We start from the raw sequence: 72,089 nt of genomic DNA, 5'->3' as shown, positions 1-72,089 counted from the left end.
CATGCAGTACCCCATCTTCCACAGGATCTTTCTTGTATTGTTTGTGTTAATTGTTGTCAGTTGTTTCTGTTTTTCAATTCATAAATGAACAAATTATATTTCTAATTGTTAAAAGTGGACTATGGATGAAAGATAAATTCTAAATTTCTATTTCTGTGGATCACCATTGCTTATGTAGATAATAATACTTTCTTGTTGTTGTTGTTTTTATTATTATTATTATTATTATTTCCATGGTATGAAATGTGGTTGGATTTGTTGTTGTTGTTTGTTTGTTTGTTTTTTTTTTTTAAATAGAGACACTTGCCAGACTAGGCATTGATGTCATCCACTGGCTTTGCCATCCACTGGTTTGGTAGGGCTCTGACAGTGCAGGGTAAGTAGTGAAGGGACTCTCTGATGGATGATGTATCCCAAAGGATAAAGAGAGTGACTGGATAGCAGTGGTACTTGGTGTGCAAAAAAGACTGGAAGCAGTTTTTGGTAGTGAGACAGCTTTTTAGGTATTCCATCACAAAATATTCTAAATCTATTTCCAGAATGCTACCTTTGCATATGTGGATTTTTCTTTATTGAAAATATTTTATGGCCATCCGAGCACTTTATAGTAGAAGAGAACTTTAAGAAAATAGGATATCTTCAGCCCCATCTTTTATAATCAAATCTGCTTTAGTCTAGCTGAAAATTGTATCTGCAAATTGTTCTATATAACAGCTTATGTTGATTTTTTTCCAGCTGTCTGTATGAGTAAATGCAGCAGTAGTCATGAGGTATATTCTTAAAAGTTTGTGAAATCTTTACAGAGATTATAAAGTACAGCATTGGATTTTAAGGACTCAATGTAAGAAGTACCTTTGCTAGTCCATTATTTTGTTAATTGTTAGCCAAATTGTCTTGTAGGAAAACAATGTTTTAAAACTGAATCTGTGGAATAGGCAACTATAACTTCATAACTAGCAAAGTATGTATTCAGTATTTGTGCAGTAAGATAGTCAGTAAACAATGATATTCAGTTAATGAAACTGAATATTAGGGGTACCAAATTTTAAAATAAGCCCAAGAAAAAGACCTAAAAGATGCTGTTAATGAAAAGAACACTGTAGGAGAAATAGCTTTTATGAAAAGAATGAACAACAGACAATTTCAAGGTAGTGCAAAAACTTCCATCTCAACCTCTGTCCCTTTCATTCTTTCTCTCTTTCACTCTTCAACCTCTCACAAGTTGATAATAAAATCTCCATGTGTAAGCTCCTTTCTTATCCTTCATATACATTTCAGAAACATAGGCAAAGAAACACTCATTCCTCTACAAACTGGAAGTTTCTGCCTGCCTCAACCACCTTCCAAAGCTGTTGTGACTACCAGTTTTTGCCTACTTATAGGATTAGAATCTTAGTGATACATCCATTGCATCCCTTATGAAAAATATTTCAAAATTAACTTTTTTAATTGAGATACAATTCTGGAGTAAATTATATGTTTAGAGACATAGGTCAGAGATGAAATTGTACTTTGGGTCTTAACTGTTCCCTTTCAGGAAGAGCTCATGTGAGATTCACACAGACTTGGACAATAAATGGCTTAAGATCTGTAGGTTGTTGACCCATTCTCTAAGAAATAACTTTGTTTTCAGCATAGACATGTCTGTTTTTCAAGCAGTTTTAGGTGTTTGGACTTAAATAAATAAAAATTTAAAGCTTCAGATGTCTAGCTATAGCTTATCAAGATATTTTCAGGTTTTCCATATCAAAAATTCAAATTAGTTTCTTTTGATTATATTTGAAATGCTGTAGTAGTAGGATGAAGGACATTGAAGCAGGCCTTCTCCAAAGCTTTATCCTTGTTGTGGCAGAAAATTTATGCCCTTTAATCTCTTATTTAGGATCCTTTTTTGTCCATTTCTATGCTGGAATCTTTAATAAATGTTGTAATCTGCAATATGTAGCTGAGTAGTGACACAAGAATGAGAAAGCACTATTTGGAAACAATGGCTGGGTACCCGTGAATTCTGTGATGCGAAAGGACAATATATCTGTATTTTAATCAGCTGGCTGTAAATGAAGAAGCATGCCATTGTATGATTAATGAAAAGTGCTGGGTTTAGTTATGGTAATATATGTGTGTTAGAGATTTAAACTGTTGTGTGTAGCTGTTCAAGTTTGCTGTTAACATCAGCAGCATTGCATTGACCGACTGTACAACCCTCAGCAAAAGGAAATGTACTTCTATTCAGTGGGGCTACAATGGGACTCTGCAGTGAAGTGAGCATGATTTAACTTTAAACATCATGCTATGTTTCCAGTTAACTATTAACTTGTCATTTCCATAATCCCAAATGTTTTGATAGGAGAAACAATTGCTGTAGACAGAAAAGGAGTAAGACTGTACACAGATCAGTTCAATAAGCAGGAGTTCTTGATGTGTTATAAGGCAGTGGCTTCCCAACTCCTGGGACAAATTGCAGTTTGATCGACTGCCAATAAGTGAGATCATACTCGTATCTTTTTTATTTGTTTATTTTTAATTTGTGAGCAAAGACTGTGCTCATTAAAGTGAGGCACTCCACACTTCTTTTAGCCAAGTGTTACCATATTCTATATAATGAATTGTGTACGCTTCTATCCTTTTCAGTCGTTCATCTAATTTTCCTTGGAATTGCATGAAATACTTCATTATTCAAGTATTTTTCCAATCTGTACTACTTATATTTCTGGTAAAAACCTGCATTTGATTACACTCATATAGTAGATGCTTTGTCCTTTTTATGTGGACATGAACTTGTTGCCCTTTTGTTTTGTTTTGCTTTGTTTTGACACATAAGTGAAAAGATTGACCAAGTAAATAAATTAAAGTTATTCTTTGTATTTTGAGATTTATAATTACTGTATTACTGAATTACTGTAGAACTTTACAGCTTTATGTTGTTTTCTGATCTTACCATAGAATAGAAAATATTTTCATTATGTATTTTAGCAAAATAAGTTTATTTTTTCTTTGTTTCTTATTTGTTAATAGTGACATGGCCCTCGTTTTTCTTTCTCAAATTTTTGTGGAATAATTACTGACTTTATTAGGGAAGTACTGAGAAGATCTGTTCTTCTCTGTGGCAGATAGATACCAGTGGCTTAATGCCTTGGCCACAAGGCTAAGCAATATCAGATTGCTGAGGCCTGTGACAGTTAAAATATCCAGATTGTGTCTGTGAATGTTTTCACTTTTGAAAATGTAAACTTTTAGCATTAATGCTGCCATTACCAGAATGTTGCTGGCATTGCTCCTGTGTTGGAAGATAATTACTGGACTCATTCCTGACATGTAACATTTCTTTTTTCCAGGGCGGTGGGTGGATGAACACACAGAGTCATTGCTGAACTACTGAAGTTGGGTAAGTTCTGTTGCTTTCATTGATTCTGTGTGGCTTTCAAAATATGGATAGAGTTGATGGAGAAAGCATCTGTGTAGTTCACATTACTAGAGGAATTTGTTTATTATACTTTGCACCGAGGTTGTTCCTATTCTTGTGTGCCTGGTAAACAGTTTGATTTTTGATTGCTTTTTAGGCTTTTCAGATGACCTACACGGAACTTCTTATTTTGATTTCTACTGACTAAGGTGTTTTTAAGTTATTTCCTGCTTTGCCACTCTGTAAAAACACAGAAAATTCACCTTAGCTTGGAGGACTATCACAGGTGCTATGAACCACCTAACACTTCATATTAAATGTATTTCCCAGATATAGATTAAAGAATCTGTTGGGAGTCCTGGTGTATCTTACTTCTACCTAGATGGAGAGCTAATGCTGTAGACCTGGCCTATAACAAATGGATAGAAAAAAGCATGACAGTGGGATCCAAGGACCATTCCTTCACCTACTCAAACACACATTTCCCACCTTTCTGTCCTTCATCCTTCATGGTTCTTCCTCTGTGTGTAAGCTGATCCTATGCAGTGCCCCAAAAGCACTATTTTGCCCTAATCAAGTACCACACTTTCTTCTGCCAGACAGTGCAGGAGTGTTATGTTTAGAGTTTTGGTGGACTGCCAGCTCCATTTGTTGTGTGGAGGGGGAGGAAAAGGATGGAAAGTACCATCCTTTTTCAAGGGTTTCATTCCCTACAGAATGTATTAACAAGTCTGAAAGCAGCTGTGCTTGCTCCTGCTGTAAGAATGGTAGATCCAGAAAAGGGTAACCGTCCCTTCCCATGCCATGAGTTTCAGTCTAACCACATAATTACAGTTCCTTCTTTAAACTCAAGAAGGAGAGTTAAAGAGCAAATCAGAAAATTTTAGAAAGTTATGAAATTAGAGAAAACCAAGTGACTGTCAACTGGACTTTCATTACTCCCTATTTATAACAATGAAATTGCAAAGTATTAGGTAGAATACTTTAACTCCCATGAAAGATGTTATGCTCTGCATGTACTGTTGAGTTAATGTGAAATACCTGTTTAAATCAGTGTTTTTTTGTAGTTTCCTTGTCATACATCTTAATGTCAGCAACATCTGCAATGGAATTACAATGTGGATCAGTGCAGATTATCACCAGTGAATAAAGAGTCAAAAGAATATTTTAGGTAGCATGATTTCTTCAGTTTATTTCTATGGTTAATCTACTCATATGTTTTCAATAAAACCTTTCATTAAATACAAAAGGCATATACAGCATGATATATGAATGCTTTTGGTTTTGGCATAGCATTTGGTTGTCCAAGATCAAATGCTACAGTTTGGTCTCCTCATCTGGACTCCAAATATTCCTTGCTTATTTAGTGGTGCTCTAAAAGGATTTGAGCTCTCATTTTGACATAGATATTGCAAGAGAAATACTCTTAACTTTATGTGCATCCCTATTATCAACAAGGAAAGTAGGAAATTATTCAATTCGGAGGATCATTCCTTAAACATTATTCTCAGACTAAGTAGACATCATGGGGGAATCTTTCCTCTTAAAGGTGTCATTTTATGTCATTAAAAAAAAAATTCAATAATTTCAACTGGAAGTTTTTGGATGTGCTACTGCCTCACTAAGCATGAAATGTAGTTTTCAGAACAATCTCAGAGATGTCCAGAAATCAAAAAATAAGAAAAGGAAACCATATTCCCTAGCCCCAGAGGCAATTTTGAAAATACAATTCTAGTTATTATTGCATCTTATTATCTATACAAGGCTTCTGCCTTACCTTTGTTACCACAAGAAATACTTTTCTGAGAGTACTGGAATGTTTCTGAAGATAATGTTTGTCCCTGATTGATTGCCTTTGAGATGGTGACACTTCTCATTTTATGGAAATATTGTAGCACTTTGAACACTGAGCTTCAGACAAGCTCTAGGGGTGAACAAAGAGCTGTGTAGGACCCCAAGACCAATGCTACAGGTTAGGTAGTGTTTGAACAGGGTAAGGATGGCCTGTCTCAGTCTCTGTAAGTGTTCCCCACCAGGCTGTCAGCTTTGTTTAGCTCTGAGTAACAGATCAGCATTTGCATAGTCCTGCAGCCATGCTAGAAACGGGCCTAGCAGGTCTTCTTAGCACCAACTTTGTTTTCTCTGTGAGCCCATGCAAACACTTTGGTTGAACATTGTAGAGACAAATAATCTGCTAGTTTCAGGGAAGTCCTTTTAGGATCAGAGTTCTTTGTAGTAATTCGTTGGCCCAAACTACCTGATATTTAAGGTATAAATCAGTGTAACTTTCCCCTGGTACCCAATTATAATTAGTTTTTTAGTAATATAAGAATTACTAGTAAATTCAGTATTCATTGTATCTTCAGTGATATATATTTGTAGTTTCTGGTATCTTCTGTTATTTGTGTGTGAACAAATGGTGTATTTGGCCTTAGAGTAGCACAATGCCCCTGTGAGTGTAGCTACCTAAATATGCACTGTGAGCACACGTGTGTAGGGCATCCAGCTCTCCCAGGAGTCACAGGTGGCACACAGGTGTTCCTCAGGGATATATAGGCATCATAACACAACATCCTCCTGACTTAATGGGCATTTTGCTACCTTCCACATGCTTAAAATAGGAAAGGAAAAGAACAACCAGACTCTGTGTTGTTTTGTTTGCAAGTCTTTATCTCTGCCAGGGCACAGAAGTAGTCAGAGCTCAGTGGATTCTTTGTGAGCACTGGGTAGTCTGAATGTTCAGTAACTCAGTGTGAAATCAGAAGTAGCACTGCATAAGCATTGACAATATGGAGCAAAATGCACTTAGATGAAAAAATAAACAGGATAGGGGTGCTCCTTGCATAGAGTAGGCCTAGCCATTTCATAGATGAACATAAGCAGATTTCTGAGGTTCTGAATGCAAATCTAGGTGGAACCATTTGAATTTAATAAATAAATAAAATACCCCCAAATAAAGCCTAGCTTGAAGGACTGAACATGCCAGTAGCAGGTTCTGCTTCAGTCTTCAAGAGATAAAGTATGTTAGTGTGTATCAGTTTAATTTATTCAGTGTCATTGCTATATCACAACCTTCTGTTTGATTTTCTTATAAACTAATAATTTCCTGAATGAACTAATACTGCCATAGCCACTAGTACCTCTGCCTTGTAGAAGTTTTTTATTGTTGTGTATGCAACTAAATTGAAATATCTTTCACTTGAAATATTGACTTTAATATCTCATTTGAAAAATTCATGAAGCCTTTGATGTTAAATCCATACTCAATTTAGCCAAATGCCATTAGAATATGCAATATGCCTGAATACAGAGAGCATTATTGTCTGTGTTTCTGCAGAAGAATTACATTTTATGACTGTAACGTCAGGATCTTTTTTGGATTTGTTCATGAAGAAAAGAAAGAGAAAGGCAGCACATTAGAAGCAAAATGAAAAGTGGTATTGATTAGGCTCTCATTTACCCTCTCTTTGCTTGAATCCCTAAATGCATGGAAATAAGGGTTGTGCCACAGCAAGTAACAATGCTCTGTAATGAATGGAACAATCTTTAGAAAATTAGTGTAAACATGTACGATAGTGCACAGATGTTGCTCCTAGTAACTGTCATACATTTATTTTACATCTCCATTTACATACATCTCTTTATTTCCTAATAGTATCATAATAGAAACATGACAATAGTTAATGATTTCATAAAACATGGAATGTAAAGCTGACAGAGAGGTAGAACATTAATTGAAACCTATAGCTATAGTACATTAGAATTACATCTCCTAAATGACTCCTGATAAAAATATCCCTCTTCTACAGAGAAAGACAAAGACAGGTAAAAAACTAGGCTTTCAACAAATTAATTTTTTTTTCCAGTAAAACAGACTGGCAAATGTTGCAAAATCTCCTGAGTGCTAATAGAATTGTATTTGCCTTTAGTAATTTATGGGCACTTTTCCTCCAGCTATCGATCACAGTTGAAAAAAGTAAACTGCATTAACATTTTAGGCAATAATGGCTCCAGAAAATGTTTGATTTTTATCACTACCAAAACTGATGTCATGAAACTTGGTTCTTCAGCGGAAGAGGAAGAACTGAGTGCATCCAGCCTGCAGTGTATTTATACAAGTGCCCAGATCTGACTGAACAAACTGGATGTTAACTAATATTTTGAGCTTGTTACGTTATCCTAAAACATAAAAAGTCAGTTGATGGCAGAAGTCAGGAGATTGCTGTGCAGCAGTTATGAGGTGTCCAAAGTACCTTGGGGTCTCTGAGGATTCCAAGGAGCGCTAAAGGGGCTGAAGGAGAGCTGCTCTCTGCCACCATCTCCTGGCCACTGCCTGGGACACAAACTGCCTCTCCTTCCTCTGCTGCCGGCTTTGCCAAGCCTATTACCTCAACCGAGGGGACAACCACAGCCATTTGAAACGAGCTCAAACTGGAAAAATAGCACATTTTAAAATTTCCAAAGGGAAACTGGACCTCAGCAAGATTATGTAGATATATATTAAAGGGGACGGTTCAAAATGCCAGACTAAGGGGGCTGAAAGCTCTGTCAATAAATCCAGAGCACTAGTGCCTGGGATTTTATGTTTGGAATTAGGGGAGACTGTTTGGTCAGTGATGATGACTCATATCAGATAGTCCTGAATTCTCTAGAAATACGTGTTATACATTGGATGATGACTGGACTTGAATTTCTGCAGAATATTTATGTATTATGAGAGGAAACAGCTTCATTTCAATAGTTAATACTTTCAAAATGCCAATTTTTAGTGTTAATAGCTGAACTTACCTCTTTATTATTGGGAAGCAATGCTGTAAGATAGATTGACTTTGAAAGTGAAATTAGATTTGAAGTTTTAGATTTTATGTTAGATTTCTGGTTTTACCATAGGCCTTTACCATTTGCAGAAATCTGTGATCTACAAAAGTGAGTTTAATGAAACTTCTTCTTACATTAGTGTTATTATAGATGACAACATAGCACAATAGATTGATACTTAGATTCTGTATAATTAATTTTGACAACAAAGAACACATGGAATTAGTGCACAAACTGAAACTGCAATCTTTCTGATTCCTTTCATTGCTCAGGTTTTTCCATACTTTTATGTCTTTGGAGCAATGAAATTATATTGCTGTTTGGTCATATGTTAAATTAATTGTGACAAGTTAAAATAGATGTTAAAGCAAGCATCCTACAAATTAATTAACAATTTATTAGTACAGTTTATAATTTTTCATAAGAAGAAGAAGAAGAATCTTGTATATTCTGAGTACAAATGAAAGTTAAATATTTCCACATCCTGGAAGAAATTTGTGAGTTGAAGATTATGTAAATTATATGATCTGTATTATGTAGAACCAAATTAATATCCTTGCTTTTGTTTTTAACAAATGGGCAAACATTTCTTGGAGATGTGACGCCCTAGTGCTTTTTCTTCAACTGAAAAAAAGGACATCAGAACCTCTGTGCCTCAGAAGATTTTTTTTACATTATACAAAAAAAATGAAGTAGTCTGAAGTATATATTAGGATGTAGCATATAGTTTGTGTACCACTGAATCTGATACAAGTGAATAAAAACTTATTAGAGAAATTCATTTGCCATGCCTGAAGCCTTTACAGTGAACAGTTTTACAGATCTCGTTTTTCAGATCTGAATTTTATTTCAGAAGCTTTGCAGTATGCTGACTAATGAAGAACTGTGAGAAAGAACACAAAGGTTGTATCAAAAAGAAGGTAACTTTCAACTGCAATTTAGGAATATCACACAAATCAGCATATGGCTATACACCTGTGTGTATCAAACATGAAAACAAATTGCATCCTTTTTTTGGACCACCCAGTCAATGGCGTTGAATTTCTGACTTTTTAGTTTCAACCAGGTAAGATAAGGTGGCCTGTTCAGCCCATGTTATTAAAGAAATTGGTTCACCTATTTGATTTCATGTCATTGTAGTTCCAACCATTCATTTATTCAATAAACAGTTTGGTATGTTCTGAAAAATAATGAATATTGATTAAAAAATCAATCACTTATTAAGAAACAGGGAAATTGTTTATCCAATCAATTTTAATTTTTGATTTGTTATTTATATTTTCCAATTTAATCCACCCCTCCCTTAGGCTCCCAAACTACCCAGGAAATCAGGAGGAAGGGCAGAGTGATGCTGGCAGCAACTGTGCAAAGAACACAAAACCTAATGCATTCATTTCAGATTAGACTGGTGGACATAGGCCATAATAAAGGAGACTGTGATTGAGAACTGTGGATACATTACCTCATGCACCTTTGGCTATTGTACTGAAACTTTAACTTTTAATATGATTTATGAGGCTCTCTGCTTCCTACCTATTACATCACTTAACTCTGACACTGTCAAAACACAAACGTTACAAAAATATTATGGGTTTCATCTAAGCTGGCAGAGATCCTGAGCATGGAGGCTGAATGCACAAGACAGTGAGAGAGACCTGTACAAGTGCTCTGGTGCATTTATCCATTCTCTTGATGAGACCTAGGCTGGGAAAAGGGGTGCTGAATATCCTTTTTGCAAGGGAACAGACACACCAGCTGATCTGTTTCATTTGAATGTGTGCACTGATTCTAGTTTCATTGTTCATTACACTAATGAAGAAAACTGCCTTGATACATACAGGCAACAAACAAATATCCCTCCATCCCTGATGAGTAGTTCAGTCTCTTTGGGATTTTCATGTAGAAGTTGGAAAAAATTTGTCTTAGTTCTGCCTTTGAATTTGCCTGAATGAGGAATCTTCCCTCCTCACCATCATGTGTGACCAAATGTAGTTCTCCATTTTAATAAAGCAGAGGTGTGCTAGTCTCTTCATATTTGAAGTTGGTATTAACTGTGCTTTGCTTACCTGATGTTCTCTCATATCAAACTTCATGTCAGAGTACTATTTTTTCAGAAATATGGAATACACTTGTAAAGAATGGGGTAGATATTTTAGAGATTAAAAGTCTTTTAAAGGACTTTCTTTCATGGAGAAGGCTGTGGAAACACTACTTGCAATTTGTCACACTGCTTTTGTGAGCCTTGAGTTGGTAAGTAAAGGCTCACCTTCTTGTGAATAGGTGAAAAATGAGAATGCATGAGAAAAAACCAAGTAGGTGAAGCCAAAGTCCAGGGCTGTGTGGGCTGGGACCTACAAGGGAAGGAGGGTGTCTTCTATAGAGTATCCTACAAAGGGAGGAGATTCTGTCCTTGCATTTCAGCCTCTGTGGAAACCCAAGGCTCTGAGGTATGATTAGCAGTGTTAAGTAATCAAACCTTATTCATACTAATTGTGTTGTTAGTCTTTCAAGTACAGAAGAGTAAGGGAAGAACTAATTTTTTTTTTCTCCAGTGAACATATTATATGGGAGTCGAGAGTTCAGATTGTACATTAAAGCAAAACTACTGTTACCTGGCTTGTGTAGTCCTCCTGCCTTTGAAAATTTTGTGGGAAATTAACCTGGCTCTGTTTATGATCGGTCTTACGAAAAGCTTTTAAACTTGGCTTTATCCATTGTATTTCCTGGCATTCTGCTTGTTGATTACATCACTTTCCTCTTAATTTGTATCTTCTTTCATCAGTTTTTAAGGCAGATGAGGTATCCCTTGCCTTTAATTTCACTTACATTCATTCACAAAAGAACTGTAATCTGCTCTCTGATGGAAATAAAAAAACCCATGTTTTAATATGTCATTTTAATGCTTGAAACATAGAGATTGTAGTGTAAGAAACCATGACCCAGATGAAGCTAAGTACAACGTTTACATAAATGTTTTAAAATACTCAAAGATAGCAGTACTTTGTTTTACAACTCAGGGATGTATGCAACGATCTTCCCCAAGGTGTCTCATGGGTTCAGTTCTACTCTCTGATAATATAGCAGCAGATAGCAATAAAAAGTTTTTTGGCTGACCCCAGTTGAGAAGAGTTTGCAAGCGTTCAGAAGATTAACTTTAGAATTCTAAAGATCTTGTTAAGTATTGGGGAGAAAAACCCCCAAGGTTTAATTACATGATGCATGTTCAAGATTTAGGGATTTAAAATCTGGGAGAAAATTACTCCTTGAAGTGTTAGACCTGAGATTCAGTACTCTGCCTCAGTTTTGGTTAAGATAAAGACTTGTGAAACAGAACAAACAAGCCCCCTTGGAACTCTTGGATTTACCTAGCTAAGAAAAGACTGAGAGGTGAATAATGTAAGTTCTAAATGATTGCTACGAATAGGATAGTGACCAGTTGTTCCCTATGTTCACTAAGTGCAGGGCAAGATGTTCTTCCTGTGTGTATGAAAAGAAATTTGTTGCAGATCAGGAAAGAAGCAATCTTTCATTCTGTGATATTAATTGGGAGATGGGAGCAGCTATTTTAGGAGGCTGTGCAATTGTCATAATTTTTAAGAAACAGAAATCTACAGGTTATCCCTTATTTATATTAGACTCTTCTTCAAGGTGCAAAGCTGCACTGGTTGGCCTACTGAGCTTCTTTTCCTCCCTTCCTTGATAGCATTCCTTCATTAATTTAACTGTTGACTACTTCTCCCAGATTAAGTCTCTGAATAAGAAATGGTTAATTAATTTGGAGACTATAAATTACAACTATTACCTGTTATTTTTTGTTTCATTATTTTCATCACATTCCTATATTTGGGGGCAGATGTACACATGGCATTAATGAACAGATCTGAGTCTCTGATGAGGGAAGATAAGGTGTGATGACAGTTTGGTACAGAGCAAGTTAGACTCAGGTGTTTCTGTGTGTTTATCATCACAGTAATGGTGTTAAAAGTTGGATGCAAACACCCAGCCATTATTCCATGGATCCTTTATCTCCTGTAGATGCAATCATGGCAAAAAAAGGTAATCAATATTGGTTCTACCAAAAGTTTCATCTGATACCATCTCTGAGCAATCATTAAATATTCAGGAAGAGTAAGACAGTACTGATTGCTTCACACATCTGAAAAATGAACTGCATTCAGTGTAATACATTGAAAGAGACCACAGGAGTGTTGCACAGCACCTTGACTTTCCCAAGAATAGGTATTTCTATAGGTAACCATGAAAATAGATCTAGAGATGAAATTTCTTTAGGCTTTCTTCCAAGTTTGCAGAGGATTTTGATTAGCTTGGATCATCAGTAAGCTTTCTTTACAGGTAAAGCCCAAACACTGTATATATTTGCCAGTTCATGGCTAGTTAAATTTAATTGCATTACATTGCCACAAAACAAATGTACAGTCTGGAGTACTGTGTCCACTGTGCTTATATTAAAGGAAGCCATGAGTTTGAACTGAAAGTCTTGTAGAAAAGGAATGATGATTAATGTTTTTAGGGTAATTGTTCTTTTGAAAAACTTACATATACGTTCATGCCTCTCTGTCATGACTCTGCCAATAGTTCTGGAAGGGTTTTTCCTGTGAGAACTCCCATGTGCAGAATAGTCCTGTTGTAGCCACTCCTGCGTGTAAGCAGAGGCCTGTTCTGTTTACAGCATCAGGTTATGGTGTAGGGTAGTTAACTGATGTTGCAATGATTTTGAGTAATTTTAAGAAGCTATTTGTGTTAAATTCTTCATGAAAATGTGAAGAGCTGGTAAGAAAGTACCTTTGTTGTTAGTGAACAACCTTGATTCATTAGGGCCCTGTGTGTCAGTCTCTATGTACTAAAGGAGTCTAGACCCCTCAATGTGTGATCTGACTGGTTGTCAATTGTTCTGGTTTGTCATATTTTCTGCATTATTCTAATTTTCTCACTATGAATGGAATTGCATCCCCTTTTACTTGACAGCAAAGACAAACATCAAGCTGTCCAGAAGATAGAGTGCCATTTTATTCCTCTTTTGAAATTCTTGATGGGATGGGCACAACATCAACAAATACTCAAGAAAACACCTTCTGACCCTCCAATTATTCTTGCTGACATTTTTATAATAATTTCCTTTTCAAGAAATATGGAGTCCTTTGTGTCTGAACAAAAACAAAACAAAAAACTCAAAAAACAACCTCAAACTTTATTTAATTGTTATTTGGTCAGAACTTGAATCCTACAGTGGGCCTAATTTAAATTAAATTAGTGCACAGAATGTTATCTTTTCCCCACTACAATTCTTAAAATTTAAGCAAAGCATATTATACTAGAATCATTATGTTAAAATAGCTGTTTATGATTGTTTTAAACCAAATGGTTTGAACCAGCTTTATTCCCAGTCTAGCATTAAATGGCATGCACAGTGTTGCTGTGTAATTGTGGCTACACATTTTAGAATGTTCCTTATGTGTACAGAATGGAGAAAAATCATATTACCATGTTATTCAACATGAAAAGCTATTAAAGCCTGCAATTCAAATATGCCTTTTTGAGACTATTGAATTAACAGTTAGATTAAAATATAAATGAACTTGTTAAGTAATATTTTATTTTCAAAACCCATTTCCTCTTTATATTATTTATACAGTTGGCGTGTTTGACCAGGAAAATTGATATATTGTCCTCAATAGGGTAAATATCCTCCGTGATTACTCCTTTAATTGCCCAAGCCATCTTTCTCCTTTTAAATAAAGCAGTATTTAAGAAAATAAGTCCTTTTTTTTTTCTCCAAGTACTGTGCTGTATCCATAAGATGAGCCTGTCCTTCCTGTTTCTATGTGAAATCATAAAGCTTGTACTCTGTGCCTCCAGTAACTTTTTGCAAGCACAGTGCACCCTCTCCCTCCGTGCCTGCACCATGGTAGGCAGGAGGTTGCCAGGCTTTACTGACACCTGCTAACACCAAGGTATGCACAATGGATTCTTTGGAGTTCATGGCTGAGTATTCTGATAACAAGATAAAAATAATGCATGGTGTTAAAAACATCAGAGACTCAATTTAAACAGATGGAAAGGATAGTGTTTATTCACATTCCAAGGCACAAAACTGTGTATGTTCACTACACACTTTGGGTGCTTAATAAGCTCAAGTCCCAATGAATTGGTTCTTGACAGTTATGAATGGTAGACTGGCTGCATTAAAGCAATGAGGGAGCTAACAGCAGGTTTGCAACTGGGTTTGAATAAATCATCAACCAAACATATAACAGCATTGTAACAGTAGGCCAAAACCTCTCCAGCCATGTGATTGCTAGTTGCCAGGAGACCATGAATCTTGGGCATTCTGAAAATATTGAAACAATTTTAGCTGTCTCAAATTTATAGAATCTCTGGAAAAATATAATACATTTAAATATATTAAAATATAACTACTTTTTCAGGGTACATGTAAAGCTTTTAGAGAAAATATGGCTTTTTAACTAAAACAGGTTTTTTGCATATTGATTTGCTTTCTTTTGTATGACTTATAATGTATTTAGAATATTTGCAAAATGTGATGTAGTATTTAAAATCCTGACTGTAGTAACTCCATACCTCTAATGAACACGTGCAAAATTACTGTTGGCCTCTTACATGTCCGTCCAGCCATCCCTTTTTCTTACATGGGTAACTTTACACTTTAAAGGGGTCCAGTGGAGGTCAAATGCACTGCTTTTGTATTCAAATTTAACTGCATTAACAAGCCTTTAAAAGATGAGATTTTATACTCTGTTTGCAGTTATGTTTCCTGCAAAAAATTATGTCAGTGGTAGAAGCATCGCATCAAATTCAGTCTTTGTTGTCCCCTTCTTCAGAAGGAGTTTTGCCAGATGTGTATTTGTGCTGTCCACAGATGCAATGTGTACAGGATAGGCCTCATTTACAGTGAGATTTTTAAGCTGTCTTCTAGTTTTGTGGATTGAATGTTGAATTTGATTGAATTGGATTACATAGATAGATATTTAGTCTGATGTGGCAGAGGTGAGAGTCAGAATGACTCTTCATAGGCTGCTCATCTGGTTCACAAGGTATCTCCTGCAAAAGCAGCAATTCGTGCTCACCACCAGAACTTACTGCACAACTTGGGAGAAGTGTGGGAGACCTCAGAGACTGTTCAGAGCAGCTGAAAGATGGAGTTTTCTAGTTCTGCCACAAATTTTCTTGATATGACTTTAGGCAGTTGCTTAGTTTTCCTGGTAATAGGGAAGACTTCCCTTTTCACAAGAGTCAGGAGAAAGAGTGATATGCTGATTGTAAGGCTGTTGTATTTTGTGATTATAAGGCCACAATTAGTTGTTAGCCTACACTAAAAGAAATACCAGGAAAAATATCTGATGATGTATGAAGTATAAATTCATGGTGTATTTAAATTCTGCCTTAAATACATGTAATGAATATACCAGTGGTATTCCTTTTGTAGACCAAAATGCAGAGACATAAGAATTTCTTTCAACACAATATGTTTTTGCAAGAGTTCAATCAACTGAGTTTTTTGGTTTTTTTATAAGATTTCCCTTTCTGTAAGATGGCAACATTGTGAAATAGGCACTAGGCAAAGTTTGGGAAAGAGAAATGTAGTGAGTGAAAACTAAGGGCATGTGAAGAACAGTCACTATCCAGCAACAGCAGCAAAACAGTTTCAATTTTCTGGATTATTAATTCAAATTCACACGCACATGCCAGTTAAAATTAAAGGCCTTTTTTTACGGCTCTAGTTTAAATTAAAGATTATATTCTGCTCCACAAGTCTGAATTAAATAGCTTATTTTGCACACCAAGCTCTCATTTTAAAGCTAATAAAGAAAAGACATAGCATGTACGTGCAAGCTTAAGACAGGAAGGGTCTAAATTACTACACCTGTTTCACTTGGGAGCTACTTTATTAGTGTTACAAAACTTGGCTTTCAATTTGGCAGTCAGAAGTACATTTAGAACAAGCATTTCTTTGTTTTGACAGAAAGGCTATGGTAAATGAATGACGTTTGAGCGAGGTGTGAAATGTGAAGGTACAAAATTAACTGGTAAGATAATTACTGTTCTAATTCTGCATAAACAAGCATTTTGAAAATCATTAATAGTTCAGGGAAATAATGTTAGTGATTAAATAAGGTGGTTTGCATCACTGAGCACAACTAAGCTGCTTTAATTACATTTGAAAGCAAGGGAAAGTAGCTAATTAAAATTAGCACAGGGTTCCTGAATGACCAGCATTGCATTGTTGCCCTAACCTGTTTAATTGCTTGTTTATTAATAATATGTCTTTATTTTCCCCTCTTCTGCATTTAGCAAAATTATTAAAGAAGCTAAAATGTGTAAAGAGGATCTATATATACTTATCAGAATATGCAATGCAGATGTAACCCAGGGAATTACTTCCAAGGCAAGCCAACATAATTCAAAAGTTGTAACTTTTCTTCATGTTAATAATGTTTTCTTCCTGAGTCACATTCCTATGTCAATCACGTCCATGGACAAGAAAAATGGTCTTTGGCACAATTGCTGAATTGCAGCATTTTGTAGCTTTATTTGCTTTATTTTTAAAATCGCTTGAATCACTAGCTAAAATATAGGTAATAAATCTAGGAGTAATCAATAATAATTTATGGAAAACATGAGCAAAAAAGTAATCTAAATTAAAAGAAAGCTTTGTATTGTCTCAGCTTTTTTTAAACACAACTTGTGCTACATTTACCAGCTGCAGTAGGTAGGTCTGTTCTCAGAAAAGACCAAACTCAGTTCTCAAGGATTCCAGCACATTTGTCCTTCAGTCAAAGAACATATGTATTAGACATCTGAGTTTCTCCTCCTAGTCTCTCATGTGTTGTTTTAAGTTACACTTCATTAGCATAAACCTATAAGAAATATTTGGGAGAGGTGTTAGTCTACGCACTTGAAGCAAATAGACAGTATAATACAATGAAGACAACTAAAAATAGAGTAAAATGCTAATTTATTTTTTCATATTTAGCCATAATCAAGTCAAGTTAAAGCAGACATGATGTTTTCCACGTTGATTTAGTATTTATAGTGTACCTCTGATGTGAAAGGCTCAGATGCATAATAATTTACATACATATACATTTTAAACAGTAAAAATTCATAAAAATGTGAAGTTCTATATGGAAAGGTAGCAGATCCCCATGAAAGCAGGTTAAATCATGGGAATTATGCTTATGGAGCTGATAAGCAATTAAAATAAGGAGTTAATTTTAACTTCATGAATAGTAGAGAATATTCAGCAGACAGTACATACATTATTTTATAGGTGCATATTTTTATGAACAAAGAGGAGGGTTCTGCTCTGTATTATAGGACGATAAAGAAAGATCCAAGTCACAGATTTCAATGAGATTTTTCTGCTTCAAGTCTACACAAAATATGCGATCAGCATTTTGAACCATAGCATATGGCACCAATAACTCTACAGAGAGATAGTATTGGTGGACAGTGGTATAGTGTCACCATTCAAGTGATTGTTGTGTCACAGGGATGCATGACAACTTTTTTAGTAATCAGTGTGGTGTATAATTAATGGTGGCATTTCTTTGTGTTCTGGCAATGGATAAATAGAATTTTGGTATTCTTTTTTAATTGCAAGATTCCCTGGCTTTCTGTTAGGTCATGGTCATTGCAATTATGATTAAAACCTTTCATTAACCTTTCCATAACCTATTTCCTCAAATTAATAGCTGTAAAATTGTAAAAGCCACAAGTGCCCCACTATATAAAGAAGAGACTGACAACATTTATCAGACATTATTCTCATAAGTGAAGCAAATTATTTCTCTTTCTATTTATCATAATACTATAACCACTTTTGTTCATGTAGGGTTCTGGTAAAAGCGTTCTGATAGATTTAAGTTGCAACTGTTTAAGATTTTGCAGTCCCCAGAAGATCTGCTCTACCCTTGTTTCATAAGCCCTTACTCCAGAGTTGGGATAGATCCCCTCCCACCATAGTCCACAGCAGCATTTTCAGACTCTTAAGGAGCGTGGGCCTGCCTTCATGTACAGGAGCCTATTGCACCACATCTCTGCTGCAGGGAGGTGAGCTCACAGGGATGGCAGAGAAAACATGGCAAGCTTTGCTCCTGCACCTACCAGAGCCTTACTGTAGTTCAGCAGTCCTCACCCAATACATGACTTACCCACCTGCTGCTAATGGGGACACATTTTCTCCTCCTTCACACAAGATGCTTTTTTCTTAGTTTTCAGAATATTGATATGACATGTAAATAATATGTAAATATATAGAAATTTTTAAGATGAGTGGGAAATGAAATTGTGGAAGATGTTTTCTATTTCCTATGTCTTTTTGCTAGTTTTAATATAACCTGAAGAAGTTCTCTGCTTTGGGGAGTTTGTGTTATTAAAGTATCTAAATAGGCCACAGTCTTTTGATTGTTTAACTCTGAAATATCCTGGAGTTGTATTTGTAAGTGCTCTTAATCCTATTTATAGAAATAATCCCCCTCACTTGCTCTAGGCACAGAGGAAACTGACTTCAACTAGGGTCTAGTACATCCACATCTAATGCTGTTACTGCTGGCCAATACAGTCTTTCTTCCTCTGCAAGCCTGGGCTTCTTGATTTCCTTTTGTCCTCAGCGAGGACATGACAGCATACTACAGCAAAAAGTGAGCCCTTTATGGAATAATTTATTACTCTGACATGTGCTAGCACTAGAAATGCATTGCAATTGAATTTTATTGATATGGAGAAAGGGCCAATCCTAAAATGTGATGAGACCCTGCAGGAGGTCCCAACCAGTCAGATGTTTATTTACAACCTAATAGAGGCAGAGAAATAAATATTTGAAGCAACAAGATGTTACTGACTGATCTAGTGACAGACTTGCTTCTGGTATTTAGTGAGGTAAGCAAAATACTTTCAGCATATACTGGAAGCCTTGTATTGTGCAACATGACTGCCAGGTGCTTGTAGCCTTCTATTTTGTGGAAACTGAGATTTACAGGGGAACAGAGATTTGACTGTAGTTTAGGCATTCATAATGCTAATTTAAAATTAGAATGAAAAACAACTCCTATAGTTATAACTATAAACAATTAAGGATACTAATTTGTACGGCATCTACCTTTACTTAGCATTAATGAAGAACATGATCATCTTGTACAACATCCCAACAGGGGACTTACAAGAACTTAGTTGAGAGCATTGGTAGTAACTGTGATCTGATTAACTGTGGCATTTCACTGTGTTATGGCAGTAATGTTAAAGCAATGTTTGAGGGGGTTTAATTGTTAAAACTGCCTTTCTCTTGCCCCTTTCCTTCATCATGATCATGACTGAAACCTGTCATTAACTTTCCTCAATTTAATTCAATGCTTTGAGCTAATAGCATTAAAACATGAGATGTACAAAATGTGTGCCATTTTACAAAGTGAAGTGCCTCACCTCCCTGCTCTCTGTAGTTGAGGGAAAAGGTACAATTGGCTTGATGAAAGCATGTTTTAAAGGCATGATTTCGAGCACTCTGAAGAGACAAACTTGTAATTGTAAGTCATGGAGTTTTGCCCCTTTGACAACACAGAGAGGCACTGACAAACTGAGTTTTGTGCTGATGAAGGGTGTAAAAACATTGTGCCACATATACTAATGCTAGGTGAGAAATGAAATAAAAATTAGTTGGAGCACACAACATCATAAAGAGGTGGAAAACCCAGTTCTGATGGGATAAGCAAGTAAGTGTATCATTCTAAGAAATGACATAAAACACTTTACAAAGGTAGGCTCTCTGCAGCCAGTGACCTGCAAAAAAGCAGAAATTTGGAGAGAGATTAGCAAAATCCTGAATAGCAGGTTTTATAGTAAATAGAGGTCAAATAAACAAACATGCTTCTTCTATCAACCAGTTCAGACTGGTCAAATGTCAGTAGAGTTAGTGGCATCTCATGTGGTCTTCATTGCTCCTTGTGGTATAAAAACTTTCTACGTCATATAGCTGATAATCTGACTGCACCTGTCAGCAAAGTGTGAGCATAAATAATCTACCACTGGCCAACTTTTGTCAGTATTCTTAACACCTTTAATCCAGACTTCAGGTCTTGCAAAGAAGCAATGATGATTATGTAGCAGATGATTCTTCACCAGCTGGGCAAGGGAGGTGATTCTACTTCTCTGCTCTGCACTGCTGCATCCTCATTGTGAGTTCTGGGGGGAGTTTGGGGCATTATTATATAAGAAGATAATAAAGCTATTAGAGAGTGTCCAAAGGAGGACAACAAAGATGGTGAAGGGCCTTGAGGGGAAGCTGTGTGGGGAGCAGCTGAGGGCACTGGGTGTGCTCAGCCTGGAGGAGACTGAGGGCAGAGCTCACTGCAGTCACAACTCCCTCCTGAGGGGAAGAGGAGGGGCAGGCACTGACCAGTGGCAGGAATCAAGGAAGCAGCATGAAGATGTGTTAGGAGAGGTTTAGGTTGGATATCAGGAAAAGGTTCTTCACCCAGAGGGTGGTTGGGCACTCAAGCTTCCCAGGGAAGTGGTCACAGCACCAGCCTGGCAGAGTTCAAGAAGCCTTGGGACAATGCTGTCAGGTGCATGGTTGGACTTTGATCCTTGTGGGGTCCTTCCAGTTCAGGATAATCTATGATTCTGTGATTCTATTTATTTCCAGAAAATGGGAAGCAAAAATCCAGAGTTTTATAATTTTTTTTGTCTTTAGTAGTTTTGCAATGTATTGCAGGCTCAAAATGCAGTAATATATTATATATACTGAAACAATGCTGCAACTTTATTTCAAATACATATAATCTACTTCTGATCTAGAGAGGAAAAAGCACGTAAATAAAATAGCTCAATACAATCTTGTTCAAGTATTGCGAAGGTGACAGTGAAAGACAAGAATCTGTAAGTCTTTTGGACATGGTGGCTAATTAATATAAAGCATATGGTTATATACGAAGTCAGGAGTGGATTGTGTACAAATACCCAGGTTAAAACAATCCATTTTAACAGCCACCTGCTAAACAGCCAGCAATGTATAGCTGCCTCTTTTTCTCACAGTTACAATCAGGGCCATATCAACCTATGATTTCAGAACTGCAGAAATAAGAGGTAATATTGTGCATCCAGTACTAAAAAGAACGGCATGTATTCTAGGTAAGGCAAGTGAGTATGAATCACTTGAGGAATTCTCTTCCTTAGTTTGGCAACCAAGTCAATAATCAGGTCTTCCCAAGCTGAGACCTAATGACATCATTAAAAAATCTCATCCTCTGACTCATGATCTTAATTCATTCCATTTGTAACCTGAGCAAAATAAGATGAGGGTGAAAAAAGTCATATCCTCATTTCAAGGAGGACCTGCTAAACCGTTTGCAATATGTAGGCGTAACAAGTTCATGCATTGCTATTTTCACAACATAAGGTTGTGAGATTCAAATCAGACTGCATCATCAAACAAATTTCCTTTCAGTGAAGTGGAGAAACTCTAATGAAACAAACATGAATGGATTTTGAGACTTTGATACTCATAGCTTCCTCTCACATGAATGTGATGGGGGAAATGGAAAAACTATGACTTTATTTGGTCTGTATTTTATTCATAGAGAAAATTAAAACAAACATTATGGAAACTGACACACCCATAACAACTGTGCCCTGTTTCTACCATACCTGTATTTTACAGGAATTGTCTGTGTAAGATAAGAAATCTGTGCATACATGTGATAGTATCACTTGGCTCTCACTGGATTTGGAAAGCCAAATCAAAAAATGTCCAATCTAAACAAACAATTTGAGGATGGTGCTAGAACGCCAGTCAGAAGAAAAGAACAAGTCATCATGAATTAAGAATCAATCCAAATTAAAAAGTTCATCATCTAGAAGGCACAACAATTGCCAATGCAATCTGCATAAATGACTGGAGAGAAGTTAGTGTTTTAATAAGTAACATCAGTTGAACTGCTTTGATGGGGAATCAAAGAATGAGAGAAGTACCATCTGAGCAGAGTAATGGATAGGCTCAAATGAGAAAAAAACCACATGAAACCATGCCATTTTTGGTGACTTCTTACTTAATGGGTTGAGTACACAGTAAGCACAGAAACAGCAAGCACATATTGACTGATTTGCATATCAGAGCTAGTAGAGAATTTCTATATTAAAATTTGAGTTACTTTTTGTGTTCTAGATGTTAACAGTTTGTCTGAGAGGTACTTTTAATCACTGTTTTCTCTCTAGTCTTTTGCCCAGCATTTTTGCCTAATCTTACACTTTTGGAGATTGTTGGTTGAGCTCCTACAGTATTAAGCAATTGCTAACCATTTCTCAGAGCTGTACTAAGTTGTTTTAATTAACATCATATATGTCAAATCCATTTGTGACATTTTTGTTGCCATCTGCCTACCAGTAAATATTTTTGTGTATAGCCTACCGGCTCATCTTAAAATCCAGTGAAAAAGAAATGATTATTTAGAATTCAAGCCTATTAGCCCTTTTAGATTTTCTGCTTTTTTCTCTGACAGTAGCAGGAACAGAAAACTTGGGTTTTTGTTCCATAGAACTGTGGTGGCATGAGTTGGACATGTCTGTTCTGAAATCACCTGGCTTTGGGGCGTTAAGTAGGACCTTTAACATTGTTATTTGTGTTTAATTTTACATAGCATTGAAATGTTACCTTGCCCTAAGCTGTGGAAGTCACTGCTATCCTATCCAGTAGCACTTTTTAGCACCCTCTCCTTGACTTCATAATCCTCAAATGCCAAGCTTGGAAATCTGCTTCTGGCAGAAAAAGATCTCTTCATCTTTGGGGTCACGTTCCAGGCTTTTGTTCAGTCACAAGTTTGGTTTGGATTTATCTTCAGTATGTCTAGTTGAATATTCAAAAAAATCATCAGCTAGTCTAATTTGTTTTTTTTAAAGTCGTAAAAGACTGATTTGCTTTGACAGGTGGATCAGAAACAGAATTGTAGCTATTTTATCTGGACCTAATTAAACAACCTTCATTACTGGCAGGTATGTGTTCATGATGACGAGAAATTAGCTTGATTGGAATTAAAACTCAAAATATAAGGGATTGAATTGACTTGTTTTTAAAAAATATGTGGTTTAAAAATATATCTGTGAAGTACATTTTTAAATGGGGCAAGTGCGTGTCTAAATTTTAAATCATGCCCAATTCCACTTTGTATTTTATGTTAATGACACTTGTCACAGGTATTCATGAGGATATTGCCAAAACATATAAAATGGCACCACAGTAGTTCAGCATTACGAGACTTTAATAAAACATTAGGAACAGTCCTTTTTTCTTCTTGCAGGCATAGAAATTCTGCAGTATTTTGTGTGGTGTATTTGGGATGAATGTCAGTCATCCAAATGAGGCCAGCATGAGACAGGGGCAGTGCTTATGCCCTCAGAAATGCATTTAGTGGATCTTAAAGTAGTGCATGTGTGTTGGTCCTGTTTGCCTTCAAAGAGCCCAGTTACTTCCAACTGGTAAAATAAACTCTATGTCTGTTGAATTAAGGGGACATTTCTTTCACTGCCCATTGCATCTCCAGCAAGTGGAATAGATGTCACACCTCCTCAGTGTCACTGGAATGGCATACTAATGTCATTAAATCCTATGATAAGTTCTTTTTGTCCAATTTGCCTTCTCCTGTGGTGAATCCAGGCATAACTTTTTAGTAAAGTCTTCCACTAGCCCTGACTGTTCACCCAGTCCAATGTGCTGCCTGAGGGTTTCAACATCTACCTTAAAATAACCTAAGTGTACACATGCAGATGAAATATTGGATTGCATATTGCTCTGTTAAAGACTTCTATATCACAATTTTCTATGGAGAGTTTAGGGCAAGGCATCTTGGAAGAGATTTTTCAGAGTAATTGAAGGAACTACTCTGAGGAACTACTAAGCAGCTGGTTCAACAGCCTTCGGTGTAGATATTACATAGCTGTAAAGAAGTGAGTATCACAGAGAAAAAGCCAACTAAATAAACACAGCTTTCTTTCAAATAAAAATGATAGAGGAATAATATTATGTATTCCAAATGGAGAAACATATGTTTATCTCAGTTTCTGAACCTAAAATGGTGCAAGGTATTTTGAAAAGTCCAGATGATATTTCTGTGAGTCATTTTCTATTCTTCCTATAGATAACAGGTGTAAAAAATCCTATATTAGAAAGGCAGCTTCTTGGGACTGGATATCTGGTAGAGTTCCAGCTATTCTGGTTCTTGACAACACTGATATAAGAATAGAATATTCTGCCTTTCAGTGTCAGATGGTGGCATCTGTAAGACAAGTAAGGTCTGCATTTTGCTAATTATACCCTTTAAACTGTGTCATGTAGGGGATGCAGCACTCATGATAGTTACATGAACAGGAAATATAATTTGTCCTTCTGAAGGACAAAAATACATAGATGTAAATCCTTAGGTTCTCTTTAGTTAAGGAGAGGCACAAAACATGACCATAGAATCAAAAACTAGCTCTGTGAGTCCATAGTGCAGTTCTGCTGGATAAAATCACATCTCTTTTACCAGTTTAGGGTGTAACCATTACCAGTTTAACAGTTGGTGATGTGTTTGAACTTTGGATTTTCCACAATATATCTAATTTAATGTCCCAGGATGGGAGTACATAATAATGGAACAGATTGCATTTTAAATCAAAGTGAAAACAACTAAAACATAGGAACTGCTTTCTCAGTCAATGGCTACACTGTCAGAATAGCCCTCAATGAGCTGAAATTTCTGCTGTCTTTTCTGCCACTTTACCAAGAAGAGCTTTTTGTTTGTGTGAGTGCACATATTAGTCAGTCCAAAACTGTCAAGTAGGTCTTGTTAACACAATAATTTTTCTGTGTAGCTTCTTATGCTTGAAACGAGGACAAAACATCTTTATAGGGCTATCTGTAGAGCAGTGTATAAACTGTATTTCTCCTCAGAGGACTTTTGGACTGGGAAAGTCCAGCAACTGCCATCAGTAAAAAATTATCTGTGGATAAAATATCACTTTGGAACATGTTTCTGTAAGGCACTATCAACAAATGCAAAATGAGAGTGGGCAATAATGTGGTGATCTAAGGCAGAGCCTTGGGTTTTGTTTTTGTGTCTGTTGCTGGATGAGTCAGGGAGTTTGTGCAGTCTGTGTGGTTCTGTCTGCTATCGATACAAATGGGAGTGCTACCTGCTTGCTTTTGTAATGTGCTTTCAGATCTGTATGTGTGCTCTAAGGGTCATTTTCACACAGTGACAGTAAGAAGCAACAACACCTACTCTGCAATGCACATTTTTTCCCATAGTTTATTGGAAACTTAATGTGCCTGCACATTCTTGCAGGGCTGTGAAGAAAGGTATTTCACGTAACATTTTACTGGGTTAACTTACATGCCTGATCTTTGTGCAATCACAGATACCTGTTTGCAAAACTCCCATGTGTTAATTGTATTCTCTATCACACTGGTCAGTGCCTCTGAACCTTATTCAGTAATGGCTTGTGCACTAGTTAACAGAGAACTCATTTAGGAAGGAAAGTGAAACAAACCAACAAAGAGTGTTCATATCATTAATTTCATCTCTCAGATGTTTCTTTTCCCATATGCATTTGGCTAACTGTACCAGGCTATGATCAATGTGCAGACCATGAAAACAGACAAAACTAGCTGAAAAAGCATGTTTCCTCTTTAAGAAAAAGGAAAAACTTTCCAATTGATTTAGTGCTCATAAATTAGCCTAGGGACACCTTTAAATTGTGTTCTTATTATGCATACAGGATTCTACTCACCTAATAATTTTGCTATTCAATTAAAAAAAATGTTTTGAATAGCAACCAAACATGCCATAAAAATATACTATCCACATTCTGCAAAGAGTGAAAATGTAAATGAATGGATAGAAAATGTCCCCAGTATGATTTCTTTCTTGTTGACTTTCCAATTTAATTTTTCATGGGAAAAAAAAGATGTACTGGGAAATAGAATGCATGATCTACAAGTAGGAGTTTAGGAAGTCATTATATACCCATTAGTTATGTGCATTTATTAAATCTGTCTGGTAAAATTAAGGGAGCTAAAATTTTATGTATTTATTTCTATCTGGTGTGCCTTGTATATCTTGTATGCCAGTTAGCATTTAAGATACGCAAATTAACTGATCGTATCAAAGAGCAGAAGCCTTGAACAGGGAAGGATATACCCACTGAAAAAACTCTCCTGAGATTCTATAGCTGTGGTCTCTGGGTGAATTTGGGATATTATCCATTTTCATTTAATGATCAAAGTATTTTATGACTATCTTTGAAAAACTATAGGAAGTCTAAACAACTTTCTCAGTATTTTTGTTCAAGGAAATCCTTCAGACTGCCCTGGAAAGGAGCATTGAATGTGTCTGTAGTTTCAGTGTTTGGCCAGTGCACAGTCCTGAGGGCCTTTACTATTAGACCAGATATTCATCCCCAAGGCACACAATGGTGAGGATATTTATTTACTTAGATAATATCTTGATCAAAGCAAAGCCACAAGAGCTCCTCAGACTGCATATTTTGGCCTGAGTCTATCCAGTAAGAGCCCTAGGGTTTTTAGTAAGTATCTAAAACCCTCTTACATTAACCAGTTCCCCCAGTTTAGACTTACAAATATTCGTGGCAGATGTCAGGATTTGAATTCTAAGTTTTTACTGGTCAAAAAAGTAATAGAAATACATGGAAGGAATAATAGATTTTTATTTTATTCCTTTCCCATAGGAAAGGGAATTGGAGACTTCTGCCACTAATGCTCTTTACTTTCACTGTGTCTGCTTTTTATTATTGTACAATCCAAATGAGCACAAGGAAATGGAAAGCAATGGACAAGTAAGCATTTGTTTGTCACACCCCACTTTGTTCACTCTGATGTAGTGAAATATACATTCAGGAGGGCTAGAACTAAATTTCTTTCAGAAGAATGCTCCAAAGATCCTATGTAAGGATGCCTCAGACTTGACTTGGTCACCTGTCTAAAGCTTTGGTAAAAAGGGTTTTCTGAGCATAGATGTGAAAGTCTCAGTTTGGAAAGAAAGAATCAGTGAGGTTCCAGAGAATGCAGCACAGGTTCTGTCACACGCTGCCACTTCCAGACCCCTGTCCCTGCAGACTAGAGAGAATCAAGTGAAAGTGGCCATGATAATGAGGGTGATGTCATAACAACACGGAGCTATTGCCAAAGCTGGAAACAGTCTCCAAATGTTTCACATATTCCAGTGGGAATAAAATGATTGTATGCTTTCTGTGTGTGTTACCAGCAGCAATAAGGATCTGGTTCAAAACCCAAAAGATTCCTCTGTAAATCAGCAAATCCATCAATCTGAGCCACCTCTAAGTAAAGTGAGGAAAGAACACAGCATTATTTAAAAGAACCTTTGAAAGAAAGAAGTTTTACTTCTGGCAGATGCTGCCTTAGTTTATGTGAATAGTAGGTTGAAAAACTACCCCGTACTCCTACAAGTGCATTCTTTGGACTTTTGCACTTTTTTTAAAGCTGGCTCTGTAGAAGGAAAAGATGGCAAATGATCAACCAATTATTGTGGATACCCTATTTCCTGCATACCCGTGCCTTCCTTTTATGTATTTCTTGTGCAGTTCATCTATGATTGATTGAGGCAGGAAGTTTACAAGTGAAGTTTCAACCCTGGTTTGTAGGTTTTATGGCATCTGAAAGAAAGTGTTCCCTATCCTCCTTCATTCCTTAAGTTTCCATGCATCTCTGGGGTGCCACTGCCTTGGTTGGGATGGCCAGTGTAGGTATGCAGCTGACAGCCTTGCTCTTGTTATGCAGAGTGTGTCTTGCTGTTGTTGCTGCTTCTTCTGTGCCTCCCTCCTGATGCTTCTCCTGCTTTGCTCTTATGCCTTGTGGCCTCAGTAAATGGCTGCTGTGTGGCATGATCAGAATGATACCGCGAAACTTGGTGTGCAATAATGAATAATTAGGTTTCTTAGGGGTTGTTCTGGCTGCCAGCCTGAACACATCCCTCCTCTCTCTTTGTCCAAAAGAATGTTTAGACAATTTTAAGAGAATAGAGTGGCCTCAATGAGCCCTTGCTGAGAAAGACTTGCCTCTGAGAATGTTATCTTACGAGGGTCCTGGGAGGAGGGAGACCGGAGGTTCAGTCATTACTGCAAATCACACAGGGGAATTGAGTATGTCCTAAGTATTACAGCAATGTCTAGATTTCCTAGGTCAAGTGGCAGCAACACAGAACCTCCAGCTTGCTGTGTGGGCTGGGCAGTGCTATACAGACAGCTGTCTGATGAACTCTTCTGAGGTGATGGACAGGTGTCTAATTTTTGAAGGCTTTTGTGTCCAGGTGTGGATCAGTCACCAAACTGCTTCTTGTGGTCATGTTTAAACAGTTTCCAGCCTTGCTGCCAGTAGAAATTTGGGGGCTTTTGTGAAGGTATTGCAACAAAACAGTGTTTTTCAAGAATCCCAGTGGTACGTAGAGAATGTATTTAAGCATCTAAATCAATTTTATGCTCAGACTGTGATTCCACTAAAGAAGTAAGAGCTTCCTGGTTTTACCTGATGTTTACCTGGCAGCCTGAAAACACTGTAATGCTCCTCAAGAGGTCTCATCACTAAGAGATGCAGAAGTGAAAGGAGTACAATTTTCCTACTTTTACCTCTTTTTGTAAGGTCTAAGGTGGCTGTGAGACACAGACCAAAGGATTTCTCTGAATTAATTCCTCCTTCAAATCCTATAGCTGTGACAAAGCTAGGAGGATTTTAGGATGGCATGCAAACTGTTCTGCTTTGTTCTGAATGGTCAGCACTGTAATGCTCAGTTACCAGAGGGACAGAAGACAGGATTCCAATAATGTAAATTCTCTCTGAAAATGAAGGACTCTGATGAAGGTACATCACTGTGTGCATTAGATTTGTGGTGATATTTTTAGGATGTGGAATAAAATTTAAAACAACATTTAGGGGTGTTTTCCAAAGATAACTGACTATTTAGCAAACATGGAATCAGAAGGTCTTCTGCCATTGTATAGCCACATGATGTATTGCTGGCACCCATTTTCCTTGGGGTAACAGGAATCAGGGAATTCAAACTGCTGGTTGGAGTCCTACATAAAATACTTCATATCTAGTGACATGACCTCCTGAAGCAGCAGTCTGAGCTGCAAAGTGTCTTGTTGATCTTATTTTTTCTGCCAGGGCATCAGAATTAACTCTTCAAAAATTCAATAAAAGGCAGGTAATGAAAAAAAAAAAAAAAGGGGGAAAGGTATGAATTTCTGCATTAGTAAGAATAAACTCCATATGACAGCAGCAAATTTTACCTTTTTTGCATGTGTAGAAAGCAATTAGATGTTTTGTACAAACACAAGGGAGATTCTCTAGACAGAGATCATGTGAGGTAAGTACATATGGTGTGAACCCTGTGGTTGGAGCCTCAGGGGTGCCAGAGTAGCATTCAAACTCTTGAAAGAGGCCAAACTCTTCCAAGTAGAATATTTGATGTTATTCAGTCACTGACTAACACATAATGAGTCCCAAGGCACAAAGAATATTAGCTGTTTGTTTCAGTTCATTGGACAAGTTCTGAGAGAACTTTTCATGTGATGGTTTGAAAGTAGACATGACTAAACTAAAAAATAACCTCTTTCCTTCCATTTGGTGCAACTAAAGCCCTAAATTCCTTCTCCTTTAATACAACCAATCAAAGTAATGGTGCTGGATATTGAACAAGTTTACCTCCAGAACCACATGTAACTTATTTGCATCCCAAATACCTGACTAGATCTTTGCAGGTAATTGGTAGTTAGGTAATCTGCCTATTCATTTCTTCATTTTTAGCTATCTCTAGTTAATAATCAATAGTATTTTTTTCTAATGAAGAAATGGCATTGACATCCTGGCCTTTGTGCAGTGTTAAAATAACATTGATCGTTATCATTATCATATGTCCTTGATACACTGTATAAGGGCAAGAATATCAGTCTTATAGTACAGGGATACTTAATAAACTGGGATAAATAATTGTGATTGGTCAAAGAGGTATTCACGGTTTTCTGGGCAAAGATGTGTGGGAGAAAATTAATAAAATGTTGTATATTAGTTCTGTCTCCAAATCTAAATGGAAGGCAGTCTCTCTAAAGATATATGAAAGATGCATGAAGATACATGAAAGCTCTCTATATCATAGAGTCAAGCTGGAGACAGGGTTATGTTTCTCCTCATTGTATTGAACATCTCCAAAGTAAAGATCTTTCTTGCTCTGTAGTTGGATACTCCCACTGGTCATTTCTCCTTTCTGTGAGGAAGGTGAACCCTAACCAGTTTTAGTGAGGGAGGAAGTCTGTGGCTAACACATTGAGTATAGTAATTCTGTTTTCTTTTCTTTTTTTTCAATTTTACTCTTTTTTGTTACTTTCCTCCCACTATCAGTAGAGCCTCAAAATTTGTAGGTATTGCAGGAGCCCCCTTTTTCCTGAGAGAAATCAAAATGTTAATTGTGTCCTCTTGGACTCCTTAAGTAGAATTTGAGAACCGTTTTTCATCAATGGCATACTACAGGCCAGAGCACAGTCTATATTTGGATCTCTTGACTAAGGTACAATGTCTAATTTAAAAAAATAATGGTACTGTAGATCTTATTTTACTATTCTTCGATAATAATAAGATCTTTTTTTTGCTTCCAGAATTTATATTCTGCTATTAAATAAGGAAAATCTTTTGTACAGTATGTGTAAAATTACATCCCCGTCAAACCATTATTTAAAAAGAAAAAAACAGGGGTCCCATGCTAAGATTAAAAATCAGAAATGAATTACATTTAAAATGTCTACTGCAAGGTGATGGTACCTGCTGGGAAGTCTTCCACATCAACCAACAGAAACTCTAAGTTTGTTTGTTGTTGCAGGCTTGGTTATGGTTGACATTTCTCTGTTTTGACTGTCAATTTCAAAAGCAAATTTTGTGGAAATGGCATTAAAATGAGGGCTTCTGAATTTTCTTGGAAGAGGTTATGGGAATTCATGCCTTTGCTCTGGAACATAAACATAATCTCCACGTACCATTTGTTTTGTATCTATAAATACACTCACGTTCATGGAGGCAGAGGGATTTATACAACATTTTTTCTTGTGAATACAGAGACATATTTAAAACTATACCCAGTTGTATTATATCAGCACAGGTTGTGTTCCCCAGGGTAAGCAGAGTGTGGGTCCAACATGGCCTGTGCCCTGCACGGGCACTTGGGTGAGGGGCAGACGTGGCAGCCTGGCCCAGGACATGCTGCTTTTTGAGATCCCTAAACCATGGTGTAAGATTTTCAATTCATGTTCAGTCATTTCTGTATGTACAAAAAAACCACTTGCTCTTTAAAAATATTAAAGTGTTTTTTCATTAAGCATGCACCAGAGCATATTGTGTGTGAGCTGAGTTAGCCTTACAATAGCCTGCATACGTGCCTGCATATATGTGTCTCCACATGCATGTGGTGCTCCCCTGCAGAAAAGAGTTACAGTAGCTTTCTGGTATGGTCCTTTGTTGTTTGTCATAAGAGGGACAGATTCCTAAATAATTGTCACTAGATTATTTTAAGACTCTCAAATATTCCATTTGTAGCTTAAATATTTTATAAAAGTTTGTACACGTGGAAAGTGTTTAAAGTGTAAGACGCTGGAGCCTTTCCTTCAGAAAACATTTTGGTTTTCAGAAGTGAATAAATAACAAGACTCTTAGCACTTTGTTCTGAGTCTTCTCAGTGCTATTTGTAAGTGGAGTGAGAGCAGCTATTATTATCCTTATAAATATTTGGCACTGCATGGCCTTGATATGCAATCGTGTCTGTTCAAAGAATGTCTAGCGAACAAAGGAACTGGTCTCAGGGCATGAATGTTATCCTGAAGCAACTAAAGGATACAAGCCTTGTCACTTCTTGTCTCATTTTCATTAAGAAAATAATGTGGTTTAGCTTTAGGGGGGTGGTGATGAATCAACCATGTGACTAAAGGCAGGTGGCCATCTTAAATCTCTTATCCTTAGTAAAAATGAAAATTAAAAGGAGGGGATGCAGAGTGAGGGAGTGGGGGAGGAGTTCAGCTCCATAAAATGTTCAGTCACTGGGCTGCCATGAAGTAAATATTTTTACAAATACATTATTTACTACAAGGGAAGGTTTTCCCAGAGAGGCAGATAAATGTGCTTGCTATGGGAGCTTTATGGCCACTACAGGCCCAACTGTCATTCCTTCGGTACTTCCTGTCAGTCCGACTAAACTCTGTCATCCTTCAACCCAGTTTAAATTAACAGGTAATTTGTAAATGTCACTTCAGGTTAGGCCGCTCATTTTGTTTCTACTCTACCAATGCAAAGTCTAGGACTAATTTTTCTTGTCTTCTTTTAATAGGATTTTCATTTATAAATAGAATTATGTTCTGAAAATAAATTACAGTAAGTGATGCACAGAACTGGTAGCAGCAGCACTTTCATAGAATTTCAAGCACCTACATCAGAAGAGATTAATAAAAACACTTCAAAGGCTAAATTCTATTTAAGCAGAAGACAGCTTTTGGTTAATATTTAATCTGAGTAACTGAGATCTTGGTTGAAAATATGATTTTTTAATATCTAAATTAATTTGCAAAACAAAACCATTAATTTTGCCTGAGAGCTTTCATAATGCAAAAGTTTCAGTAATTTATTTTAAAAAAAGTAATTCTTTAGTAAAAGTCCCTATTTTAATATGGAATTTATTTCTAATGCAATACATTATATTTGATCAGCAATACTGCTTTAAGTCTATACTTTGTTAATGATTGCTAATGTGCTGTATTGAATGAGAAAAAGAATCAGACTTTTCATGAGAGTTTTTAGTTTGTAAAGGAGATTGCTTTTAGGTTCAGTAAAAACAAATAGATGCCACCCATTTCTTAAAGGTAGTATACAACTGAAAGAAGCACAATTTCACTATAATATAGGCATGCATGATAGGAGCCAGTGTAATATTTTTCATTGAATGGCTTTTGAAGTGTTGTAGTTACAGCACATGCTTTTCTTGTTCACCTCCTGGCAATGTCATACCCAAGTAAGCTGGGGGAGCTGTTTGCAGAGTGAGAATCCTGTGCCTTCCTTCTGCTTTCTGGTTGTGGAAGGTGTTTCCTTTTACTCCCACTCCTCAAGGAAACCTTGTGTCTTTCCAGCAGAAAGGGAGACTCAGTTCATGTGTCTAAGGGAATCTCAACACCTTCTGTTCCTTGTAAAAGTTGTCTAGGCTTGGCAGAGGCTTGACTGCCCCTCATAGCAAAAGGCGTTGTCTAATCCCCTCTATTGGCTTCAGCGGAAGCCAAACTCAACTGTTCCTTTCCAGTTCCAAATCCAGTTCCTTTCTTTTACTAACATGTCCCCATGTTCATTTTATGCTCTTCTGCTGTCATCTCATTCATGTCTATTCTGCACTCTCTGCCCTGTTACTACTGTATTTTTCCTCTCATGATTTACATTAGAACATTTATATGGACTTTTGTGACCCTTTTCTTTCTTGTTGATGATGTTTGTGATTTCTTCTAGCAAGTCCCTTTTGACAGTGTCATCACCCAAAGTGTTCTGCAGTTGTTGCACAGATGTTTTGTAGGAGTTACAAAATAGCTGAGGTATCTGGAAGATAAAGGTGTTCGGTGTGCATAGTGAAGCAGTAGCAAGGATTCTTTTCAGCAACATAGTGAGCAGAAATTCAAGAACCATAGCAAAAACCTCTGGCACTGAGCCACCACTGAGGAGTGATTACATTGGCTGTTGCTCTGGTAATTAACATATAAGGAGTATCAAGATGGGAGATTGCAATATAATGTGACACAAGTAAACTAACACTCCCTTAAAGTGTTGGATCCTTTAAGTTGGCTGCAGTGCAACTGTGCCTTAAGCCTCCATTCAGACAACATCTGTATTATTTAAAATCTCATGTCTGGATCCTAGGTAAACCTGTAAGTCCATCGTAAATCTATTTAGACTGTTATTGTAAGGGTTACTTCAGGTGTTTTTAAAATTACATTTTTAGTGACATTAGCAGTATTACAGTCCAGTACCAAATACTGAAAAAGCAATTTTCATTGTGTATTACTACTGACCTATTATAAGAAACATAACTTTTCTATGTAAATATTAATTGTTTTGTTTAAACCTTAAAGATCTTACTTTATTCTGAATGTTAAATTAGCATCCATGCAAGAAGATTTAGGACTTGAAAAGAGAGCCATGATGTTTTAAATACTAACTGAAGTTCCTCCACCCTGATTCCTGATAATTAGTAGGAATGCATGTCTTGTTGGAATGTCACTCTTTTTTTCTTGTGCTTTTGTGGATTTTAGCTGTAAAAGCAGCATCAGTCCAATTTTCCACATAAGTTACCTTAACATGTTTTCACACACTGATCAGTTCAGACTTGTTACTTTTCCCCACTGTGTAACATCCAAAAAAATTTGTGGTGAAGCAGTAGAAGCTTGGATCTTCTCTGTATGGCTAAAGTGAATCAATACAAAGGAGAATGATGAAACTTAGGAAACTGACCTTTATGTGAACCAGCTGCTGGTGTTCATGAAATTTGAACTAAGACTCAGTTTTAGGAAGACTGTGAAAGAGCTAATATTCTGAAATGCTGACAAAAAGGAATCCACTGTGAAATGAATGCCTGTCTGCCTGTCTGACTATCAAAATTAAAGCAGAGAATAGAAATTTATTGCCACCTGTCCCAGAGACAAATATGCGAGATAGATGTGCACTGCTTTCTCCAGGATGACATCTGGAGGAGTGTGGTGGGTTGACCTTGGCTAGATGCCAGGTGCCCTCCAAGCCACTCTATCACTCCCCTTCTCTGTAGGATAGGGTGGAGGAAAATAAGAAAGGAGAAAATAAGATGGAAAAAACCCTCCCATGTCAAGATAAAGGCAGTTTAATAAAGCAAAAGAAAGGCCATGTGCAGAAGCAGAGGAAAACAAAAGATTTATTCTCTACTTTCAATCAGCAGGTGATGTCCAGGCACTTCCCAGGAAGCAGGGCTTCAGTACACAGTGTTTGCTCCGGAAGAGAAATATCATAATAACGGCAGCCCCACGACTTTTTGTCTCTTAGTTTTCATTGCTTTTATTGCGGAGCAGACTTCATATGGTATGGAATATCCCTTTGATCAGTTTGGGTCAGCTGCCCTGCCTGTATCTGCTCCCAAGATCTTGCCCACCTCCTGCCTGCTGGTGAGGTGGGAGTGTTGGAGAGACAGCCCTGATGGTGTGCCAGTGCTGCTCAGCAGTAGGCAGAACTCTGGTGTGTTATCAACACCTTTCTAGCTACCCATGCAAAGCTCAGCACTGGGAAGGCTGCTGTGGGGAAAATCGTCTCTTTCTCAGCCAGACCCAATACAAGGAGCACTTACTGAGTATCAAAGTTAGTGCAGAAACAATTGTTCTGTCAGTTGCCCTAATTCCACTTAAATACATGGAGATTCTTACAGTAATTAATTGTGTTTGTGCTCAGTGTACATCAAAAATTTACAGAAATAAAGATTAACATTTCTCTTTCAATCAGAATATTTTTTCCCATTTTTGTCTCACTTTTACTTAACTTGAGAAGGTCAAATATGTATGTACTTAACATTCATTGCAGGGGGAAAGCCTTATGGAGGTCTGTCTGTGAGGATATTCCAACAGCCCTCAGATGTAGTTGGCAATATTTCTAATTGTACACAAATATTGAATCTTTGTTAGCTGCAATCCTCCAATTTAAAGAGAGGAGATTAAGCAAAAAATTTCAAACATTATACTTGTAATTTAACTCATTTAATATATTACTACAGTTTTTGTGTTTGAATTTTTCTTTCTGTGAAAAATTTTATAGATTGATATGTCTCTTAATGCAGATTTGACTGTTCCCAACAATCACATCATGCAACCTTTGCAGTTGCTTTACACATGTGGTTCCCTTTTGCAAAATCTGATCTCAGTTTATGAGTTGCAATTTCTTGACTGACCCCTCACTAAGAGCTAGAGTTGAAGGTGGAATTTTTACCTAGAAAGTAACAAGACATCCATTATTGGAGCATCAATCTAGCTGTATCTTGGGGCATATAGAGGAGCACATCACATACTGATCTCTATGCAAATCAAAGGTTGTGATATCTGAATCTGGGATTTCTTAAGCACAGCATAGAACAGTGTGTTGTAGTGATTATTTTCTATATAAATAAACCTTCTATATAATATAAACTACTTCTATTTAAATATAAACTACTTTTAATTTCATCTCATGCTTCAGAGTACGTACCCCATTTTCCAACACTGATTTTTGGCACATTAGTTTCTGGGATCTAAAGAGAATCCTTCTGGGCTGTTTTAAATCATGCTTGAAGGAAGCAGTTATTCCATGCTAAGTAAAACATAGGCTGAGATTCTCTCAAGTTTGCTCTCTAGTCTCAAGGAGATTTGAGGCGTTATGTTTAGCAAATAGCAAACAGTTGAGACAGATGAGGGCAATCTTCCTCAAAGCTGTTGCGTTAGACTGAGACAAGACTGCATCCATGTACAAATGAAAAGTTTATCTTTGCAAGCAGCAATGCTATAGTTTGACTATTTTTCAATTAAAAGTTGGATTCCATAGTGCACTGAATCTGTCACAGTGAAAAATGTAGGCTGATTGTTAATGATACTGCTCTATAATTATTGCTATTATACAGTCCAGATACTTCATGAGGGCATGATCCGCTGATTCTATTTGGTTTTGTACAGACCGCATAAGAAGCAATTCCTGAGCTGTAAGGTTGGTAAGCTAAGTATAAGACTCATGCAAGTAGATGCAAGAAGCTTTTCTGTTGTGGCTCTTGGTGTTGCTGAAACTAATCTGTCACAGTGAGAGCTGCCCCCTTTTAGCCTTAGCATTGCATGCTCATTCTCATGTTTTGACATGTCAGGTGTTGAATGACTAAGAGTGAGCTTTTTTGTTAAAGAAGGTGGTTTTCAATATTAAAAAAAAAACCACCTTTTAAAATATTTTCTTAAATTTATAGAGGGTTTAATAAAAAAATTCAACACATGATTATTAAAATATATTGCCTTCTTTAAAACAGAAAAATTAAAAAAAACTCCACAAAATACATTTAATGTAATTTTAGAGTGTAATAATTACTTGGTGGTGCCTGTGGTATGAAATTCAGAACCTTTTTCCCAGGGATATATAATTATGGATTGAAGAGAACAAGAAATTGGTGTAGACAGGTGTTCTCCCACAGCATCACCCCCCTTTGTGGACTGGTGATAAGTGAATACTTGTAGTTGGAGAGAAAATTCAAGTTTCAGTGTTTTCTTCTCTGGCCAGATGGCTCACAAGGGTGTAAAGCATATATCTTTGTCTGGCCATCCATCTATTTGCTAGGAACACACATTTGGCACTCTTACTGTCTTAGCCACAACCTAGACAGCAAAGACCCATTAGAAGACCCCTTTTAGATGCTAGGTGAAATATTTAGATTGAAAAATTCCATTTTGTTTTAGAATTTTGCTGATTTTTTTTTCTGCTTTTCAAGAGAATAAAATGAGGGAAACACAGTGCTTTGTATTCATTACTCTAAGTTATTATGCTACCAAGAGTCACTGGAGCTCCCATGCAAGAGCAAGAACTTGCCATTTGGCAGCAGTGATAAACATGTCAGGGCACGGCTTTCACTATTGTCAGGAAGGAAGTGTGAAAGTTTGGCTAACTAATCAGCTGCTATTAAAAATTCAGTCAGTTTTTGCTTGTTTGCTCCAGGGAGAGCTGTTAGAGTTCAGCAGCTAAATTTGTCAATTTCGAGGATTTTAAGATTTCTTTTTACTCTGGCAAGATTTAATCTCTCGCTTCTGGATTGCATCACTGAGTGTGGGGGCTCCACCTCTAGTGTGCACCAATCTTTCCTTTCCTTTCCTTTCCTTTCCTTTCCTTTCCTTTCCTTTCCTTTCCTTTCCTTTCCTTTCCTTTCCTTTCCTTTCCTTTCCTTTCCTTTCCTTTCCTTTCCTTTCCTTTCCTTTCCTTTCCTTCCCTTCCCTTCCCTTCCCTTCCCTTCCCTTCCCTTCCCTTCCCTTCCCTTCCCTTCCCTTCCCTTCCCTTCCCTTCCCTTCCCTTCCCTTCCCTTCCCTTCCCTTCCCTTCCCTTCCCTTCCCTTCCCTTCCCTTCCCTTCCCTTCCCTTCCCTTCCCTTCCCTTCCCTTCCCTTCCCTTCCCCAGAACTGCTGAAGCAGAGCAGATTTTTCCTCTAGTGATGCTGCCAGCACCAAAATATGCTGGCACACTTATGGCATTAAACACCTAAACTTTGATAATTAAGCTTTCGGTTATCTCAGTGACCTTCTTCTATATCATGAGGCCTCACTTCATTTCAATATGAAGAGGGTAGGAAATGAAATTTGGTAAATTGTGTATGGGAACTGGTAGGAAAAGGCTGGAATGATGAAGCTGAGGTGAAAAACAGTAAATACAAGGAAGATTGCCATGAAACAGACAGAAAATGCAAATCAGTAAAGAAGGCTGGCAATTGATAGTTGTCCTAGAGAGCTGGATCCTAATCTTATGTCTGTTCAAATGGAGAAATCTTTTATTAAAAAAATCAGCTTAACTGAGGTCTACAGTAAAAGTGAAACCCCCGTATTTCTCTTTGTCTGGAGAAGGCCGGAGGCAGGGAGGGCCAGGAGGAAGAGCAAAGGTGAGATAGCTCTGCTCTGGGCCGTTTCCAGCCTGAGACATACTGGGTTTTGCACATGGGAGGGTTTTTTTTTGTGTTTGAATGTATTTCTGCTAAAAGGGACTTGTATCCTCCAAGAACAAGAGATCCTAGAAAGTGGAGGACCATTCCTGAGCCTGTGTAGAGAAGCCTAGCCTACTGCTTGTCTCTGTGGGCAGGAAGGGAAGGGGAGAAAATGGTCACTGTCTTCTATAGCAAGAGCTCCCAGCCCTGGAGTGCTCGTATGAAAGAAAGGATCTCCAGGAAAGTGTGTTATTTGTGGGTACTGTGCAGTGTTCCCGGAGATGGAATGCTGGAGCCAGATGTGCAGTCAGTGAGGGAGGCTCAGCACGGGCCATGGTCTGGGTGCTCCTGACCCGTCCAGCCTGAGCAAAGCCTTACCCAGCAGGAACAGCTTGTTTCAAAGCAGGAGCTGGAGGGAAAGCAGCCTGCTGGCCCCAGCACAGCTCCTGGACGAAAAGAGTGTAAAGCTGCAGTTTTGTAAATTAGTCATTCCCGGCTTGTCTACATGGGCATAGTTTGCTGTTCTATCTTTAATGAAAATATGGGTTGTTAAACTGCTGCTTTGCAAGTGGGAGAATTAGGTTTCTTGTTTTAGCCCCGGAAAACTTAGTGTAATTACCTCTCGGTTCATTTTGATGGCTTGAGTTTTTGCTGTAATTCCCATGAATTTAAACCCAACCCTCGCTGCTGCCAATGGCAACAGGATTACACTTGTGTCAGCTGACCCAGAAGAAGTGTGTTTTCATTACCCCACAGAGGTATGCTCTGATTTAGTGAAGTACTTCATAACCACAATAGGTCAATAGGAAGTACACTTGAACAAATACAGTGTTGCATGATGCTGAATAGTAAGGAGAAACAGTGTTAGGCATCTCAGAAGAACCCGGAATGAACAGATATTTTTAACCTTATTAGCTCTGTGCCTCAGCTTCCCACTTGTAAAATGGTTTACAATTAAATGAACCAAAGGGTTGTTCTGAAAATAAATTCATTAATGTTTGAGAATTATTCAGATACTATGCCATGGAGTGCAATAGACTATCCCACAAGTAAATGAAAATTCTCTGTTCTGTAAAATACATTTCGAAGTGAGTATGAACTGAGGAAGATGGAGGACTGCTCTGAATAGTGAGAATTATGAAAATACTGAAGAACTGCCCTGTTCCTTTGTTGAGCACCATCTACCTTGCTTGTGGACTGAAGTGATTATTTCCTGGGGGAAAAATTAGTAATGTAATCACATAATTTAAATCCATATTGCGAATTCTGAATTTAAGGGAATGAATTAAGATTATATGAGTGTTGAGTCCTGCCTCGGTTGCTGCCATGAGCCACCTTTTTCCCCCACATTCTTTAACTTTGCTTGAGTTTGCAATGGCACTGCTCCTTTAAGCTAGTGGGTGGTTTTTATATAACAATATAAGTTTATCTGTCTGTCTATCTATCTATCTGTATATTCTTCAAAGTCAAGTTACCAACTGAATTAATTCCATGAGGAGTCCTTACAGCACATCTGGGTATTGAAATAGCTTTAAAAAAATCTGAAGCAGCCTATAAAAAATCAAGATAAAAAATTAAAAGTAAAATCAGTTAAATTTGATACTTGGAGGTAAATTTCTGTATCACACCTGGGAATTCAGAGATGGAACAGCCATTACTGCCAGTGGTAGCTGTCTGGCCTAAACCTCTACAGTGCACTGTATATCTTTACAAATCTTGATATATAAAGTGCACTAAAGTATTTCTCAAAATCTTCTGGTACAAAAATTACTTTTTGGACTATGTTGCTGTGGAAAGTCTAGGCTGTATTGGCCATGCATCCAGCATTGCTTAGGAAGGAATAAACACGATAAAATGGTTGTCATTTTTTCCCTAACTGCTCTTAGTCTGTGGCAGGAGACATGTTCTGCAGCATGTTCTCTTTGCACCAAGAAATGCTTTTACAGACACAAGCTTTGAGGCCGTGTGGTTGAATTCAAGAGTCACCCTCCATCCCTGGATGAGAGACATTCCCACAAACCTCCACCCTTTGCCTGGTAGCAGCTGTGGGGTGGAATGGGTAAGAGTACTTTTTAGGTAGCTGCACAGATGGTGTTTCTTAACCAAACCTTGCATTCTCTCCAGGATAAATGGGGGGGAAGGTGACCACCAGATCATGGCCACTTCTATGCCAACAAGGAGTATTCTGTTTAAGTGGCTTCCCTTGGGGTCTCGACCTGAAAAACCTACTTTTAAAGACAAACAGATCAATAAAGCAAGGGCATGAGCCTGTAGTATGCAAATTATCTATCCATCTGACCCAGGTAGTTTCACATAAAGAGAGATGAGAGGCACCATTAGACAAGACAGCCAATATTTCATTTCTATCCTGGTATTCCTGAGTGGGTTTTAAAGGAAATTAGAGACAAAAGTATTGGACTATATTTCTCTTTAGTTATGTTAAGGCACTGCAATGCAGTTATATTTTGGATTTTGTATGTGACTTTACTGATTTGTGGTGTTTTATTGTTATTAAAAGTATTTTAGTTATATTGATAATTAAGTCAGATTAGGCTGTGAAGACTTCCTGACACATAATAAACCCTTTTACTATTTTTGATACTAGAACAGAAAATTAAAGAGAGTCTTATCTTTCCAAAGTCTGTGTTGATTCAAAACAGCTCCTGGAAATAATGCAAGTAGAGCACAGCACAAGTGAGGAAATGCTGGAAATGGAACACGATATTCATTGGCCTATGTTCCTCAGCAGTGCCCGTGGAGTGGCCAAAAATACGCTCAGGAGGAAGGCAAATCTTGAACTCACTCAACTGCCCCTGTGTCTTTTTCAGTAGGATTTAGCTAATCAATACATATGTAGATAGATGTAAGAATTTTGGCAACTTCACCAAAGCCATGATCTGCTTGATTTCACTGATCATTTGAAGTAGCAGACTTCAGCATTCATTTAGGTTGAGAGCTGTTTGTGCAGCAGCTACTTGTGAAAAATGTACCATTTACTTAGAAAACCACCACAATTCAAGACTAAAAATACCATACAGTATTAGTTGATTTGTTCAGAGAGCTTTTCTTTCAAAATTGTTGCTAGTTCATGCTCAGAAGATATATGCTAACTGGTCTGGTCTCCTGAAACACAAATATCTAGCTGGGAAGAAAAAAACTTGTATCAGCTGGGCAGATATAATTAAAGTTTCAGGCTTACTTCATACCCAGGTGGAGACTTTGAGGGACTTAAGGGAATTTAGTGCTAATCCAAACCTAGTATCTCCCAACTGACGACATGATGGGCAGCATGGAACTGTAATTGGAAGGGCATTGGAGGGGGACCTGGAGAGATTATAGAGGAGCGAGAAGAGAGGATTAGACAAGCACAGGAATAAGTACAGCAACTTCAGAAAATTACCTAATGCAATGCAGTCCTTGTGTCTTTGTGATATTCAGAATCCTAGGCTTGTCAGAGAATACAATACCACACACCTTTCAGTTCTGTTCTAGAAATCTGCATCTGAGAATGCCAACTGTCAAAGCCTTTACAGGCTAAAGGAAGCCGCTTAGGAAGGTGTAGGCAGTTCAGCTGACAATGCCTCCTGTTAATCCTACCATGTATTAGAATCATTTATCCTTATCTCAAGATCTGTCAAAACAGGCCAAGTGATCAGACTTCAGGATGCTCATCTGTGCATCATGGGGCATATGGCTTCAAAGACACGGGGCTCCGTGGTCTGCCAGCACCCACAGATCTTGCTTAATGTTCATACAGACTCTTTGAAAGGATTTTTGGGAAAGGTTCCCTTTAATTGAAATGGCGTCTTCCCCTGTCTTAGAATTCCTCTCTACCACGTCATATAATCATATATTCCAACAAGTGCTCAGGAGCTACTCCTAGGGATTAAGTCAAAACTTCCAAGCATGTGAATCCTCCTTTTATGACTTTGCCTCCATCTCATTTTCCTTATGTTGCTCTCACATTATCTTCATCTCTTCCAGTACTGCTTTACTTTTCTTTACTTTTATTGGTGCTTTTCTCCTTGATCCTGTCCCCTCAAATAATTTCCTGTCTTTGATTTGGAATGGATCTGTGTGCTTTTCTCTCACTGCCAGTCTTCTTGCCTGTACCTGATGATTAGCAGTCTTTTCTAGGCACACTGTGAGTACAATTTGGCATGCAGCAGAGCACTAGTCTCAAGGAGCAGACACTGCCCAGGAGGAACAGCATGGAACATGTGATGAAACCAGATGAAATCCAATATGACTGCCTGAGATCCAAGACAGAAAAGGCAGATTTTTAAATTAAATATTGCATTGCAAGGTGAGGGAAGGAAACTAATGAAGTCTGTTCCCTTAGAATAAAGGGTGTGACATATTTTTTTCTTATTTTACTATTACTATAGTTTTTTTAAGTTGTTGCAGATGAAAAATGGTGTCACTCTAGTTGATCCAAGAAGACAGATAGAAACTTAGGATCATCTGATAGCTCCAATTAAGGAAGAAATTGAGATGGGTAATTCTGTGAAGTAATCTTTTTTGTTGATAAAATCCCGTTCTGCTTGCACATAGGGAACATCAGCCAGCCAGAAACAGTTCCTCTGTTCTTATCACCAAACTCCATGTAGCAGCATTGCCAGGACAGTCTAGACTTCTTTGACCTTACACAAACTTGTAAGGCTTGCTTTCTGCTCATTGCTTACATGCCTCCATCATGCTTTCAAGCAAGATTCAGCAAAAGCATTCTTTTAAATCAATTTATTTTCTGAAGTTTTTTTTTTTTTTTCCCTTTGGTTTGGTTTGGTTATTTTTGTTTCCTTTATTTTTTTTTTCTGTCTTCTTTTACAGCTGTGCTATGAATCTTTCAGATTACTTAAGTAAGCATAAGAAGGCTAAAAATGTCCTACCTTTTTGCCTTTAAGTGCTGCCAACATTTTATATATGTCTCTGTCTCAGCTACACCTTCAATACACTGATTTTTTTTTTTTTAACTTTTGCAGTGATAGAACCCAAAATTGGTCAGGAAGGGTGCAGTTTCCATCCCAATCCTGTCAAGTAGTCCTATGTTTAGAATAAATTCCTAGGCCTGGAGTGATGGTTTTTTTTCATCAGTGTTGTCACATTGTACTATTGGGAATGACGTAATAGCTTGGCTAATTAAATTCTAGTAATATGCACTTATGTGGCTGATCAGTACTAAAGCTATTCATTTTATAACATTTTAATCTTTAAAATGTTAGAAAAGCTATTTGAAATGAGTGGCTTACTGTAAATGAATGGACATAGACCACAGTCAATAAGTAAAGTGCTCATTCACCAAAGTGCTCTAGCAAGGTTATATTTTGTTAAGGATTTTGAAGCTGGACATAGTGTTGAATTGAAGCCCATCAGCCATTTCTGTCATTTATTTAGATTTGCTAAATGACCTGAAAAGAGATTCAAATACCAGCAAAAGGGATTGGGCAGAAGGACTACCAGGCTAGTCCTCAGCTCTCCTGCTGATGTGCTTTCACCGAAGGTAAAATGCATCACATTATTGGACCCACACCTTACATAAAAACCTTGCCTTTGTTTTCTGGTGCTTTGAATGTGAATTGATACAGAATATGACATGGGACTTGTGTTGCCCCATAAGAATATGGGGCAAGTACACACTTAGATTATGCTGGTACTTCTTAGAACTGTTTGGCTTGAACTCTTTTCCACAAGTTTCCTGCAAAGGTGCCAAGCACTTGTAAATGACACTTGGGAGAGGAATACACAAGATAAAACATGAGTCAGCCCACAGCATGTAACTTTTCAGGTAATGTTTATTAAATATTATCTTTGTTTCAAAGCAGCGCACTGAAAGAACACAGAAATTACTTCAAAGCTTCAGTGATAATTTTTGTGTTATATTTTAACAATGTGTTTTACCACTATAGCTCGCTATAGATTTGCTTCAAATATTAAACAGATTCTGGCTATAGTAGTTAGCTGAATTGTTTGTGGGATCAAAATCAAACTAAACGTTCAGAAAATTTTCAGCAAGAGATTCCAGTTAATGAAAGCACCATTTGTGATGTGCTAAAACATGTATACACATAGGTATTGCCCCATTTATCAGACATGAGAGCTAATTACCTCATCCACTGCTATATTTCTTCCATCCTCTGCATTTCAATTCCCAATATTAACACATAGGTGGTCAAGCTGACCATTGAATAGCCTACATGAGCATGAATGCATTAAATAATTTAATGTTAGAAGAGTTTATTAAACTGCCACATTCTAATCAGCATGCGTACCTGCCTTCATTAATCTTGCACTGGTCCATGGTGTGTCTCCACAGCCGACATAGAGTGTGCTAATGTTAATAGGAGCTCTTAACAAACAGGATCAGTTAATCAAGGAAAATTTACTATTAGCCACATGACCATGCATACCGAAATCTAATTACAATCAGATTTAACCTCTTCATTACTGTATTCATCCAAATATTTTTTGTTATCACTTGTGATACAAAAGTATTCCAAACTGAGGCATGATTATACTCATTTGAACAGGAAACGCTTACATCAACTCACATTTATTAAGAAGGGAGATTTTCTTTTTGCCATGTTTTCAGTATATAATGCTATATGGATTATATTTATTGACAAAAGTAAGAAACCTAGTACCTCATTTTCTCACCTAAAACCTGGCTACAGAAATAATTGCTAGAGCAGAATGTTGAAAAATAATCTTCACTATTCTGGATTAATTCAGATAGAATTAGGCACTTGGTAATTTGTCAGTTAGCTCTGGATGTGGTGGATATAATTGAGAATATACTGGGGATTTAGCAACCAAAGTTCTTAAGCACTGCTCTTCTTTCTGATATCAATTGAACCATCTTATTTTATACTTGGTTATTTCCATTAGATCTTAGACTGTGATAAGCAATTAAGCTTCATCAGAGGCCATGATTCTTTGAGTTAGTTCACAGAAAGCAAAAGGTTAGAAGAGATCTCTAGAGACTTAGTTCTTGATAAAAAAAGGGTAAATGGAGATAATTCTGTTTTAGAGGTATCGATTTATATTTATTTTGTTTTATTTTATTTTATTATTTTTTTAGTGTTCTTTTTCTCTATGCAGAGTAGACAGTATTAGTTCAGGACAGAGAAGGTCAAGCATGTTTCTTTAATTAGGAATTTGCACAGCATTTTGGGTGGAAAAGTAGCATATTTTAAACCACAGTAGAAGTTAGCATTCAGAACTGTATTAAACTGATGAGAGGGTTGTTTGCACAGGGAGTTCATTGGCTGAGAAACACCTTATCACTGCACCTCTGGTGCATGGTAGGAAGTGGGAATTGGCTCTTAGCCTTGCTCAGGTACAGATGACCACCAGCCTTGGGGAGGTTACTGAACCCTGCATTAGTCTCTATCACCATGTGGTCTTTGTCATCACACCTCTGTCTTCTGTTCTTCCTCACCCCTTCTCCATTCTTCCTCTTTTTCCTGCACTCTGCTGTTTAACTGAGTAATTTCTTGAAAGGAGATAAAGTCCTGGAATAGTTTTGTCTGTGGGAAATCAGTTTGTTAAAAATCTGCTTTTTGGTGTATACTGCTTCATACCAGTGGTAAATATAGGGGGTTTTGTGAGCTAAGTCAGCCAAAGACAGGATGGTAGAGCTGAGTCTAGGAAGGGAGAAGGATGTCCTAAGGCAGATATTTTTTCTCCCCCTCCTACTGTTCTAATGCTCTCTCTTCTCTCTACTTACTTGTCTTTGTTACATATGCATTTTCTTCTTTTCAGTCCTGTTGTTCCATCTTTTGTCCTCTTGCTTTCAGTTTCTTTTTGTATTTCTGTTTCTCTGTTACCTTACTCTTGGACTACTCTTCTTACCTTACTAGCACCCTTAATACAAGGTATGATAAAGCTCTCCTTTGAGGGTGCATAGGTGTTTGGGAGTGTTTTGCACCTTTTCTCTGAAAGACTTCTCTATTGCAAATAGGCTTTTTTATTTTTGCAACTGTAAGCTAACATTGCTTAATGTTCTTGATAGATGGCCATCACCATAATTATGCCATTCATAAAGCTAGAACAATCAATTAGCAGTTAAGAATGAGGACTGTTTCTCCCTATCCTGTCCTGTCCTATCATCTTGTAGTATCATTCTCTGTACTGATGTTTCAGCTTCATTCTTGATACAAACTGAGGAACTCAATGAATTTAATTTTTTATGGGTGCCAAAGACGAGGTGAGTCTCCATGTTTGCTCTGGCACAAGCCTCTCTCTGCTAAACTATGCACTTTTTAAAGTATGTGATTGCATTTGGAATGGAGATGCAGCTGTCATCTAGTTGGCTGTCATTTGCTGCAATGCATGTACTCTGAAGGCATCATTCACAATAGTTGCTGAATTTTGGGGAAAGTGCTGCATTTTTAGGCCATTTGCAGAGAAACTGTAGGATGAAGAGAATTTGACTGTTGTGAATGGTGTGTAGTGATGCAAGACAGAAGGCATTTCTTGCAACTTAGCTGATATGTAGTTACACCCTGTTTTCTTCAGCATTTCCAGTATTCTAAAAAATAACATTTTAGGACTGTATTAGCATCTGGTGTATTGAACAATACAATAGCACTGTCAGAACTAAACAGCAGAATAAATAACACAACATAATGAGAACAAGATCTGATTCTTCATTAGTAGAATATCCTTCCTCTGCACTGCTTTCCTTTTGTACTTCTTCTGCTTTCGATTGCAATTGGTGTAAAAATCTGTCCACAAAGGAGAACGCTGATAACTTGCTAAATGTACAAATCCAGCATGATAGAAGAATTTAATGCAATAGTATATGACTCAAATATAATGTGGTTTGGAAATGTCATATGGTAATCCTACATAAAACCCTATTCATCAAAAGGCTTCTGCTGTCAGGTCATGATGATGCTTTGATTATTTTAAACATTATTTACACTAGATAGAGTTAGAAGGCATATTCTATGCGTGATTCAAAATGAAAAGTAATCCTCTAAAAGAGAGGGTATATTCTTTATACAGATGTTAATTTTGATCATAGGAAAGGGGGGGGGGAAGTACTAATAAAATTGGTAAGGACATAACAGTATTTTGAAATCACTCTTAAGAAGCGAATGGATGTATAACGTGAAAGTATTTTTAAAAATTTAACATTACATTAAAGTATCTGCCTGAGTTCTGTGACTGGGAAATTGTAAGCTAAAGGAGATATGACATTTGCTATAATGAAATCAGGATGGCTAGAAAAAAATGTCTGAAAAGGCCCTAGACTGAAGAAAAGAAGGGCAATTCAGCAGGATTTGTGGCATCATATATCATGTGACGGAGCTTATAGCAGCTGTTTAACATTGGAAATGTGAGTTTATCAGTACAACTGAATAAACAAAACCAAAAGAGGTAGAAATGACCCTGAGTCCTGGTACTGTGTGTGTGACCCCTGCTGCAAGGGACAGGTTGTCTGTGGCAAGCAGTGTAGGGAGAGATGTCAGGTATTCATTAAGTGATCAGTGAATGGACCAGAGGTCTGAGAATTATAGGCAAAACCTATGAATATGATAGAGATGACACCCCTTCCCTTCCCTTCCCTTCCCTTCCCTTCCCTTCCCTTCCCTTCCCTTCCCTTCCCTTCCCTTCCCTTCCCTTCCCTTCCCTTCCCTTCCCTTCCCTTCCCTTCCCTTCCCTTCCCTTCCCTTCCCTTCCCTTCCCTTCCCTTCCCTTCCCTTCCCTTCCCTTCCCTTCCCTTCCCTTCCCTTCCCTTCCCTTCCCTTCCCTTCCCTGCTGTGCTCTGCATTGCATTTTGAATAACAAGTTTTTCTTCAAACAGCTCCCTATAAGGAACAGGTGATATGTGTAGTCCTGTAGATTCACTACTCATCTGTTTGGATTCACCCAGGCTCTGTGGATTGTTGGTTTCCACAGGAAAACTAAAACAGCTGATGCAATTTCCCCTTACTTTTAAAGTGTCTCTTGAGATTTAGTGTTTCCCTCTATCCCTGACTTAACAAGCTACCTACCTAGGCTGATAAATATTGATGTTGTATTGATGATGCTGGAATTGTATTTTGCCATAAGGATTTTAAGTAAATGTTCTTAATGTAAAACTTCAATTTATAGTCTATATATCAGGAGAAAGTGATTAATTAAAATCATAAGCTTTTTCTTAATTATGTATAGGAGTTCCAACAGTCTACTGCCATATTTTACTGAAATAAAACACTAAAAAGTATTTTCCACTTAATATTGATGTGTTTTTATTATCATGTTTGCAGAATTCCCTCCACACATCAAATAGCAGAGAAAATAAAATGGGGCATAAACAATTTTAGAAAATTAATGCTATAGGGAATTTGCTGAAGGAGCTGGAAGGCCAGATTAAAACATTTTCCAGACCTGCTGAGAGCTTATCTTAAAACATGACCAAGATAATTGTTTTATTTTCCTCTCCTGAAACATCTGGAATAAGTTCCTAAAGAGATAAGAAGTGTATGCACAAAGTGCAACTGTAGCATAGTGTTACACTCCCACATAGCTTTTCATTTAATGTGTTTCAACTACCACCTGGCCAAACAGAGATGAAAATATAGTGAAACATGTTCAAGCTCGAAGAATTGTTCAATCTTTTGCTATTCCCTACCACTCCTCACAGGATTTGTCTCCTGATTCTTTTTCTCAAGGGCTAAATGTTGCAGGGAATCACAGTTTCTAGTCAGCAGAGTAACCACAACAAAGCTCTTCTGGAAATGAAAGCTACATCCAGCCTCTTCTGCTTTTATCTGTAAATGAAACACACTCTAAGCCTGTATCTGTTGTTGTAGGCTGGAATATCTAGGGGAGTTAGGCACCCTTTTATAAATCTCATCTTGGAAATCCCATCTGAGGAGAATTATTTCCTTATTCTTTATGATTATAAGGCATTAGCAGATAAAAGTGTTTTCACTGGGGTAACGTATTTGTAGCTGAGCTTTCCCTTAATGAGAATATGCTCAGTTTTCTACACTGCCTGTGATTTGCACACTGAAGGTAGAAGTGCATACAGCTTCAATATACAGAAATACTTGTATTCAAAAAAAATTATAATAAATTTTAGTTTAGACAATGGTAAACTGTGACATGCTAAGGAAAAGCTTTTCAAATGAAAAGCTGTATTGTGCCTTTTTGTAACAGCACGATGATACAGTGCTGTCCATACTAGATACATCTGGAAGCAGCAGTGGGATACTGTGCTGGGTAGCTCATGAACATCTCCAGGCATTCCGTCCAGGAAAAGTATATGAATGAGAATGATGCAAGACTTGCATAACCACGCTTGTTAATTCTTAAAAAAAGGAAAAGGTAATAATTATACAATTGCAGTGAATATGTGTGTGACACAGAGAGATAACACACAGCTTCTGGATGTTGCAGCCTTACCTGCATAAATTCTGGTAGAATTAGTGTAAAAGGGTTGTGGACACCAATGCCACTTTCTGAGCAATTCTGTTAGAATTGCCCTTAGTCTGCTAAAATTTAAAATTAAAACTGAACTATTCCTGATTGGGTGATCTAATTGTTTTTTATGTCAGGAGTCTGATGTCTGCTCCTTCAAAGAGAAAGACATGCCAGCAACAGTAAAATGTCTTGTGTCCAGGTGGAAATTACCACCAGAATTGTTGTTCCAAAGATTTTTCTTGGAATAAATGCAGTTTCTGTTACTGCCTCCTCAGCTTTTAAAACACTATGAAGAATTGAGTGGATGAGCCCAGAAGGTATACTTCAGCATCTTCTCCTTTAACCTTTTTATTCACAATTGAAAATTTAATGATAACAACAAATTCTACAGGCTTACTTTTTCTTTTTTAAGATAGTTTGTCAAGAACTGCACAAGTTTTTAAGTCAGATCTCACTACTATTTGAAATAAGTTTGTATTTGAGGAAAATCAGTTGCCTGAGACAAGACAAAGTATGCCTTTAGTGCTGAAATGCTATCTAAAATTTGCATGTGGCCAGACATTTGACTTCTTGCTTTGCTGAGCTTTTTGCTTTTTACTTGTTTTCAAGTAATTCCAAAATGAATCTCCTCTCATCTCTCCTTTCATAAGAATTGTGAGTAAAAAATCCATAATATTTTAAACTATTAGTTAAATAGTTGCATTTAATCTAATAGTTAAAATATTAAACTAACCTATTCCTTTTAGGTGACCAACTTGTCTATTAGAAAGAAACAGAGATGGAAAATAGGGAGATAAACCACACAGGAGTTACCAAGAGTAACAAATGTTCATACTAATGTGTTTCAGAGAGCCAAAGACAGATATTTAAATTCTGTTTCAGATCATGTATTCTACAGATCACAAAGGCAGGAAAGCTCTACCTTGACTGGGGGTTTTCCTGAAAGCTAATTCCTGGATCCAAGTAGAGTTTTGACATGATTATAATTCAATCAGATGATAATGGTCCCATCTGGCAATAGAATAGCAAGTCAGCTGAGACTGATGATGACATTTTACCTTCTCCAAATTCCTCACTCATGAGCTCAAAGGACCTATAAATTTGATATCCAGCTCTTCCTCCTCACTTCCTCTCAGCACAGCAAATTTTCAGTCCTATTCCCTATTTTTGCTGAGATCATTCCTACATTTCATCTCCTGATGCATGTTGTAAAATCTTGCTAATTTCTTCACTCTTCATAATCCAGTAACTTTTCCACCTTAATTTGGCAACGTGAGGGCTTCTTATATGTGTTTTGACTTTTAAAATGTTGTCTTTACTTAATTCTTAGAAGCCTTAAGTAGAGAAGGAGTTAAGTATGAGCTTGCCTGTGCCTATCTCATTTCTGCAGCCCTTTCCACAGGAATGAGAAAAGCAGGACAGAGGCAGTTCTGCTTTTTTGATACCGATGCAGACTTCCTCAGAGGTAGCCTGAATGCCATTACTTGTGTTGTTTAGACTGGCATTTACTATCTGAATACATTAGTACCATGCGCTTAATTAAAGTAAACAGTGATTAAAAGTCTGATGATGCTTCCTAATTCAATACCTAGGTCTGTACTCACAAGACAAGACTGAGACTGCAGTTTTCTGAGGAGTGAGGTTTGGATGTGAAGTTCCTTGTCTGTGCCATTTGTTTCTTTTTGCCCATTTGGTTATTTCCTTACCTTTGCTGTAAGAGAGCTGTAAGCCTTGGGAGGAGAAGATAGTAAGGGAGAGAGGGTTTAATCCAAGCCACTTTGCTGTCTCCTTTTCTTCTAACAACTACCAGTCTAAACATGAGGGTGTATGCCTATAGAAATGGGCAAAGGCAGAAGGAGCATGTCAGAGAAGGGCCAGGAACCTCCTAAACTGACTTCATCCCTGACAAAACTGATACCATGGAAAGATAGTGTGAGGTAGAGAAGAATGCAGCGTTTGTGATCTTGCATTGCTGGAGATACAAGCAGCTTATCTCACTGTAGGAACGTTCAGTGTAGGATTCTTGTGTTGTTGCTTGTTGTCCACCCCACTGATACACTTCTGAAGATAAAAACTTTATCAATCTGTAGTGCTCTGTGAATTTCCTTAACAATTTTTCAACAAGCTCTCCTAGGTTTTATTTTTGGTGTGCTGGCAGCAACAAACATTGGAGCAGGTTTTTCTGTCTGACACCTCTCTCTCGTCCTGCTCACTATATTTATCGACACACAGATTTGTTTTTTCAAATCTCAACTTCAATCATACTCCTTCTCTCCTCCCTGAAGATTGCTTGGCACTAATCTGGGTTTGGTTTGGTTTGGATTTTTGTTTTAATGACGCTTCAACAGAGATCGTTGAGTTTTGAAAACATAAACATCCCTTCCAGCCTATCCAGAAAAGCACATTGGAACCTAACAGAATAATGTTCCATCTTGCAGGGTCATTTGATGGATAAACAAAACATGTACTCAGCTGATACTTCGCTGGAACTTATATTTACTTCTAACATCCTTCCTTTGACAGATTTTGTCATCCTCACTTTACTGAATGATATTTTATTCCCCCAATGATTCTGTATATCATAAAAGAACTGTGAGAGAAGTGTGTGCATGTATATGAAAGAATTTGATCCACAATGCTGTTGGTTTGTTGCTGCCGATATTGTTGGGGTCTTTTTTTCTCTGTTTATTGACTATCTAGTCAATATAAACTCATAGAGTTTTAAATTCTTAAAGACATTATATACTTCTAATCCTACTTAGCTTATATGAACCTTGTATTATGAAACTTGATTTTTTTCTAAGGAAAAATATTATAAAGACATTTTTCATGTTGAGCCAGCAGCTCTGAATTACTGAAAAAAATTTATGGGCATTTCTTCATTCAGCCTGTAGTCCTGTATCACTGTATCTGAGAGTCTAGATAGGGAGGGAGGCAATTGATTGGGAGATTCTCTTTCTTCTGTTCTTTCTAAAAGGTTTTTGGGAAGGAGGAGGAGAAGTGCTTAAGCTGTGAGGTTGCAAGTTCCATATTCTTACTCCTTCAGCATTAGGAGATTGCTGTAAAGATTGCCTTCCCTGTGCTTGGTCTTGTTCCCACACTCCTGCTGCTGACACCATCACCTGCCTACTCCCAGACTCCCCCTTATCTGCAGCAAAATGCAAATCTTGTTCAAATTATGATAGCGATCTCACACCAAGTGATAGCTATTTTGTTGCAAACCATCAGTCATGCATCCCTTGTGCCCGGTGTTGTCACCAGATACAAAGAATAGGCAGGTCAAATCAGCTCTCTTAAAACTAAGCCATTGGGTCAAGCCTAACACTACAAGGCTGGGTTCAGTAAACATTGAAGCTAAGTTGAAGTTTTCCCACTTTGAAACCCTCACTCTGTGTGTGCAACAGAGAAGATTTGAGGGAAAATAGAGAATTGTAGAAATCCCTCCATGTATGCTAGATCCATCCATAGAATCTTCTCAATAGTATAAGGAGGCTCACTAGAGAGAACAGTTTTAGGTTCATGCAACTTGTAGTTGAGAAAGTCTATTTTCAGCCTTTTTTTTTTTTTTTTCTTCCTCTCCTCAGAGTTCGTTTCCCTGCACAGCTAGCTTTGAGTCGTGCAATTTTATGTCTGTTCTCAGCATTGCTGACAGTGGACACAAAGGGTGTGCAAAGGAAAGTCTTCCAGTAGCCTCCTCCCAAAGAGAACTTCTGCCATTCTGGGAAAATACTTTGTGCAAACAAAGAATATCTGTGTTTACTTGACACTTTTCGATGTGGAGTAAAGTGGAGGCCTTTAGAGCTTGAAGCCATAGGGCCAGTACTTTCCATCTACCAATGGTTTTATCCTGCCTCTTTATGTTGAGTATAGCCAGTGTGGCTTCATTTCAGTACTTTGTAATGAAAAAAGCACCATCTAAATTATTATTTTAAAATAATCACATATAAATTTACACCCTAAATGTAAGGGAAAAAAACCATTGCTTCCTGCAGATTGGAATCTGTTTCTCAGTTATTAATGGCTCATTCAATGTCAGTTGATCCATTTTGCTGCAAGGTGTTGTTTAGTTCATAAGGTTTTTGAAAGAATGCTGTTACCTTGCAGTCTTTTAAAATAATGCCAATAATAATACGCCATTAGCTAAAGAAGAATGCCATGATTAGATCTATTCCTACCCAAAGGCAACCAGTCATGTTGAAAAATTGGTGTGATCTCCTTGCTAAGCAGTTGTTCAGATTTGCCTTGACTCAGTAGTCTCAGTAGTAAGTGGATCAGTAATTTTGCTTCTGTCTATTTTTTTACTATCTTGACCTCTACACCTATTTTTTACATTATCAAGTGAGCATGGTATTTTCCACACACTAAGTAATACAGACAATAACTGTATGTGTCCGTCTAAAATTGGGAGATGTTAAGGATTTTAATATATATAATTTTATTACTTTCTTCCACTGTGCATCAAAGTTCCATGAAGAATACCTGTTTTTACTTAGCTTTTTTTTCTTTTTATTACCCAGAACTTTTCAACCTTGTGTGATCTCTTTAAAATTCCCTTTAGAATACATAATTGTACTCGATCAATTTGTTAAAGGCTTTTGAAGTGTTAAAAAAGCTACATTAAAATTATTTTCTTTCAGGTTTTATGTTAATGAATATAGGTGCTATTCAAAGCAAAGTCAGTGTGTCAAGGGAACTTTAACTAAAGTTATTCATACATAAACTAAAAAAGGAAACATCTTTAGTGGAGGAAAATACATTTAATGAGTAAGTGCTGCACACAATTCCTCCTTTCAAAACTGTCAGTTCATATTGAACCTCCATTCTAGATATCTTACAATTACTTTGTCAACAGAAGGTAGAGTAGTGATGGATGATACATTGGTTCTTGAAACCAAACTTTCTGTGAGTTACTTAGGCTGAAACTAAGTGCTTTTACATTCCAGTCTTATTGATGATAGTGGTTTTATATTTATCACCCTGTCATTTCAGTTGACTGTATCAGCCTCTTCAGTGCAGGAATATGGACACTAATGGAGGTGTGTCCTTAGTGCTCTAAAGGGTCACAGACTCATTCCACTAACACGTTCACAACCCTGTTATAAGCTCAGAAATCATTTTGCCATTTTAAACAGTAATCTGTGGCTGTAGGTGTATGAGGCCTGGGAAAAACATTTTCCTACTGGTCTTTTTAGACCATGCTACCTATTTGACACTGAATAGGCTTCTTTCAACTTTCACTAATAATAATGTTACTGTTTTGCAACCTGCCCTATAATAATCAGAATTCTACCAGGGCCTTGGGAGTCCAGGATCAGATTGCAGCATTTATTTATAAGAAATTCTGTCAAGAATCAATAATAGTCTTGGGTCTCAAGTTCCTTCTTTAATAATACTTTGATATGATTTGTCACAAGCTAGCCCACAGTATCCACCAGATTTTATTACTTAGCTTGCAGCACAGTCTCTCATCTTTGAGTCATGAGATCAGCCATGGGGAGACCTTTAAAAAGCTATATTCTTTACTGTTTGGTTATTACAGAAAGTCTATATTACTCAATAATATCTTTTATAAGGTGTGCTGTCACATCTTCACATAGATGTTTAACCTCGATGTAGATATACTGAATGCCTGGAGGCCATTTTTAGTGACATGGACATTGTTTTTCATGATTGGATGCCAAATGTATCAACAAAAACAACAGAAGTTGGGCCTTATTTTCACAGCTTGGTAGTTCTGACTGAATCTCATACAAACTGTCGATAGCAACTAAGATTTTATTTAGAGTGTAGAGTGTAACATTTTTATTACTTGAAAGTAGCAGGAATTCTGTGAAAGCAATTTAGATTACTTTCCACTGTAATATCAGTTCCTAAGGTTCTACTGTGTATCTCAATAAACAAGATCCTACTGTGTCACTCGCATATTGTGGTTCTAAATATAAGATTTAACTCAGACCAGAAATTCAGACAGTTTCAGTAGGCATTTATTTATACAGATGGTTTACAAAATGAATTATGTGTATTCTTGACTTAAGGCACAATATGCTAGATTCAATGAAATTTTCAGTTAAGTTTGTTAAAAAGTGCTTTGAGTCAATACTGTCTAACCAACTTGTGAAATTCAGATGCTCGTCTTCCATTTTTTGTGAAATTAGGAACTGAGAAATCCAGGGGAAGATGGAGATTTGCTCCATGTATCTTGGGTGTCATTAGAGTCATGCACGACTAGTACTAGTAAAACAAATTACAGATAAACATGTTATCATAAATCATGGGATTTTTTTTCCAAATAGGAATTTAGGGGGAAAAAATCCTTTAATTTTAAATGCTTTTATTAATAAAGTTTTCTGTTAATAATAGGAATGAGGTATTGTGTATGTCTCTGAACTTAAAGGTTCTTTCTATTTGTTATATAACCATGTTGTTAAGAAGATGAGGAAGCCTTTAAATTAGGGCATGGGAGAAAATAGAGTTATGTTTTTGGACCAGCCAAAGGACAGAACAAGAGCAGAAGCATGCATATTTTTCATACTGCTCATAGTGAGGGTCTTAGACCTAAGTAGGTGTGATCATTTAATTTTAAAATATTATATCTCCCTGGTTTATAATTTTTTAAGCCTGTCCCAGTAAAACTTGAAAAGCAGGTAGGTCTTTGGGAAAGGCAATTCTCATGTATAATAAAGCTACATGGCCTGTTTTAGCTCAGAGCTAAGAATATAAAACTAATAATAGATCCATAGAGGGTTGTAATACAGATATTAAAAACAATAATAATTCTAAGTTATTTATTCAGAGAGCATAGTAAATGTTGAATTATAGAAAGGCAATCTTGAATTTATTCTAGAAATTTCCAGTGCTTTGTTTTGGAAAGGTAACATTTTCATGGACTAAACAAGACTGAAAATGCACATTGGTTAAAGACTTTTACCCATGAAAAGCTACTAAGATTCTTCCCTTAACAAGAATTTAATTGATAAATGCAGATATTTCCTTCTTTTCCATGTTAACCTAAAGCAAAGAGTTTAGTTACAGATGCAATCTAAAATGTAGTAGTCCCATAATATCTGAAATACAGTATTAATTTTGGAAATTTTTCAATTTTTTTTTCAGGACCCTTGAAAAGCAAGTCCTCAGGAAATATAGCAATGTGTAATATTCATTCATAATGCTAATTTTTAGGCACTCTAGTCAATTACTTTTGAGGCATTTAAAAGATTGTTGTCTAATGTCTGTGATGTTTGATTTATATTCATGAGTGAACTAGAAATATGAAAAGATAACCTTTTCCAATAGATAGTTTGGAAAAGTTAATGTATCTGGTACCACCAGGGAGTTCATGTATTTGTATACACACACATGCACATGTACACACACATATTTGCACATGAATATACCTAAATGATAACTAGTGAAGCAATTTTATTTACCTTTTATAGTTTTAAAGCCATATGTACCATAGTCTAACTTTCAAATATCGGAATAATCTACCTGCAGGTAGCATTGAGTTAGAAAAGATATATTAAAAAAAGACATCAAAAAAGAAGCCTGGAGTAGCTTAAAGGAAAAAATGAACTGGTATAAATTAGATCTGGGCTTGAACACTTCCTATGTAAAATAAAGGAGAAAAGAAATTGGGGAAGCTGTGAATCTTAGGAAGAAAACAAAACAAAACAAAACCCAAACAAACTTAGAAGTGGGCATTCAAACATTAAAATTAGAAATAGAGAGCTAGTGGAAATGTGTCTTCCTGCCTGCATTTCATAAGCAACCTGTAGTCTAACTTTATGAGAAAAAGAGACCATGTTAGCCCTAGACTTGCCTTTTCTAGCTTGACCTTAAGCCACAAGTTGAATATGTTTCATCAGAACAATTCATTCAGCCTGTACACTGCTTGTTTCCTTAGAGCTCTTACCACCCTCCCTGAGGAACCTAAGGAAATATGTCCATCACATGACCAAAATGCAGATGTGGCCTGTTTTACAACCTGCTTTATACCTGCCACATCCCTGCCCAGCAGGTATTTGGGTTTTTTTCGGTAACCTTCTCTGTACATGTGTCTAGAGAAAGGCCATCTAGCTGGCCCTTAGTGCCTGCAGAAAAGGGTGTGTTATTGGATGAATCTACAAAGCTTCTCCTTCCCAACAGGAAAAGATTGTCCTTCTCCTGCATGCTCTGCCAAACTCGTGGTTTTCATTTCCTCATGTTTCCAGCAGTGTACTATCCCTCTAACAAGACCGTGACATGTGCTTACTTTTTGCATCATTAGTAAGCCGTAAGGAGAAGAATGAAGAACACACCAGTTATAGCTTTTTAATTTTATAAAGGCATAGTGGACACATGCATACTTTTTACGACTAGTAGCAGAGGCAGTCTCTTCAAGATGCTTCATTGTTACTGATTCTGGAGACCCTTACCAAGATACAAAACTAATCAGACTACCTCAGATACTGTCTAAGTCTTTTTTCCTTGACTTCCTTGTTTTTTTTCTTTTTTCCTTGTGATTTAGCAGTCTATTCTGAGAAGCCATTGGCTATTTTCATAGTTAGTTAGCTGTAACATAATAATGGGTTCTGTAAAACCCCTCAAAATTCAAAGCAAAACAACATGCATGGATACTAATTGTATGAGGTTGATGATTCTGTGAAATGTATTGTTTACAGGCGTCATTAGTTTTATTGGTAGCAGGCCAACTGTGGCACAGATCTATTTAGCGTGTGATAGGAAAGCAAAGGAAAGTGTTAACTTGGGTTTTGATCTTATCAGCTTCAATCACTTCCATAAATCTGTGTTCTAGAAAGGCATCTAAGTTTGTCCTAACTTTCCTGGGAAGCCCATATTTCCCTCTAGTCCCATCAAAGTTCACTTTATTAACCCAGGAGTTATAGGTTTCAGCAGAAATAAATTCTTTTAGCAGCAACAAAATGTACTTGTCAGGCTTTCCACCAGATTCTCTGAAAATCTCATTCTTTTGTGTAGGAGCCACATTTTGTATGCTTACCTCTGGCAGCTGCTCTTCTGCAGTACATTTGCTGTCTCCTGCACCCACTTCCACACCAGTAATACTCAGGTATTCATCAGCTTGTGTTTGTATTCCCATCACCTCACTTAAGCATGCAATTCACAGGGGCCAAAAGAAATGACTGCCATTTTTTTTTGAACAGCATTAGGACAAAATAAAAACCAGTAGAGAAAAATACAGGTTTTAGACTCCTGAACATTTGCAAGAGTATTGAATGTTGAGGGAGAAAACAAAATTGGATTTACTATAGAGGAGAAATACTAAATCCTGCATACTCATCCTTGGCTTTCAGTTGAGCAGAATAAACAGTCTTGGTTTAGATAATGGCTTGTTTGCAGTTCTGTTCTGGTTACGCCTTGTGGAAGTATTCAAATTCTATTGCTTAGAAGTATAAAAATGCCTTTGAAAGGGAGATCTTCCTGAGTAATCTTTTGATTTGCTTCTTAAGCAAATTTACCTGATTTGGCCAGATCTGTTAACTGATCTTTTTGATGTTTTTTAGGAGGGTGTCTATGTTATGTTTATAAATGTTGCATGTATATCTCTGTAATCCTTGTATGGCTTCTAAAAGGCTATTTCAGAGTTAAATCAGCTGTTCTGGCCTTAGATCTGAAGAACAGCGTCAGTTCACAGGTTTTGAAAATCTTGGTAACAGACAATCGCTCATAGCTTTTGAATATTTACTTTGTTTAATCTGAACCAGGAGCTTCTTGATGAGAAGATGAGAGTTTGGCCAGGATTGCAAGGAGACACTTTGAAATTAAGAAGTTGAAAGGAATTAGAAGGTAATCCTCTACTGAGCATCTGATTCCAAACAGAACAAAGTGAGGGCACAAAAAAACCCACCAAAACAAGGACACCTAATTTGAGCTGTTCAGTTTCCTTAAACTAAGTGTAGCTGCGTCTTGAGTATTCTTATATTTCTAGAACCTCTTTTTTTTTCTTGCAATGAAATTCTTGTAGGTATTTCCATTTCTTCCACTGAGCATCATTACATCATCATGGTCACAGAGGGAATGGATGGGCACATCTACACTGCACTGTGCTGTAGAAAGCAATAGAGCTACAGCAGCATGGGGCTGTATACTTCCAGGGCTGAATTCCCTCCAGAATATAAGAGAACTCATTTAAATTTAGCTCCAGGATCTATATATTGCTTTACACTCTTCTATGACAGAAGATAAACCTGGTACACCCTGCTGGGATTAACCTGGTTGATAATCAGGCATTTCAGTAACAGTACCAGCTCAATCTCAAAGTTTCATTGTAGGAGCTAGAAGATTTGTGAGTTCAAGTTGGAAAGAAATGTGACTGGAAAGAAGTGAAAAGAAGCTTCATTTCTGAGCTACAATTGTAAGTTCTTGGGAAGTAAATTCAATGCCCTGACTTTGGCCTGAAATGAAGATTATTCTTGTGCTTACTGTGACTCTGCTACGTGATGATCTTGCATTTGTTCACCATACAGAGAAACATGGCAATTCCTAATTCCTCCTGAAAGGAAATCACTGCATTAGAATGCTAGAAGTGCAGCACTGGAATGTGCATTTCCAGTAACTCATTCATTAGCACCAAATATCCAAAGAAAGAACACGCTCACTGCACGCTGACAAACTCAGACCATTTGGCAGGTTCTGAGGTTTTTCAGAGGTTGGCATTGTGACTTGGGCTGAGCTTTTAACCTTGCCCACAACATTAATAAAATTTAAACTGAAAGAATACATACTCCAAGCAGGGCATGTTCCCAAGTTTGTGCCAAGGTCTAAGCCGTGCTGTACCTCAGGACTCTGAGCTCTGAAGTGCTTATTAATTTTTCCCTGTAATTCCTAATAAAATTGTATTGCTGCATGAAGGCAACAAGGGCCTCTCTGATAATTTACCCTCTGCAAGTTCAAATCCATGTTAGTGAAACGAACCGTCTGCCTTATATTTCAAAAGTAATGAATTCAAATTCTGTTGGGATAGAAATTTTATTAGAAATTCTGCATATCTTCTCTTCTTATTATTTATGGGTCAAATGGATCATTATATTGATTGATCAACACTTAATTTGTTATTATCCGTAAGTACACAGCAAATAATGAAAATACCTTGTCACTTTGTTTAAGAATCATCAAAAGTGATGGTAATAAGATACTTTTCTTATTAATTTTTTGCATACGTGTAGATGAACCTTATATCTCTGGAGCTTTGGCTGACCACTCAAACATCTGGCAGGAAAAGCTGAGTAGTAAAATAAGTTATATATTTATATATATATATATATGTACACACTAAAACCTGCATTTTTAGCAGTGCTCACTGTAAAAATAAACAACATATGGGGCACTAGGGTTTATAATAATGCTCTAAGTTAATAATCTTCAGCACAGAAACAAACTTCTGATGTTGTCATGCACCTCTGTGGCAGGAATTAGGTCTACTTTCTAGCTGGAAAGAGGAGGGAATTTAGTTGTAATTATTTATATTTATTGATTTTTTAAAGTTATAACTGCTTCTCCTGCATTTGTTTGGTTCATTTGCTCCTAACTTCCACTGAGTGACAACCCATACAATGTAGGAGTGAAACATAGCATTCAGTCCAAGTAATGTATGTATACATATGTATTATACCATTAGTTACGAGTCTTGATGGAGACACATTGGGCCTTATTTTCCAACATTCTTAGTGCATAGAAATCCAATTGAAGCTTACGAAAGCTGTAAAAAAACATGTTCCTGAAAATTGGGAGCATTTTTCCTAGTGAGAGTAACCAGCATCTACCATTAAGAAAACCTATAAATTTATTGTTCTGTGTCTCCACTGGCCTAAATACTGCCTGAAGTAGGAATACTCTTGTCACGATGCAAAGCAAAACTGAAAAGAAAAATATTTATTTTTTTTTACTGTCACAGTCATCTTATATGGATCAGAATTAAATGCATTATAGATTAAAATTATTAGTTTATATATTTTATCAATAATGCAGAAAATCGGGCATCTCAATATATATAATCTATTTTTTATCTACTGAGCTGGTCTACAGGTATGCTCAAATTATACCACAATGGGTTGCTCATGAACAGCAGCACCAATGCATGTGATGGTTTTTTTTGCAAGTTGTATCCCAATTACCTTTACCTCTGCACAAAACCAACTCACTGTTCTTTTCTGAGCATATTCCATGATGTGCTATCACGTGAGACTTGTAATTACTTCATGTGTCTCGTAAATCCCTCCACAGTAACCTTGACTAATTACAAGTGGGCAAGCTAACGTATTGTGGTTGGCACTGAACTCCTCTCAGACTGGCCACCTGAGAGGCCAATAGTCCACAGAATTTTTAAATTCTCAGTTGAAACCTTTCTTCCATGGAAGCAGCATGAATTTGTAAAGAGAATTTGTCTCTTTACTACCCAGGTGCCAGTTTTCATGAAACTTATGGCAGACTTTATGTCCTTACAGTTTCTACAGTTTTTCCCCCTCCTTAAAGGAGGGGCACTGACAGGTGGGTGAAAGAGCAAACAGTGCAATGTTGTGTATTTTATCCTTTGAAAACCAGGCTATAATGATATAGAAAACTTCATTCACAAAGCTATGAAATATCAAACAACACTCACAAAGTTATGTGACAAACACCACTCACAAAGTTAAGAAATACCTTATAAATATGAAATATCTTATAAATATAAAAGGTGAAATTCTGATTTATGCCAATAATCTCCTCAAGCACTAATGTTTGTCTAATGGATTCAGCTACCAAAAATTATTGCATATGCTACAGAAAGCATTATAATTTGAGACCCACCTGTGCCATTATATCAAAGCTAAAATTATTCCATGAGACTTTGGAACATTCCGTGTTGGTTGATACCACATACTTTTAACTAAAAGCTTCTTTCACTTTACATCAACAGAAGTGGAACAATTAATGCTTCAAAATACAAGAGAGGCTTTTGTTCTTGTTTAAATTTTTGTACCTTAGCTTGAAAGGTATCTTGAGCTCCTTTGAAGTTTCCCTTTAATATACTGCACCCAAACCACTTCTTTATAAGAGCCTCATTTAACTTTCACATTTTAAAGATCTTTCAATGCAAGCCCAAATGTAACAAAAGAAAGTGATAATTGTTGAAAAAGAGTTGTTAAATAGCCTAGACATTGAATCTTATGGAAGCCACATCCTGGAAGTATCTTGTGCAACTGGCTCCAGTGTATAGCTGGCAGGTAGGTCACATCGCATAGGATTTGCTTCATGCTCTAGACTAATGTTTTCTTGAATTATTAATCAAGTTTAATAATTCACAGAGACCCCAATTCCACAGAGCTTGTGTGGCCCCTTGCAGAGAGCCCCACTTGCTACCAGTGGCATTCCCTCAGAGATCTGCTTGTGCAATTCTCAGGCACATGCTTAAATGCCAATTCTCTAAGTCAGGATTAGACTTCTGCAGCTTTCCCTGGGCATTGGATCAGACTGTACATCCTTTGGTAGAGGACTGGGTTTTCTCCTGCCTATATGTGAAAACAGCTACCACCCAGCTGATAGCAACAAGAACAATAACTGAAATGCTGATTTGAGATTTCACTGAAGCCCCTTAGGACTGCAGGCAGAAGGTCAAGACAATCTACTCTGAAGAGTGCAGGATTCTTTGCAATTCATCCCACTTAACTGCCCTGGCACACCCAGGGGCTATATGGCAGTGGTATTCCTGCCCAACAGCAGAGTATGTAACAGAGCCTGCAGAAGGTATGATTGTTTTTGTATCCCTATTCAATTCTCTGAATTCCCTGAGAGTAATTCATGATGGTCAGTGTCCAGTTTATTTAATTTACCCTGTTAGAAATGGGTCATTTCAGATTTCTGATGCCTGCCTGTCTTTGAGGCTCTGGTGCTGTCATCAGACTCCATTGTGAGTGAGCAAATGTTGATGTCATACTGTGGTTTGTGAGTCATATATCATGTCTATATTTCATCTTGGTTTTGTGCTGCTACACAAACCTAATGTTGTGGGAATTCACACCATTTCAGACCTCTCAAAGTTTAATTCTCATGCACTATACTTATTTTCTTTCTTTCTGAACTGGGTCAGATGTCCCTTTCTGTAATAATTTAATTAACACTTTGGAATAATGATGCATTAATTAATGCCAGATTACAATGAAAATGCTACAGAATTACACTTTATATCAACATTAATGCAAAATGAGTTCCTCCTGGATAATATTTCTTACAGAGAATACAAAAAGAGATAATACTAATTAGGCCATCAATTTAAATTTACCATAATTTCAATCCATGTCACTTATCTGTTCTCTAGCACAAAACCTTCTGTTCTACTATACACTTTTTGCTGCATTGATATCAGTATGGCAGCCAGACTGGGAGTAATTTCCTAATGTACAGTCTTATACATTATAATACACTCTTGTACTGTAGTCCTGGGTTTGAGGTCTGCATTGTGGAGGACTGAACTTTAAAAATCACATGTAGGTTTAAGAATGTTCTGACACAGATCTTCTTTGGGTAGAGAAACTTCACTGGCAAAATAACACCCTCACCACAGGCATAGGATTTTGTGTCATGCGTGGCACATTATTAGTCTGAAACACACAGTCCAGGTTACTCTAATTCTTCCTGGCATGGCCCAGATTTGCTGCTGCAAATGCAACATCTGCAAAGTCATTCTTTTGTGAGCATTATTATTTTAACTGCTTCATACCAGAATGTAAGGCAAATAAGAAATCAAGCTTTCTTTCCCAAGAAGTTTCAGTCCAGCTATGTATTTCCACATCCAAGAAAAAAATGCTTTTTTAAAAGCATATCTAATCTCACTGCACTTTGGTCCTTTTTTCTTTATATGGCCATCACCTATATGCTGCCTTTTGTGCAGGTAAGAAAAGAGGATTAAAAAGACAATTCTGAAATGCAGTACATAAAAAAAAATTAGCAAAGAGGACTCAATTTCAATGACCAACCAAAGCAGCTTGCTTTTCTTCTCTGGCAGTCCGGTGAAACATGCTGGGTTACCAGAATTTGTGGGTCCTTGCTCTCCCTCGACCTGTGGATCAGCCCAGGACCAACAGAGAGTCAAGTATAGAGACCACTGAGGCTGGTTTGGAAGCACTGATGTTCATTAGGAACTCACAAGATGTGCAGGAGCTTATGTGCTCTTCTGTCCAGACTATGTAATGAAAAGTAGTCAGGGATCTGAAGTCATGTCAGTACCAGCACAAGGGGAGCTTGAGAGTTCTTCACACACTGTAAATACATTTGAAAATTATAAAATGATTTTTTTTGTTGTTGTTTTTACAGACTGCAATTCTTTCAGAGTTTTCTGCATGATGGATTTTAATATATTTGGGGATTTTTATTCTGAAGACAAAGAACACCAGATTCTGAAATTCCCTGTCCCATTCCCCTGAAATGGACTCATTGCACATCTCTAGTTGCTTTCTTCAAAAACTCAAATATCCTTCTTTATAGAAGTATTTTGCTCAGTAGATTTCAATGGGATGTTTTTATACTAGACATTTTTACTAATTCTGTTGTATAAAGTTGAGTGATTTATTCCAAAACAGAAAATGGTGTTAGAATGTGTTCACCAACAAGGGAACTTAAAGCAGCATTTGCCACTCAACAGATCTGATCAGGAGAATAGCTTTGAGGAACTACAAAGAAGTGGCAGAGTTCAAAGAAAACAAAACCCAACATAAAGGTTCTGCTTCATGGAAAAGTGTTCCAGCCTGCATAATAGCCCAGGAAATTATTTTGTTGGCATATTGTGTATCTTCAGAGGGGGCCATTCTTTTTTTATAGACATTCTGAGTGAAATGTATGTCATGTAAAGAACAAGCCAGTATCCAGTGAAATTACATAGCCCTAAACCAGGAGGGGTAGGGGCTGTGTAACCCCTGTTAGGGGGATTTGACCATGACAAAACTACATGGCATTCTGCACCAGAAAGAATTTCACATATTGTACTTTGGCTTTAGCATACTGCTTTCTCTGGAGAGCTCCATTCTGGTCTCTCTATCACATGGGCAAATTGAGTTAATGCACTACCTCTTCTCCTTTGCAGAATTTATTTGGAATTTAGAAAAGGTCGGATACGTAAATCTGTGTGATTTGTTTTATGAAACTACCTCTTTGTTTGGGACAGTTCACTATAACTGTCCATCAGTGTGCAGGACTGTTAAAAGAATATGGATTTAGGAGTAATAATGTGAAAATATGAAGAAAATTAATTTTTGAAAATATGAAGAAAATTAATTTTTCTAGGAGCAATCTATTTAGGTAGAGGAATAGACATTTTTAAGAACTACTTACTGAGTAACCTCTTATTATTAGATGGGCTTATACTCAGTGCAGAGTAGACAGTGTACTGGAAAAACTATGATAACTACTATATGGACTGAACTGATGTTGATCCCAGTGTTCTGGAATTAAGAAATCTTAAAAATCTTTTCTATCTGTGACTTCTGAGAATGGGAAAAGAATGGTTTTTGTAGCTCAGGACTCAAGCCAGTATAATAAAACAGCCCTATATAGTAAACCAGCTTTGTGCTGAGGGAAGATTTACTCTGTGCCAATCTACAGTGCTTTCCCATCCCAAGTGTTATTAATCCCTTACTTTCAGAAGCAATTAAGTGTATTCATAAAAAATATAAAGAAAAATGAAGATTTTTTTTAGATTTCATATATAACATCAACTAGAAACTAATTGGATTAAATACTGTAGTAAAAAATACCACACTGTTCCAGACTTTTTGTTGAGGTTGCCCATATTCATTATGGTTTGTTTTTTTTTTTCTGTGAAAGTATTCACATTGTATTTTTTTCTCATTAACTTATATGGTCCTAAAATGAAGAACTTTTAATCTTAGTCTTTTAGATGATCTTAAATCTTCATGCTAAGAACTGTATCATGGAGATCCAAATAAAGTAGTTTAGCTGGACAGCTATCTGATGGTGCTGTGTTTAGTTGAAACTACCAATGAGTGTCTACAAATGGGTATCTACAGCAAACAGAAATAGAGTTTGATGCCTCCCTTGAAGATGACATCTTTATAGAACATAAAAACCTAAATGTGCAGATGTCAGAGTTAAGTTCAAGTGTTTTAGTACCCACATATTTAAGTACTAGGCTTTTTTTTCTGGCACATTTCCAGCCTTAAATCAGATGTGGAATACTTGTAAGGTGGTGGCTGATAGAGGATTTCAACAGCTTGTCAATTTTAAGTTTACATTTAAGGCTTCTGCAGAACATCCTTCTTCTATGACAGCACCAATACATTGGTAACACCTGCCTCTTTCCAGTTGATCACACCTGTTGACACTTAAATGCATTAACAAATCAACTATCAACCTTCTTCTGGTTCTTTTTTATCTGTGTTAGTACTAGTAGCTCTGTGCATAATAAATGATGATATACAATGTATTCCTTATTTAAGTGAATTTACTGAATACCAAACCTATTTCTGGTCATATTACTTAATGATCCCTCTAACTCAGGAAGGATAATTCTAAGAAAACTGTTTCACAGATATAGGTAACTTTTGTAAAGTACCATCCCCAGTCTTGTGAGTGATGAGTACTTAAATTTTGTCCAAGAAGAGTAGGAAAGTTCAGTTCATATTGGCATTCTGTCTTTAAGTCTATGAAGGAGAAAAGCTCTAAAAGAGCTGACTTGGAAGGTTACACTGGTAGCCAGAAAACATGTGGCCTTACCACAGTGCTGGATGGAGGAGCACAACACAAATAATATCAAGCTAATTCCAGAAGGGATAATAAATCTGCAGGAAGTGGGGCTGATCATAGGGGGTTTCTAACATGGATTCTGAAAGCAAGAGAGTCACCCTGATGCTGCACCTGAGATTATACATCCTCCATCTTGATGGTGGTAATTAATCCGGGACCGCGCTGCACTGATGATGTGATGGTGCTTCCAGTCCTGCTGCATTGGTACGTGCAAGTGTGGTTGTAACTGAGTCAGAAGTCACTGCACAGATGTTTGTCAAAGCCAAGACAAATATTAATAACACCAGAGTTATACACTCAAATTTTGTTTGTGAAAACTTTAACCACCACTACTCACAGACATTCATCAGAAGTATACTCCATAGATTGGCTAATGACTATTGAACATTTGAAAAACAGCTAAGTTGAAAAGCAATGAATAAAAACTGTAAGAACTGGAGAATGTTGAATAAATTCAAAGAAATCATCAAATCATTATCAAAGATCCGCTTATGGATATTTAGTAAACACTAGTTTTCTAAGTTATTTGCTATGCATTGCTTATTCATCTCTAGTAAGTATCATACAGTAAAAATGGTACTTTTATTTCAGCTCCTAGAACATAAAAAATCTAGAAGCTAGCTGAGAATTTTGCAAGCGTGTCTGAATGCCAAATCAACTGAGGTAAGTTGGAGTTTATGTCCCTGAACATATTGTGCCTTCAGTGGATAAGGCAGGACTTAAATATAGATTGAAAACCACAGGCTATTAAGTATCTAGGAATATTTTACCTTATGGAGTTGAAGTCTACAACTAAACAAAGAGGTAATGTGAAATACAGAGAAAAAAAATTGCTGGGTGGTCTCTGCCACATAGTGTATTGTGTGGTGGAAAAGGCTAAGAGCTGTAAGAGAGATATTGAGACCAAACCTGACATACTGTATACATTAAACATCTTGCTATTTACTGTCTGAGAAATGTTCTTTAAGGAACTTGTGGGTTGGTTAACAAAAACTTTATGACATTATAGGAAGCCCAAAATCTGGGATGAAAATGCTGGTGTTAGACAAACTTTTACATGGAGCAAATTTTCCAGAGTTACAAAAATATTGGGTTTTTTGTGTAGCCAAGGAAAGGATGCCGTGTAAGTGGATCTCATCCCATTTGGATAGCCTCTGAAAATGCACAAATGTACTTTTTCATTTGTTCTCATTAACAAGGGTGAACTGAAAAGAGCTGCATTCAGTGCTGAAAGCTATGGCTAAGCAGATTTTAAATCATAAAGAAAATGCAGGGGAAAATACATAGTGAAAAGACAGGAAGCCCTATGAAACAAAACTAGTGTAAGATTTGTTTGAAGTATTTTTATGTTATTTTTATATGTCGAAGCCCTGGCTCCACCAGGCCTCAGGGCTCCCTGGCGCTGCCCAGGCCCTGGCCAGCCCCGCCTTCCCTTCCCTTCCCTTCCCTTCCCTTCCCTTCCCTTCCCTTCCCTTCCCTTCCCTTCCCTTCCCTTCCCTTCCCTTCCCTTCCCTTCCCTTCCCTTCCCTTCCCTTCCCTTCCCTTCCCTTCCCTTCCCTTCCCTTCCCTTCCCTTCCCTTCCCTTCCCTTCCCTTCCCTTCCCTTCCCTTCCCTTCCCTGCCCTGCCCTGCCCTGCCCTGCCCTGCCCTGCCCTGCCCTGCCCTGCCCTGCCCTGCCCTGCCCCTGCCCCTGCCCCTGCCCCTGCCCTGCCCCTGCCCAGCCGCTCAACTTAGTCCAGCCTGGGCCCAGTGCTGTGTCTCAGGAGGTGCCCAGGCTGGAGGTGCCCTGGTGGGGTGGGACAATCCCTGGTGTCAGGGCAGGCCCTGCCATCCCATGGGGCTGCCACGGTGCTGTCCCGCAGAGGCCTTGGCAGGGGTGCTGTGTGTTGTAGGGTCAGTGTACTTCAGACCCGTGGATGGGCGTCTATTCCTTTCTCATCTCCTTGTGAAACCCTGTTGGCTCAGACCACAGCTCCAAGCACTTGCAGTCACAGCCTCTTAGTAGACAGGGAGAGACATACTGTGAAAACTGCTCTGCTTCTCCACTGGGACTGACAGTTGTGAGGCCTTGTGAGTAAAACACAGACTTTGGCTAATTTTTAAGGAGTTTGAGCCAAGCCCCTCAACTATATAACTGTATATGTTATGTCTTCCCATTCTCTCTGCTCACTTTGGTCTTCCCCATGTTGCCACTCATAAGCACCATAAGCACCACAGTCTTAAAATGCTGAAGGGAGGCAGTGGAGGAGTGTTACACAGTGAAGGCAAAGATGGACTTCTGTGCTGCCTCATTCCTGCTCCTTTGTCTTTGATTAATGGGACAATAAACACCCAGGAGTACTGCTAGAGAGACCTCAAAAGATGTGGACAGATGCTTGTCTTATGGCTCTTCAAAGGGCATTTACTACCTTAAGTATTCTATGATTGTAATTTTCATTGAGGTTTGGTGGCTCTATTCCATTTGTATGGGTATCCAATTACAACTCAAATATTTGCACTTGACAGCAGTTTTAGACTACATAGTTAAATGAAAAATGAACCAAATGCAGTACATACTTTAATAACAATCAGTCTTAAGAGAATTTTTTGAGGAACAACTTCTGACCCACCAGGATTATTAAACATCCTGTAGCATTTTTTGTAAGATTAGTCACAGTGTCTTTCTGAAACTCAATTTATATTATTACATTCTGCCTCCATAAATCACCCTACGGTATCAACTGAATATAGTATTCTTCTGTCACATATTGTTGTAGAAAGTTAAAAAGCTGTCGTGTTCCACCTCAGAAATGGATCCACTTTGCTAGAATGTAATGCAGTTCTATTACAAGATTTGGAACTTTTTGTTATTTTACAATCCAGTACATTTGCAAGAGAATCCATTATTTTTTTCAGTGCTTCTTGGTGTCCTCATCTATATCAATGAATGTAGAAATGATAAGTATCAGTATTTTGCAAAGACACTAATTTCCAAAGATTTTTCCCTAGGACTGAACACAAAAGAAAGAAAACCATACATTTCAATTTGCACCAGCAAAGAACCAAATTTCTAGTTTTTCAAATGTGATTATTTACTTAATACATTTTGTTTCTTGGCAAGTCTTGCAGATGATGCAATAAATGTCACTCCTTCCTTTTAGTCAGCATCAAGTGAACAGATCATTCTCCTCCTTTATTCTTTTCTTTTGACTGAGAGGAAAGCCAGCAGCCTTGCTCCTCTTGATTATTATATATCTCATATGTTTTCCAGAATGGGGATATAAACCTAGTGCTCTATCCAGATTCAAGTGTGAATAATTACATTCTGCCTACCTAAATTCCCACAATGATTTCATTTGGGTACAGTATATTTCTTAATTTCCTGCTCTTGGGCCTGTTTTGGCATCTACTGAAGTTAATGGAAAGTTCTCAAAGAAATTTCTCAAAATTCCTCTCTGGTGAAGGAAAATGTCCATAAACTATGGAGGAATTCTCTTGTGGTATTAAACAGCTTGAGTGGACATAAGTAGGGTTGAATCTTATTATAGATTGCTTGCACTGCCTACTTTACCACTTTGGAAATCTCTTCCCATTTCATCAATGTTATATGTATATTAAAGAATATAACAAATGGCAATTAGCATATTTTTTAGGTGTTCTGTTTTAGACGTTTTATATATGTTGAATTTACAGATATATATGGCTGATCCTGGTACCACTGACTTATGAAGATCTTTCTTTGGACTTCAATGAGGATATCTAGGTAATATCTGAAGACCAGTAGAGGATAGTAGCCTTCTGATGCACAGAAATTCTGTTTTTTCAGACATCTGTGAATGTCTGGGGAAAAAAAAAAAAGAAGTAGAAAACTGTTCAAAAATTGAATTCAGACCTTTTGAACCCCAGATTAAACTACAATACTCTACAATACTGTATGGTACTTCACCAAGATGTGCACACAGTTGCA

Source organism: Zosterops lateralis (genome assembly GCF_965231275.1).
Source record: "Zosterops lateralis genome assembly, chromosome: 9".
Taxonomy (NCBI): domain Eukaryota; kingdom Metazoa; phylum Chordata; class Aves; order Passeriformes; family Zosteropidae; genus Zosterops; species Zosterops lateralis.
This window is presented reverse-complemented; position numbering follows the sequence as displayed.